Genomic DNA, 72,089 nt, shown 5'->3' with positions numbered 1-72,089 from the left:
GGCATGCTTAGCTCCACAGGCTCAGTCAGTTCACAGAATCTGTTATAAAGCTGGTTCCTTTGGTAACACAAATTCAGCTGTATGAACACGACCTATGTCAGAGAGGGAGGCATCACAGCTGCTCTGGCAGCACCAGCACAGGCAGGATGAAACTAACCATGTAACTGCAGCCTAGGGGCTGTGAATGGGGAAATGGTATTACCAAAGAAAAACTGAAGGCTGAAGCTGTGATCTTTTCTTCCCTTAACTACAGAAAAGCTCTAGCACAGAGGATACATTGTTTTGCTTTAACTAACCTTGTGCATATATTCTTACATCTGATAGCAGAGTCTGTTCAGGCTAAACAGGTCTGTGATATCTTTAGTTTTTACAGTACAAATTATTCTGATCGGGGGTTGTTTTTTTTTTGTTTGGTTGGGGTTTTTTTACATTATTTTCACAGATGAGCTGAGTTCCTGGATACAGCAGTCTTTTAAACACTATGTAACCCAAGAAGCTAAGCAACACTTCAATGACTATGACAAAAATGGTGATGGATTAGTGTCTTGGAAGGAGTATAATATGCAAATGTATGATCGTGTAATTGATTTTGATGAGAACACTGTCCTGGAGGATCAAGAAGAAGAATCATTTCGACAGGTAAAATGTTTCAGCATCAGTTTCTGGTGTTGGCTAACGGCAGCAATATTTGTTTATTGTGACAGAACAAGATGGGTAGAGGAACTGTACCAGCTGGTACATGTTTTAACACTTTCATCTATCTGAGATGGGGGAGTAATTAAAGGAAAATAATGGTGTAGTAAAGCTGCTACCAGCAAAACAAAGACAGAATGAAATGGTACCTCCTGAGGCTATTTTGCTAGCTGAGTGGAGAATAAGTCTATTGACAGTCTTGCCACAGTCTCCAGCCATTGTCTTAAAACAAGCTGGCAATCTGTTGGACTAGGTCTGTAGCCTAACCAGTGTTCTGCCTTTAGCAGAAGCCAGTACCACCGGTGTGGGATGTAAAGGAAATCCTTGTACTCTTTAACATCCTGTATTGCACTGTTCTATCTATTTTTTCACTTCTCAAATATCCAGTGTGGGGTATCTATTGTCTGCTTTATCATTTCCTGTCCTTTAGAAACCCACAGAGAAAGCAATAGCAATTCAGACATTTTTAGCAATCAAAATGCAACTCTGAGACCTAAACCTGGATGTTCAAACCGCAGAAGTTACGGCTTAATCTCATATATGAAAGCAGATACTTAGGAGTGGAAAGGAAAGAAGCAAGAGGGGCAGGAGGGGAAGGAAGGTTCACCAGGAATCACCACAGAGCAAAACTTGTTTCCTTTCAGGTTACACGTTTGTAAGCACATGTAAATATTTCCCAAAAAGAGAGTGAGTTTTCTAGATTATTCTGGCTTGAGTGTTTTCCTCTGTCAGGATTTGGCTGCTTTTAGTAAAGTAGTAGTAGATCATACAGGATGTTGGTGGAAGTGAGGCTAAAACAGGCAATGGGTAGGGGATTTTACACACTGAAGAAACAAACTGTAAAGCTTTGGAAGTCACTTAAGTGAACAATTACATAGATTTTAAATGAAATATTACTTTAAATGGAACGACTAGCCAAAATACTGATCCCATGTTTGAGATACTGGCATCATGGATACATATGCTGCGCTGAAACTCCTGCTCACTCATGCTATACTTTGTTTGACTGCTTGCTGCATTTTCCTGCTTGCTGACTTCCACAGATACTGTAAAGAGTGCCATTAGCAGCATTGCACAAGCATCATATGTCAGACACCTTCAGCATTTTCCCTGCTTTTGAAATGAGCGATCCTGCTCTAATCAAAAGGGAAGACTTTGGTGCTGATTTAGAACTGACATCGAGTGAGTATATAAATTTACCAGAAGGTGGCAGCCTTGTTCATCACTGCTCAAAAAAAGCACTGAAAAACGGATTTCTTCCCTCGATAGTTGGGTTTTATGTTGCAGTCTAGTACTTCCTGTAGTCAGTCCTTCTAAATTGCTTTCCTATTTAAATTCTCAGCTAAGGTCATCTTTTCATTAGAGTTACATTTAATTTTTTTGCAGAATCATTAAGATATTCTACTTTATTTGTTACATGTTATGCTCTGTATTAATCAGGTTAGCCTAATTTTGAGAGAAGTGTCAATAAATATGATAAACGAAAAGGTACAGTTTCAAATTATTATTTTTAAAGTCTTCTTGATCCCTGGTTTGCTGGCCACTGCCTTATCCAGATCCAGCCACACTGATTGCACAACGTGCTTCATCCTGGGATTTGTACATTTTTATACCTTGCATCACGTGCAGTTTGAGATCAGGTATCAGTAGTGTGGGTCTTTATTCTGTCTGAAGAGACTGTACAAAATGAAACAAGAAGTGAATAGAAACATTTTTGCACAGATGGAATACAGAGACAGGAATTGCAAGAACTCAGAAATAAGAACTTGCCTGCTTATTGTGGCTGTTATTTGTTTTTAAAAGGCATGCTAATATTTATCCTTAAAACAGGTTTAGAACAGTGACTTTGCTTTGAAATATGTTCAGATGTAATGGACAACAGTCTCATCTTAAAGGAATCTCTAATCTTTCAGCACTTAAAATGGCTTCAGAAGAGACATATGTGGTATTTCAAGACCTTCTTTGAACTACAGGCAGCCCTTGATATAAATGACATGTAGATCCAGCAGGTTAAAGGTCTTTAAAATGTAAATTTTGGAATTTGCAATGGGTACCATTAATTATGATCATTGTACTCCACTACTTTGGGAGTTGGTGACTTTTAGAAGAAGCAGCATGTATAAAAGAATTGAATTCTTGGTCTTTTCATTATCTGCCTTTTGTGTTTTTGAAGCCTTGGCTAAGAATGTGTTTTAAATGTCTCATTAAATTGAAAAAAAAAGGACGTTTTTATGCAATTCTTAGAATAAAACTACCTCAATTAAAAGTGCTGTTCTTGTTGCTCTGGATGAGCTCTTTTTAGTGAAAATATAACATCAGTATAATATGGGTGGGTAATGTGAAACAATTAATATTCTAATGAGGTTACAGCCAGCTACTGTAATGTTGGTTTTCCTTTTCATTAAGTGCTCTAACTAAATCTATTTTCTAAGCTTCATTTAAAGGAGAAAAAGCGTTTTGAAAAAGCTAATAGAGATGATGTTCCAGATCTAAATGTGGATGAATTTATTGCTTTTGAACATCCCGAAGAAGTGGAGTATATGACGGTAAGATGGAGGGGGGTGTTTGGCCCCAGTTGCACGGGCAGTGGCTGTGGAGCCGTGGTGGGGATTCCTTTTCCAGGCCAGATTGCACATCAGCCGGCAGGAGGAGCTCCCTGCAAACAGAGCCTTTGGTAGGGGTGCCATAACTCTTGGTTGTGGAGAAACAAGACAGAACTACCAGAATAGGCACACTTGCTTCACTGGGAAACACAAATTCAAAAGACCATCTGGTTTTTCTAACAATTTCACAAAGTTGCAGAAATGGAAATTAGTGAATACCTAAAAAAAAAAAAAAGAGTGCAATAAGATGATACAGCTTTGTACCAATTCATGATTCTCGGTTCATTGTGTAGTTTTGAATTATGTTGAAGGATTCCAACCCTATGTACACCTTTCAGATCTGTTCTGCATACAAACTGACATCCTAGACTCTTAAGAACAGATCTGTTTTGTTGCACAAGAACCAAGTACTGCACTAGTCTGCAGAAAACAGAAAAAGCAGGTTTGAAATGAGTGAGTCTTTACTTAAAAGAATACCTTGCTGCTCTGAAATGATTTATTGCTGTTTCTCTTGATTAAAAGATGCTAATTTTTCACAAACTGCTATTTTGCTTTTTGTATGTATGTGAAAGGACTTTGTCATTCAGGAGGCTTTAGAAGAACATGATAAAGATGGTGATGGCTTTGTTAGCCTGGAAGAATTCCTTGGTGATTACAGAAGGGATCCAAGTAAGGAAAAAGAATGGGGGCATGAAACAAGGAACTGAACAAAAGCTTTTGGAATGGGGAGAATTGTATGCACGTTTATTTTCAGGTTTTTACACCCCCACCTATAGAAACATTATCCTGGCTTTTAGAATAATTTGCTTTCCTTCTAGTGGACATAGCAGGTCTTTTTTTCAGTGTGCTCTGTATGTGTTTGACAGTAGCTTGTGTACAGCCCATTCCACTGGTGCCTTGCAAGTTACTTCTTGTTTTCCTAAAAACGAGCATATTCCTCATTGTTAGGAATTATGCTGAAATAAGATGGAGTTTTGCCTACCCTAATCAAGAGCTTTGCCTCCTCTCTTAGCTGCTGCAGATGGACCTCCCTTGATGTTATAGCAGGGGAACAGCTAGTAGAGTGTTACTAAAAACCCTGTATGCCCTTACAAGTTTCACAATCCCATACACTGCCAAACAGTAGTTAACAACCTACTCTTTGAAACACTGATTGCTGTAAAGCTCCTCCCAACTTTCTGTTAAGTGCTGAGATTACCCATGTCTGAGGCCTGTGGTTGTGCTCACACTGCTGCCATGTGATGCTCTCAAGGTGGTATCTGCAACACAGTTGCTGTACATTCATGGGAGAGAGTAATTTGCCTCAGTCAAGGTAAATACTGCAAATATGTAAGATATCTGTGTCACCCACTTCAGCTTTTTCCTACTGGTATGTCAGCGGTCCCAGTAAGTAGGAAACCTACTGGACAGCACATTCAAATATGTTTTCTCCACCATCTGTTTGGGTAATTGGGGAGATATTTATCAAGGTAAACCTTGACTTGAACATCCACTTAGTTAATCTGTAAATTTACAATCTTAATATTACCTTTAAATTATCTTTTAATCTATACCAGTACTTTCTTCATATGTAGACAGGTGCATTTATTTACTCTACTCGGACTGGTCTTGTCTTCGTAAGGCTTGTCTTCGTTTAGTGAAAGCACTTTATGTTATGGCTTGTAAGATTAAGGAGAAAACTGTGAAAAAGTCTGCTTTAAGGTAAAGAGTGACATTAAATTTGACAAATGTGTCTTACTAGCTGCAAGGGAAGATCCAGAATGGATACTTGTTGAGAAGGATCGTTTTGTGAACGACTATGACAAGGATAACGATGGAAAACTCGACCCTCAGGAGCTGTTATCTTGGATAGTACCTAATAATCAGGGTATTGCACAAGATGAGGTATGTGTTTTGACTGCTGTTTAGATTTTTAATTAGAGCACTAGAATTTTGAAGGTATCACAACAAAATGACAGACACATTTGGAATTATTATGTCTTAGTAGTTGAAAAATAATGCTTAGTAGATCCTTGCGAATATTTGTAATCTTTTTTTTCAGTTTGACAAAGAATGCAGGTTCTTTCACTGCCTTACACAAATTTCAAGTTCCTATTTGTTTGAATGTTTGTAAATTAACAAAATGCTTTTTCACATATTTAAATAGCTTATACGATTTGACTTAAGGGTGTAGCACTAATCAGTTATTTTTTAGTTATTATAGATACATACTACTAAAAGAAGCATAATTTTGAAAACAAAAATCCATTTTATTCTTCTAACTGGATAAATCATAATTTTTAGAACTAATAACTTGTCTTTTCATAAGTACAAAAAAGTGGAAGCATTCTATGATTCAGGTTGCTGTAATGGAAACTTTGATGATGATAATTAAAATCACAGAATCACAGAATATGTTGGGTAGGAAGGGACCTTTAAAGGCCATTTAGTCCAACCCCCCTGCAGTGAGCAGGGACCTCTTTAACTAGGTCAGGCCCATCAAGCCTGACCCTGAATGTCTCCAGAGATGAGGTCTCCACCACCTCTCTGGGCACCAGCCTGTAGTAGACACCAACCATAAGGTGTCCCTTGTTGCCTTGGTCTCTAATTCCTACCCATAAGCTTTCATCTTCCTCTTGGCTATTCTTCAGGCACATCTCACACCCAATCCATTTCTTAACACAAAGGGCAACACCTCCACCCCTCCTTTCTCACCTGTCCCTTCTGACAGCCGGTAGCCATCGATGGCCACACTCTAGGCCCACCAAGTGTCAGTAGTGGCAAATATGTCCTAGCTGTCCAGCAGCACAACAGTTCCAGTTCCTGTTTTCTGGCCATGCTGTGTGTTTGTGTGGAGGCACTGCTGATGAGCTGCCAGCCGTGCTACCTTCCCAGAGGAACATGGTTTAATCAGGGGTAGAAGGTCAGAACAGCTTTAAGTGGATTCTCATTTTAGTTGTCTTTATTTTTTGGTAGCTGGCAGCAGAAGTGCTGATTGTTCAGAATAACCTGTTTTAGTAAGCAGACTTTTAACAGTCCCTGAGTGCAGTAGAGAGGGTTTCTGCCTTTATACTAGTCATCTTAATTTGTCCCAGTCTCTTTCGTATGCACTAAAGAATTTTAGTGTTCAGAATGGCAGGAAAAACAGGTCTTCTCACACCTCCACAATTCCTGGTGAAGACAGGAGATGCTTTGTGTCAAACAAAATAGCTCATCTGCTGCGTTGGACCGTCTGGTTACTGAGGTCCCACCTCTTCCTTTTTCAGCTCTGTGGGTGACAGAAAAAGCAACATGGCTAACAGCCTGCACGGGGTGCTCACGTCTCTAACCTTGGAGGGAGCCAAGCTGTTAAATTGTTCTGGTAGTATTTTTGTAAATGTGGATCTGTAACCCCTTGCACAGACTTTTTTTAACATCTGACTCATGAAGGCGGTTGGTTCTTACTTGAAAGAAAAAATGCTGTTCTAACTGACATGAATTCTGTGTGGTGTTGAGTCCAGTCAAACCTGTGCTGGTTTGTTTGGCTGGGGTTTTTTTTTGGTTCTCTGCTATTCATTCAAATTTGATATTACAGCAAAGGCCATGCTCAGTTCTGCAAGAAGTCAGGTTTCTTTTTATTTATTTCTCTAATGTTCTATTTTTTACTTCAGTTAATGTAGGAGCTTAGCAAAGTCACCCATCTTAAAGAGAAGGCAGCATTGACTCTAGTCTTAAACTAGTTCTTAAACTAGCTGAATACTGCAGTTTCATTTGGCACTTCAAAATGACTTGAAAACCTTGCAACTAAATAACATCAACATAGAAAAATTATTATACATTCCATTTACCAAGATGTTTGTCTTTAGTGATCTGTTAGCTCTTGCATGCTGAGTGCTTTAAAAACCTGCTTGGCTGACTTAGTCCCTCTTATTTTCTTCAGTCTCTTCTTGATGAGCCAGTCAGCATAGTATTTAATTAAAAAAAAGTGCCACTAAGCAGTTCTGTTGAGCCAAATCGATCAGAAGAAGTAGGAAAAGGATTCTCTAAATCATTGTATTTGTAGATGTTTAGCAAGTAAAAACAAATATCATGTAATACTAGGACTTCTCTATTTCTCAAAAATAATAGGTGCAGTAGAACTGCTGTCCTAGCCTGTCACTTTGAGCTATGTGATGCTTGGGAACAAGCTACAACCAAGATTTTCTGCAATTGATTTTTTGTGTTATTGCTGAACTTCCCTTCTTTTATAATATATAAACAAACAAGCATCTGAGAATTGTGTTAACTTGCAGTTCCATTTGACACTGTCATGATTTAGGATTTGAAAAGTTTTTCAGAAACGCAAGTTTTTGCTTTCAGGAAATGAGGGAAAACAGGAATTGCTACCCACAGTGGGAATTCCTATGCACAGAAGGCAGAGATCCCTTTTTCACAGTGGATGTCAAATACTTTGCAGTTACATTTTAATAATGAATTATAGCCATGGAGCTTTTTTTTTTTTTTTTTTTTTTTGCAAATCATAAATAAATACAGAATATCCAGCTGCAAATCTCTATCCCTACTTTCCTTTGTTTTTAACATGCACTTATGATGGAAAAGTGAGTCTCCACAGGTTCAGGAAATAAAGACTGGCTTAGCACAGTAGACGCCTCCAGGGTTGAAAGCAAGTTTACCTGCAGTTTGACCAGGGAGCTGTCAATGATGCTGCTCTTGTCAGATACAGGGTCAGTGTGTGACTGAGAACCAGTGCACACTTCTGAAAGAGAATGCTCAACTTGAAGACTGGACTGGCTCAAATCCTCATTGAGGTCCCACACACCAAGGACTTGCTATTGCAGTGGTCACTCAGTGGCTGAATGTCCAGAGGGGCCCTCTGAAGACACTGGGTCTCTCCTGCAGATCATACACCAAAGACATGTACTGCTCTTGCCTATGGATTTCAAGGACTATGGGTGCTTCAAGGAAAATGATTAATCTTTGCTGTTTAAATATTGTTTTCCACTCTGAAAGTAAAGCTGTGGTTTTGACATTGATTTGTTGCTTTAGAATTGATAGTGAGTGTAGAAATTTGATATTATGATTTTGCCACCAAATAAAAGAGGCAAAGGCAAACAAAGGGAGGGAGGAAAGGCTCTGTGCTGAATGTAAAATGATGGCTTGCTTGTTACAAATAATGGGGTTGTTGCAGGACTTTGACAGAGCTATCCCAAAGGCATTATTTATAAATGCTTATATCTATTAACTGTGCACATGGTGTTCCATTTATTTTAAAGGCTCTTCACCTCATTGAAGAAATGGATTTGAATGATGATAAAAAGCTTTCTGAAGCAGAAATTCTTCAGAACCAGGATTTGTTCCTTAGCAGTGAAGCAACAGATTACGGTAGGCAGCTTCATGATGAACGTTTCTACCATGAAGAACTTTAGATTTTTTATTTTGTAAGCTGTTCTCCTTCCCTTTCTTTCATTTGGGTCTCTTGTTAAAAGCACCCATGTTGCAAGTTTTATTGTGTAATTACAGTACACTAATGTTTGTGTAAATAATTTGCATTCAAAATGTAACTGTCCTCCTGCAGACTTCCTTAGGCCTCTTCTAGCCTTAAATACTTATTTCCAAAATGATACAGCATTGGGAAATAAATTACTTGAGGTATAGTACTGTATTGTGAAGGGTTGTTCTGCTCTACCTGAAGAAAATGAAGAATCAAAATGATTCTGAAAGAATGCAAAGCAGTGACTGAGAGACTACTATTTTTTTCTAATAGTTTAATTAGGGAGGGGAGTGAGGAAGATGGAGAGATATTTACAGTCAGTATTAATTGTTTTTTATTTAATGTTTGGAGAAACACTTAGATGAATGCCTCAATTGTTTAAGAGGTTTCTACTTAATTTGAAATGGTTTGTATACTGTGTTTTATTGTATCATAAAACTTGCTATTTTTACATCTACAGACAATAATTGCTTTTAATGTACAATTCTACAACAGTAGCAATACAGTGGTATTTTATGGTGTTAAGACTCTCTCCATTTGTTGGATTAAAACTTAAAATATTGTGTCTTTCTGGGGTTTGTACTTTTATTACTTATTGTGGGTCACCCAACAGCAACTCCTTGAAATGTCAGCAATGTACATAATGTACAGAATGTGCAACTGCAACATTCCTGGCTTCTATAAACCACTGACACATCATCTCAGCTAGGTGCTAAAGAAGGTTCAAAACAAGCAAAGTGTGCATTTAGCATTTTCTGGACAAGTTTGCAAAAGCAGATGTGCTTATTTTAAATTTATTTGGGATATATAGAACCCTAAAGCATCAAGGCATTGCATAATAGTCATAGTAATAACCCCTAAAACTTATCTTTGATTTAAAGCTCCACAGTTACCATTTCTAAAAGTCAGTACTGTCCCATTATGTGATTATTTGAAATAGTTTGAGATGGTAATGGCATGACAGATTCAATTTAGGGAAGTACATATATCAGCTTTTTCTCTCCTAGAAAGTCACAGAAATCAGCTGAGTATTCTAAACAAAGACAAAGCCTCCCAGAACAGATTGTATAGAGTGTATTAGGGGGGTTTTAATTCCTAGATAACCAACTCCCTCAATGCTTCTCCAGTGTTCCTCATGACTAATGTTTTCCTTCCTCCCAGCTCTATTTTTATTGAGCAAAAACTGCCTTGCTTTTTTCCCCAGTTTAACACTTCTTAATTATTCTCAGAACAAACAGTAAATTTGTTTTGACATAAGTGTTGAAGTATTACCATTAGAAAGCTAGCAATTTCGATTCAGAACAAAGCTACATCTACTTTTACTCTATTTTTTTTAGGTATAGTGATTGAAGTTCAAAATGCTTTCTCAGTTTTAGTGGTTGGGTTTTATTCTACCTGTATTTGTTTATTTCAGTTCTTAGGAATGTGTGTACAACTATTGCCATGTAGGTGCTGGGGTCTGATTTATAAATAAATAAATAAATAAAGTATACCTAAGTCCAGTGTGTCCAGGAATATTAAACCAGTTGTTGTCCTTTTTGTTGGTTTGAAATATACCCAAAGTTGCCCATTTGTTGCTATTGTTTGTGGCTTTTTTGAACAAACCCTAATGACAGATTCAACTGCATACTCATTAAAAATGCAGTTATCAAGCTGAACTTGCAAAACAAGAAGAAAACAGAATGCCTTGGAAGGATGCCACTCTGTCTCACCTCAAAGTCATTTGCTGGATTGCAATAATTTGCATAAAACCAAGAATAAGAAGGGGATATATTAAGAGTAGTACAATACCAAGCAACATAGCATTTGTACAGTGCCCATCCCAGAGTCTGTGCCCAACATCCAATTTATTGCTTATTTAAATATTTCTGTAAGAAATTCACATTAGGTATTATTAGAGCTTAGCTCACTGTAAGACAGAACTCCAGCTTTCCTCACTTGGCAAATCAATGCAATTTTATGGGCAAAGAAAACTAGTACTGCAAAAGGAAACAATATAATTGTTAATGTAATTAAATGTGGATTTGGAGAAGTCTAAACTCAGTCCCTTAATAATGTTCTATCCTGTTGAATGTTTCTGTAATTCCTCGAGTAAACTCATGTAGGCTTCTTTTGATTTTTGATGTTTCTAACAATAGACTTCTTTCACCTTATGATTAGAAGCCAAATAATGCTTTTACAATCTTGGAAAGACTTGTGGCTTTTGATAGGTTAGTATTTAGGTTGCCCAAACTGGCAATCCACCACTGATATCTATCCAAATATTCCACACAAGAGTAGCTCCAGTGTTTTCGGGGTTATGCATTGACAGAGTCCCTTCCCTAGCAGTTGTTAGGGGTATTTTAAAAAATAAGAGCATATTCAGACAATCCTACATTTCATTCTAGAATGCTCTTTAGAGAAATGAGACTTTATTCACTTAAACTGCACAACTTCTATGTGTGGAAGTTTTAGGAGCACAGTTCAGGTTATGGTCAGCTGAACAGCTCAAAACAGCCAGACTGGGAAAAAAAACCACAACAGACAGATCAAACTCAAACCTGTAACCTTAGCTTTGACTTACAGGAAGAATAAAAGGAGAGATGGTGAACATTAAGTGTCACATTTTCTTTGTCATACACTGTGGTTTGAGGTGAAGAGGCATCCTACTTTAGCACATTGTACTGAGGGGCTCTGGCCTGTTAGATCTGGTCTCCCTTTGTCAGCAGCACAAACAGATCTCTCCTAATTCCAGTATTAAAGCTGGTAAAAGCACTTTGTCTCCATGTAACCACTCAGGCTTCTTAGAGACTGAGTGTTCTTGTTGGCAAGGTAACCTCATTCTCATCCTCACAATTAGTTGTCCCTAATTCAGGGACAGTCCCCAGCTACATAGGAATATGCATTAGGATGATTGTCTGGGTGATGTCTTAAGTGAGAGAGACCTTCGGAGAAAAAAATACTAGCTAAACTCAGTGAAGAGAACAAAATCCTCTGCTTGCTCCAAATTCCTATTTACAAACTTAAGATTCTAGCAAAATTGCTTTCTGAACAAACACTACATGTAAAAATGTCAGCTGAACAGGGCAGAGGGAGAATAACACAATGGCAAATTGATGAAGTATCAATATTACAGAGCTTAGATTTGCAAACTTTTCCAGAATGTGAAGCAGCTCATACATTGAGTTTCAAAACCCTACATCCTACCAAAAGCACAGCTCACCTCAGGGAAAGGGACAGAACACACAAAGCTAATTGCTGGTACAAACTAAGCCAGACTTCTCAGAGGTGCACAAGGAAGTGGCAAGAGGCAACACTCACACGCTCCATCAAGGGAAATTCTGACTAGATGAAAATTTCCCTAGTTAATCAGTGAAATGAGCCCAGTGAAGAGGCAGAAGGGTTTCCACCCTGGAGACAGTCAGAGCTCAAAAAGCTCCTGAGCATTGTGATGCAGCTTTGAAGTGAGCCCTGTTTGCAGCAGGAGACTGAAGGGGAGATCTGCTCTGCACAGACCAGGAGGTACAATCAAACCAGTTCAAAGTGATTCTATCTGAACCATTTGGCAAGGTGTGTTTCTGTATCTTTAAAGTTATTTTCAGTATGCATCATTTCCAACTACAAGCTATCTGCTCCTCTGTCTTAAAAACAGCCAGAGCTTCCTTGAACTAACAAGAAAAGCCTCTCAGAACACTGATGTCAATATTGGTTTTAACTTGTTATAACACATATATTGTATGTATATATAAATACACCTGATCTTTGCAGAGGGTAGTGCCCCATGTGAAGTGATTTGTGCCCTGCTCACAAGAAGAAAAGTCACACTAAAGGGTAATTCTGCAAGAGTTTGGTCCTCAAAGCAGAGTCCTTTGTGCTGCATAAATGCTGCTCACATGGATGTGTACCAAAAGCTCTAAACGCAGGAGGAAGGGAATCCTTCTTCATGAGGAATGTTCTTTTACCAGCCCTGCTGATCTACCAAAGCAAAAAGGAAGCTGAAAAATTTATCCACAAGGAATCCACCATAAATGAAGAAAAAGTTAAATTGTTTTGAGAAAGCCAGTAATCAGCCTTTCTTCCCATAGTAACAGCAGCGGAAAACCAGGACTGAGCAATGGTAAATGTCACACAATCAATGCCCCAGCTGCTGTGAGATTCAGTCCAACAGTATTTCTGGCATTTCAGGTTTGTGAAAAGCACAAATGCTACTAATGCTTTTACCAGTTCCCTGTTCCTCTTTCTGGCTATTGAGGTAGGAGTACGTGGCAAAATATTTGAGCACGTTTCCTCAGAGAGGTAGAGGACTGCAGTACTAATGGAGACTAAAGAACTGAGACTAAAACACACTTTAGAATTTCAGACTATTTACAATAATAAACATGCAAATAGTTTGTCTAGAAAAGTTCTGCTTTGTAAAGATTTTGGAAAAGGATCTTTCAGACATTCACTGTTGACTTGCTACAGTATTCTGCATTTTTTACTCAAAAAAAATCTAAAACAATTGGTGATACTTCTAAACGACCAAATATTGCTAAAACATGCCAAAATAATCTACCTCTTCCCATGATGCTAAACAACTCACTGCATTACTAAAGAGGGGACATTTCCTACAGAGACAGACCTGCTGTAGATGGCATATTTTAGACAAAGGTCCAGTGGTGTGAGATGGACTAGAAATGCCAGGATTTTTCATAAAACATAGCAGATTCTTTGCAAATGCCAGTGCACAGCTGCTGCCTGTGTGCATACCCCCTGTAGCGGCAATCAGGTGAGATGATTTTTTTGCAAAGCATATCCAAAGCTTCTGTCTAATGTTTCTGTGAACTTGAAGGCTGCTTTCTTTCCAAAATTGCAGTATTCAAAGAGTCCTTTATGAGAAGTGAAAACCTCTTCAGCACTGCAAGCATTGCCTACTCGGGTAATGAATATGCAATACTTGAAATGTACAGTGATTTCCTTTGACTTAATGGGGTGGAGAGAGCAAGTGTGTTGGTAAAACATACAAAAGATATCTTGAGAAATAAAAAGCATCTTTCTGCAGGTACCTGAAGTTACTACAAGAAAGGGAGGTAGAAACACCAATCTTTTCTCTTTCACTAACTGGTTTTACTTCTCACCAAAGAGTACAAGATACTGTTGGTGTTAACCAAGCCTCCTGTGACATAGCACTTTCCCACAGTTTCTATTCTCCTTTTTTGCCTTTGAAGCCCTTTCAGGCCGACGGATGGTAGTTAACCATGTTTAAACATGTACCAAGCACAAAAAGACCCCATACTTCTGTGATATGATCAATAATTTTAGGACACAGAGATGCTAATTTTAGAGGAAATCTATTAATGTGCTTCATAGTTATGGCAAAGACTATGACTACCTTTCTCTTGGGTTAAACAACAGGGACTGGGTCCATCTTTCAGTGAAGGCCTCTGTTGGAGACCACTGTGAAATCATAGAATCACAGATTGGTTTGGGTTGGAAGGGACCTTAAAATCACCTAGACTCACCCCTGCATGGGCAGGGATACCTCCCACTAGACCAGGTTGCTCAGAGCCCCATCCAACCTGCCCTTCAACACCTCCTGGGATGGGGCTAGAGATGCTAGAAGTGCTAGATATTGGTTAAGAACATTAATCATTGTGTTAGTTGTCAATTTTACTGAAGCAAAATGCCAGTAGGAATGCCTTGCATTATGAAACTGCTTTTGGAAGGATGTTCAAAAAGTTCCTCCTAAAAGAATCAATGGGCCTGTGCTTCAGAGCCGAGCAGAGCTGATGCCATGGGGTCTGGAGCACAAGGAATCAGCTTTCTAAAAAGCATCTTTCTGCAGGTACCTGAAGTTACTACAAGAAAGGGAGGTAGAAACACCAATCTTTTCTCTTTCACTAACTGGTTTTACTTCTCACCAAAGAGTACAAGATACTGTTGGTGTTAACCAAGCCTCCTGTGACATAGCACTTTCCCACAGTTTCTATTCTCCTTTTTTGCCTTTGAAGCCCTTTCAGGCCGACGGATGGTAGTTAACCATGTTTAAACATGTACCAAGCACAAAAAGACCCCATACTTCTGTGATATGATCAATAATTTTAGGACACAGAGATGCTAATTTTAGAGGAAATCTATTAATGTGCTTCATAGTTATGGCAAAGACTATGACTACCTTTCTCTTGGGTTAAACAACAGGGACTGGGTCCATCTTTCAGTGAAGGCCTCTGTTGGAGACCACTGTGAAATCATAGAATCACAGATTGGTTTGGGTTGGAAGGGACCTTAAAATCACCTAGACTCACCCCTGCATGGGCAGGGATACCTCCCACTAGACCAGGTTGCTCAGAGCCCCATCCAACCTGCCCTTCAACACCTCCTGGGATGGGGCTAGAGATGCTAGAAGTGCTAGATATTGGTTAAGAACATTAATCATTGTGTTAGTTGTCAATTTTACTGAAGCAAAATGCCAGTAGGAATGCCTTGCATTATGAAACTGCTTTTGGAAGGATGTTCAAAAAGTTCCTCCTAAAAGAATCAATGGGCCTGTGCTTCAGAGCCGAGCAGAGCTGATGCCATGGGGTCTGGAGCACAAGGAATCAGCTTTCAGTCAGCAGCCAGAGGTGGCTGCAGAGGAGTTTGTACCAATCAAGCCGGATGCTTGGGGTCTGCCAGGTTTGTTTCCATGGGAACTGAGATTGGGTCCTCACAGAAGACAAGGGGGATTTAAAAATTTTTACACTGGCACGGATGGTGGATGGTTTGAAAGGCCCTAGCACTTGTCAGATTGAAATTCAGATGCCTATTTGTATGGAAATTGACACGGAAGGAACAGCTCACCAGCTAAAATGCTTGTTTGTTTTAGCCGTGGGTTTCCCCTGGAAGCAGTTTCAGTGCTGTTGGTATCTCTAGATTTTAGGACTCTCTGAGACACCAGAGGCTGAACTGGTTTAATTTTGAACATGACTGTATTACAGCAGTCATTGTGAAGCTCCGTCTCAGATGTAATTGTTATAGAGGCTTTGAAGGCCTGTAGAAGTGTCTTTTATTCTCCATTTGATTCCAGCAGGCAATATACCTGAGGAGACTGGAAAAATACAACCAGCTTAATATCTGAATTATCTGAATATTAAGGATCTCTTTATATACTGCCTTAATACTTTTCATAGACTCCTTCATCCTTTTTCTATGTAGACTAAAAGGTTTCCTGTCTACTCCATCAGACTAACACAAAGTCAGAAACATTAACTGTGAAGAATGTCTTGCTTGAAGCCCTGGATGAGCACAACCCTGTTTGTAGATGTGATTTGCATATTTTACCTCCTGTCAGGTCCAAACCTGCCACCCGAATCCCTATTAAAAAGCTTTGCTCAAAGTAGTATGTAGTTAAGACAAATGTAATGAAAATTCCATTCTGATGAGTGTCTAAATGTGAGGTGTTTTAATATGAGCTTTTAATCAGACTTTTAATCACTTCCTACTACAGAACAGATTCAAATGATACATTCTGTTAGCAAACATGCAATTACTGGAAAGCAAACCCCAATACTCTGGCCTGGAGACTGATTCTTGGCTGTATCAATCAGAAGGCCTGAATTTACACCTTAGGGAGCAGGGCTGGGAGGGGAGCTGCAGGGGCTGTCAGGGAAGTGTTCTGCTTAAGGCTTGTCACTGACACTTCTGCATTTCTGAATGAAGCTGTATGCAAAGATCAAATGAAAAGACATGTTAAAAGGGTGAGGAAGGGGGGGTTGCAAGGCCCTACAAGTTTCCAAAGCATCCAGCTTGTCAATAGCCAAACAAACAAGTGGCTGATCACTTGCTCATGCCACTACAGTGACAACAATCTAAACCCCTTGGCCACTGAGAATGCTCCTGTTTGGCACAAAGTTATCTATGTAACCATTTGTAGGGGAAATTTCCTTGAAGTTCAAGATGGTTTCAGTAGTTGACATCACAGTTGTTAGCAGCATAGCAAGGTTCATGGATTTTGCTCCCCTGGGCTCAGCCTTTCTGGCCTTCATACAACTCAGGCCACTCACATCAAAGTATTAACCCAGTCATGAGACAAAACTTTTACTGATAACTGGATGCCGTGTTGACATGTTCCTATTTAGGGGATGCCTTTAGAAGATTTCTTCTCCACATTTATTGTTGATCATGGGAGTTTTACAAAAGACTCACAAGACTATCCTGATAGATTTGCTTGGGCAAGGGACAAAGATGAGTTTCTGGAGCAGTTAGAGGCCACTGTGTCTTTTAAGTAAAACAGTTTATTTGGAACAGCTATTTCTGGGTACTATTTCAAGCTCTGCTAAATTACACGAGCTTACAATTGCATCTTACAGACCCACAGATGTACCAGATGAACTCAGTATATATTTAGATGCCCACTGCAAGTTATTTAGGCATTCTTTGGTGCTTTGGCCTATAGGAAAATAGGAAAATAATCCTAGACTAGTTTTCTTGCAGCAAGTCAGGGCTAGTGCAGCAGGGAAGGACACCCAAGGCTCACAGGCTGCTGCAGATACAGATGTGTACACACAGAGCCATCCCCAGCACTGTTGGGTGGGACAGATACAGGCTCTTCCCTCGTGGCAGAAAGCTTTGCTCATTCCTCCTCAGCATGCCCTGGAGTCAATCCTCACCTTTCTCCTTCTCCCCCTCTCATGTCATGATGCTCTTTTCCTGCTGCCCATGACAATCAAAGCAGTTTCACACCTCTAGCCCTACAAACTGTCTTTCTCCCTCCTTTGCTTGCACTTTATTTTCTCTTTCAGAGTCTCTGCACATTCCCTGTCTTCTCAGACCACCAGGAAGGAAACTTGCTAGTTGTCTAAAACACCAGGTACAAATGGCTTGTGGGGTGACTACTGATAGCTCTGGCCACCAACTGCTGCAGATCTCTCTGAGCAGATCTCTGTGCCTCGATAGAGCTCAGCAGAGCTGCCAGACTTCCTCACCACTAAATAGCCTGTGGGGCTGGTGCTGCAGGGACAGTAAGAAAAAAGCAACAGCCAAGGAGCAGGAGCAATGTTAATTAGTTGTAGCTAAGTCAGTCCTGCTGTGTTCCCATTGTGGAAGGACAGAGCTTGGCACAGGCAGCCACAAGAGCACTTTTTTTTTTTTTTTTTGCTTTTCTTGCCTTCTGAAAATGTCAGCATTACAAAAAAAAAAACCCAAACATGTTTAAGAATCCTTAAACTACCCTAAGGACATAAACAGAGGTACCCTCACCTGTAAGACAGGTGATAGAATGGCTTCATGGAAGAGTTAGACATACTGCTTTATTTATGATCAATTATTTGCAGTTGCATTTTAAGACTGCAGCCCTTTTAACCACCTCTCTGAAACATGGATGGCAACGACCTGGGTGTGGTGCTGGGTGTCCTGCCCATTCACATGTCTGGGAAGCTTCACTTCAGCTCCTGGTGCTAATAAACTCTTGGCTCTCGTATCACAAAGTTTTTTTGAGAGTCTGGATTTTACTTCTAAATGTCACATATCTTGCTTATTTATCTAAACATTTACATGAGAGCATGCAAATTAGACATTTTCTCTATATAGACATGTAGGTATCGAAAAGTGTGCAAACACCTGCACTTCACAGTGTTCTTAAATTAACCAGAGTCTTGAAAAGCCCTTTCAGTTCCAAAGTACAACTTTGAGCTACTCTTCCCATGTGCAAACACACGGGCTCCTGCCAATCCCAGAGGTAATGGAGAAACGTGGTGCATTCATTTCTTTTTTTGCTTTTTCTTTGGGAGACCACAGCCTTACACGATAGTTTGACTCTCATTTCCTCCAACAGCTTATCTCTCTATATTGTGCTGGTTTCCTTTGCAGTTAATTGCTCTCTCCTCTTCTGTAGCTGATCAAATCATAACACTGAATTTCATGGTTTTTTTCTTTCCTCTTTTTTTGTTTTTAATTTTTATTTGCCAGCCTCTTGCATGCACCCATGGCAAGGAGCAGCCTGACATCATTTGACATCTTGCTTCCTCATTTCAATATTAACTGTTTACCAGAACAGGTTTGGGGTTAGGGTGCTGAGTGCGTGCATGTCTCTGTGTGTGAGCAAGAGCTTTTTTCCCTTCCATCCTTTCACAGCCACAGGTCATTAGGCTGAGCTGCCTGAAACTGCCTGATACTATTTTTCACCAGCTTGACTTCAGAAGAGACAGGTCTGTGGATGTGCCTCACTTTCTGCCTCGGCTGGGCTGTAGCAAAAAGGCTCAGTGCTGTGGCTGCTGCAGCTCCCCCCCAAGAACAAACTTGCTGAAGGATTCCTCCCCCTCTACAGAGCAGTAAGAATGACACAGATGCAGTTTAAAGATGCATTTTGGGTAAGTGAGCATTTCTTATGTGTTTCTTTTAGACATTATCTCTGTATTTTAAAATCTTTTTAAAAACAGGTTAGTTTTATATATAGTTTAATTTAATCCTGTACTGTGTTGTAAATTTAGTTTAGTAAAAAAGCAAATTTGTCTTGGAGCAAAAACCTGCTGATCTGTAGCGTGTTTGATCATAGGCAGAATACATGGTAAAGAATTCTATCCAATCCACATGAAACAACTGGCATTCCCAGTTCCTGTGCCTGGTCCAGAAACCACTGTCTGTCTCATAGTTTGTCTCATAGTCCTAAAACCAGTTGGTTGCAATGAGTCTCTTCAGTGCTAGGAGTGGCTTCCCTGAGCAGGTGAACTGTTACTAATTACAGGCTGAATTCTCTCATCTTTGCCTGTAGAGCAAAGTCAGCTGCCTGTGAAATGCTATTGCTCACCTTCTGTGCCTGTCTTGAGGTGCAGGAGGGCATGCATCAAGCATCAGGAGTCACAAAGCAGCACAGGGAGCAAGACTAGCAGTGACTCATGAGAACTAAGCCCCAACACTCAAAACTGCTTAAAACCAGTGGCTACTAAAGCAAGTAGATTTGCTCCATTCTTGTTATTTGACTTTTGGTTGAAGAATCTTTTGGTGTGTTGTTTCTAACGTCTTTCTCTGCTGTTACAAGGTAAAAAGACCCTAATTGTTGTTCTGTCAAGGGTCATCTGAGGATCTCTTTCAATTGCTTCTAGAGTAGAGAGTTTTAGGGAAAAAAAAACCCAAACCCTAGCGTTGCAAAGTTGGGTAAACAGGATGTTATGTGGTTGCCTTTTGTTTGGGCAATAATTTGCCCAGCATCTCAGATTGACTTAAAAAAAGACACAAAGGCTTATGAATTCTGTGTGTCATTTTCCTATCAGGCCAAGTAGAACAGACCCACCCACCCTTCAGAGTAAACCCTCTCTTGGTATGAAACAGAAAAGCAGAGCAAGAACACATTTCAGTGCACCACCTTCCTCCCAGGAAGCCCTCCCTGCCCCCACTCCAGTACCAGATTTGAACGGTTAAAAAAGAATCATAATGAGGAAATCTGAAAGTTAATGTTGATGTTAACCCTAACTGTCCCCAACCACACCTACAGTGGATTCTCTGTGGCTCCTCTTTTATACAGCTACTAAGTGCACAGTCCAACTCACAGGGTAGGACACATCTGCAAGCCAGTGCTACCCTGGAAGCTTCAGCTTTTGTATTTCTGAACTTCTTTCCAAAACATGCAAGCTGACTTTTAGAACTGCTGAGTTTGGCATATTTACTTTCCAGGGTCTTGGTCTTTAGTGAGAATAAATCAGATGTCCTCTGCAGACTGGAGCAGGGTTAGGGTGATGAACTATCGTCGAGAATCTGGCCAGGCCAGTTCTTTATGGCTCTTTGTACCTAAACTTTTCTACTGTGCTTAGCTTTGAAGCTAATACCTTCCTTAAATGAAATAATCTTTATTTTTAATACTGTTTGGCTGGAAACACTGTATTGCTGGGCTTGATTAACACAGCAGAAACCTACCCAGTTGCAGGATTTTAACTTCGCAATCCTGTCTTTGAATATGAAAACTTACAGGATATTGCAAAATGCTGCAAAAGAGTACAACTTCCCCCCAAAATCACAAGATCAGCAATTATTTTTGCATTCACAAGGTTCTGATCTGCCCATTAGTGAGAGGGAAATGTATCTGCACTGTTTGCTTCAGTGAGCAATTATATCCTTTATTCATTTTGCACCATTGATGGAAACTGTCTTTGTGCTTAAAACCCAAAAATTATATTTCCACCACAACAGCCCACTCAGTACAGATCCCTGATTCCTGAGACCTGCCTAAGGACACTGCTGCATCCTGTCCCTGTAACACGCCCTGGCAAGGTATAGCCTGAGCAACAACTCTCTGCTCTTACCATCCATAAACTTCTGGATAGGCAGAAGTTTCTTTAGTACCAGTGACAGTGGAAAATACATAAAGAAAGCCTAAAAGCAGCAGATTTCTCAACTAGCAGGAAAAGAGCACCATTAATTGCACCCCAAAGTTATTCCAACTCCATAAGAACAGGATGTGCTGCCTTTCAGGAAGATGCAGATTGTTCCTCATAACAGTTATGTTTTAATCTCTCTTTTCCCTTATTAAATGTAGCAGTGATAGTATTATACTACAAGCTTGACACTTGTCCTATTTTAAAATTTCTTTTTTTTGTACCATGGCCTGGACTAAAACTGGTATATTTTTAATTACAAATTTTATTTTTAAGCCCTCCATACACTGCATAATGGTTTAAGGCAAAGTTGCTCCAGGCCTCCACTGAAACGTGCTTCTTAGGAGCAGTTTTCTCTCCTCTGATAATAGTTTTTGGAAAATATTAGTGAGATAAAAATACAAAGGGGTTTTGGTAGCCAGAAGGGCAGTTGCTAATGGATTAATATTCTGCTGGGTTGCTGTACAAATGTAACAGATGGTACGTGTCTTCTCCAGCATCCTATTAGACAGGTAGGTAAATTCCTGAGTCAATGGGGAGTATGTCTATGATACCATCTGAGTTTTCTGTTAAGAGGGTTATGTTAACAGACAGAGATCTGAGCAACATTATTTATTTTGTTATAAAACCCCTTAATCGAGAACATCTTTCCCCTTCTGTCACAAATACTGAGTCTCTTTCTTAGTCTCATTCTAGGTTCTTGTACTCATAATTTGCTCTTCCTCTGAAATTCTTATCATTGCCTTTTCCTTCTGTTTTGATTTTCTCTAACATGCTGCTCAACACTCCAGTTGCAACCTTGTGAAATGCAACTATTTCTGGCCAAGAGGTAGGTAGGTAGGTGCTTCCCCAGGAAGGGGGAATGAGGAAGACATTCAAAGGAGGCATTTGGTTTTGGGGCAGGCTCCAAAGTGGCCACAACTGAGTGGGAGCAAATCTATTTCCTCAGGCAGCTTTGAATCAAACTCAAGTGGCCATGGAAATTCCAAAAATGTGTCCTGGGCTCCTAAGGTGCTTGGGATTAAAAAAAAATTAAATATATCACAGAATCACCAAGACTGAAAAAGACCTTTAAGATCATCAAGTCCAGCCTATGACCTAACACCATCACAGCGGCCAGACTATGGCACTAAGTGCCACATCCAGCCTTTCTTTGAATGCCTCCAGGGACGGTGCCTCCTGCCTCCACCACTCCCGTGGGAAGTCAGTGCTTCAAGTGTGAATTGCCTGTTCATTCTCAGCTGTGGGATGAGCTCAGGTCTTGTGGATTTTCACAGCTCAGATTTAAAAGCAAGAGAGCTGGAGATGGGGGCCAACAGAGATGATGCAGGCCTTGAACATGAGACAGCAAGACTTGCCCCCCTGCCCTGCTGCAGACTGCTTGTTACCACATTTCCCCCCCATGCAGTGCCTGCAGTTATGGGCAGACCCCACAGCAGTGGGAGCCATGGAAGGGCTGAAGATAAAGACCCTGTTACAAACCAAGATGCTTTCTTAACCTTTCCTGATTTGACTTCAGGCTGTATTCTACATCAGGTTCAAAGCAAACTTGACTTCATAGGTGAACCTCTCAAGTGTTACTGTAGCATTTTTGCACAATGTTGTATTAGACAATACCAAAAAATCTTGGAATTTGTTTCATAAATAATTTAACTTCTAATGAGGCTGTTCACTGTTGTGCAAGAGTGCAGAGATGATTATAAAAGTCACAGTAAAACTATTTTCTAGACTTACTACGCAATATACTGAAGAAATACAGTATCAACAGTTTAACTCAAAAAGGGAAGTTTTTTCTTACAGGAGGAGCTACCCTGTTTTCCTGCAGAGGTTAAGTTTTGCAGGGCCAGTTGTTCTGAAGCAGCCCTGTGAGGAGGAAGTGACATGGAGCAGATTTGTGGGGAGGGAGGCTGTGGGGCTGGTGAGGGCTCCTGCCACCCCAAGGCAGCCCTGGGCTCGGGCAGGGAAGGACACAATGCCAAACCTTGTGTGCTGGCACCTCAGCTTTGCAAGTGGTTCCCCACTGAGTTTCATTGTAATAGGACTGTAGCAGTTGCATCTGTATCTACTGACACAAGGCAAATGAAAATAAATAATCTCAGGACACACTGGCCTGAGAGTGTGCCCTGAGAGGCAGGTTCTGGTGTTGGCTCCAGAAAGTGTCACCAGAAGCAGATGTACAGCTGTGGCCCTGCTTACCCCACAGCAAGTCATCACCAGGGAAGCTGTGTGGAAATGGGGAATAAAGGGGGAACCAACTTGGATTGCCCAGCTGATGTCTGTGTTTGTTGTGAGGTCGACTTCATCTTCAGGGAAGAGCTGCTCTGTTATTTTTTTACATGCCATTTCTTCCTACGTGTCCCCAGCCAATCTGGGAAGGACACTTAACCCACTGGGGCAGTGAGAAGCAACTATGAGGGGTAGGGGGGCAATCTCACAGCAGTCATTGAATCCACAGGGAATCACAAGCAGGAAAGCTGGTTAGTTGTGCTGGCTGTGGAAACCCGGGTGCTTCACAAATCACTCTGAGCAGAGCACAGCAGTTAAAATGAAGCTCAAATGAACTAGCACTCGCAGCACAGGTAGCATAGCAAGGCAAACACCTCTATGGCTACCTTCCATCTCCTGTATTCCTGAAACAGCACCCAGGAGGGTGTGTGAGGAACCAATGCAGAATATTCAGGGTGGCTCATTTGCTCAGAGATAAGCTCAAATGCAAGGGCTGGAGTTTTATGTTTGCAACTTTTGGTTATCTGCATGCAACACATCAGACTGAGCATCTTCCTATGGGGAGGAAGAATATCTCGGAGAGTTTTAAACACAGTGGGCTGGTCCTGAGGCCACAGAAGGCTTTCCAGACCAGGTAGATTAATGGGTTTATGGAAAGCTAATTTTAGGACAGTGATTGAATATAATTAAACAGTTAAGTAATTACATTTAAAAAAATCTATATTCTTATGGCCATGTTGCAACTAAGTGCCTTAACTTGGGGTTCTGACTGCTTCAGCTGTTTGATTGATGAAGTCACTGGGACAATTTTATTAATATTTTTACACAGTTATGTCTCATGGGGTTTTTTTAATCCATCCTGCTCTGCATAAGTTGCTTGCTTTTGCTTGAGCTTAGAGAAATGAAGGATTCTTATTTATGCCAATCTTAACTGTGCCATAAGTAGGCATTTTAAATATGGAATATGTGAGTCACCGACTGTCTCTTCACCCGCACATACACAGACGTGTCTGATGAAACCACCTGGAGTTAAATGAGTATTTGTTGCACAGGGCTTGAAACAGACCCTGTGGATCTGTAACAGCACTTCACCCAAAGATCAAAGAGTGTCCCCTCTGGTTTGCCAAAGTGCACATTGAAGTGCATTTTCTGATGGCAGGGTCACAGAGTAGCTGAAGTTGGAAGGGGCCTCTAGGAACTGTCCAGCCCACACCCTGCTCAGCACAGGAGCAGCTATAGCAGCTTGTCAGCACCATGACTTGAGGATCTGCAACAACAGACTGTACAACCTCCCTGGGCACCTTGCTCCAGTGTCTCAACACCCTTACAGCAAAAAACTCCCACCTTCTTATGCTTAAACAGGGCTTGTATTTCAATTTGTGCACATTGCCTCTTGCCCTGTCACTGAGTATCACTGAGAAGTCCTGGTTCTGCCTCCCTTACTCCTTCCTACCAGGTTTTATGCACCTTGAGCCATCTCCTCTTGCTGGCTGAGCAATCCCAGCTCTCAGCCTCTCCTCCCACAACAGATTCTCCAGGGTGAATCTCAGATTCTCCCTGTGATTTTCATTTCAACATATTTTTTTTCCTCACAGGACTGGGTGATTCATGACCCATCCCTTTCCTTGCACAAGGCTTCTACTCCCTCGATGTATCAGAGCAGAGCTGCTTCTCTTTCTGCAAAGTTTGCAGGCACTGGGGACACTGACTTTGCACTGCTTTGGAGCCACAGGGGAAGGCTCTGAATTTCAATCCAGTTACACTCATTGCATACTTGTATGGGAGGCAAATTAAGCTGCTTTATAAGCAGATTTGTTTTTTTCTTCAGCTCAAGAAGACCTTGTTCTGATTTTGTTTTCATGCCATACTGCAGCAAGGTAGATTCTGTCTGCCAGATGGCATAGAAAACACTTCTTTCATCTGCTCTTTAATCTAGGTTTTGTACGAAAACTTTTGTCAGCAGCCACAGTTCAGTAACACACAAAGTTCACTGTGTTATTCAGTAAGAAACTAGGGATTTGAGGCTGGGGACAAGGTGACACTGGGAGGCACAGCTCTGCACAGGGATCCCTCAGCATTGCTCAGGGTGCCAAGGCTAAGAAGAAATATGTTGAAAATATGTATCAGATCCAACACCTTTTCAGTTCCCCAAATAATTTCTCCCTTACTATAAATGGAGTTTAGTACTTCTTGAAAGTAATGGAAAAACATCACTGAACAAGATTGAGGAATTGAAAAGTTCCATAATTCTTGGTGCAACTTCTTTAATTATTTTTAATTATTTTTTTCTTGAAATAAAAGGTAATGTTTATTTATTTTTAGTCTTAAGAATTAAGTGAAAACTGACCAGAGCTGGGACTATCTTAGAGATAACAGCTTCTGTTGTTCCAATCAAAGCAAAAATAAACAAACTTTTTTTTTTCTTTAAAGTAATAACTTTTCAAACCAAGATGCTATTTGATGCTACTCTCCATTTGTTCAGACTTATTTAACACCAAAAAGGAAATAAAAATAAAAATATAAATGGTGAGGGCAAAGGGAAAATGAAAATAGGAACACCAGAAGGAAAGGAGCACCTGTCACTAAAAAGGTCCCAGCTGCACATTTGGTTAGGACTTGTGTTTGTGACTCTTTTTTGTAGAAAAACAGTTTTACTGGAATGGGGGAGGTGTTTCGGAAGACAAAGCTGGGTTTCAATGGAAAAGTTCACATCTGGTGAAGAGTTCCTCTGGAGATGGAGGTTTCAGGTGAAATTTCTAACCAAAGAGGGAAAGAAGAGACCAAACTTGTATAAACCAGCCTTCTGGGGTGCTTGCTGGGAGCTCTATGGGGGGAAGCACAGTCTAGAACAGGAGCTGGAGCTTTCATTGCTCATAGTCTATCCTACCTGGAGGAGCCTGGAGTCCATTCATGCCTTCCCTCTGCTTCAGTGGAATCATCCACAAGAAAAACAGCTAGTGAAAGGAGAGATTAAAATAAAATTCCTCTTCCCTATATAGACAGCAGATGGTGGATCATGTGTCAGCTTAGGCAGTGGGATGTTTGATTCAGTCTTTATATCAATGTGAATGTCTTTTTGTTGTTGTTTTCTGTTACTTTTGTTGTCAAGAGGTGAAATGTAGACTTCTAGAATATTTTATAAATTTTCAGGGTAACAAAACTGCTTCCCTTCTTGCTCTGGTAGTGATAGGAGTTAATTTTGTGTGAGACATGCTCACATTCCTAAAACAGATAATGCTGAGGCTCTTCTCAAGTGGAACAAGAATTCTATTCTTGCTGGTTAAGAAAAGGCAGCTTCGAGTAAACAAGACACCCAACCTGTGGATGACAGTGGGGCTGATGCAACAATTTTAACAGCTCAGAGGGTTCTAAAGTAGCTATGCTGGTGTAAACCCTTAGTGTGAACCCACTTATGTAGATCTTGCCCATTTCCTGTACCCTAGGAGCTTGCAGCAGAAAGGGGATACATCCAGCTAAATACCTCATTGATTCAGCAATGCCTAAAACCCCCGAGTTAGTCAATTTGTAATTATTTTTTAAATAAAGCAGGACAGACATTTATGCAAGTGGAAGCAATCACAGAGAAATGCCTTCCAGAAGGCAATGTGCTACTGGCAGAGTTGTCCCACCTGGGGACAACCAGGATACACTGTTTGACCTCACTTAAATGAATACCCACCCTCTTTTAAGACTTTCTAAAAGCCTAAAGTTGATTTTCTTCTGTTGGATTACACAATTTCCCAGGACTTTGTGATACACCATACTAACAGAGTGTAAGAATACATTGCATCATATTGAGTAACAGGATATGCTGAAATTTATTATTTAGGTGGAGAAGTCTCTTGTAAAATGGAAATCATAATACATAGCTATTGGAATAATCCTCACTAAGAAATTAACTAAATCTTTAATTCATTCCCCTGGAACAGCAAGACTCTGGAAAGACTTCCTGAAGCTTTACCCTTCCCTACATGCCAGGGAAGACCACTGACAAAATGCCTGCTTCATCTTACAGGGGAAGCAGAGAGCACAGGTGCAGCAGTGTGTTGTATTAGGACCAACAGGAAACAATTCCAAGTTTTCTAAGACAGGGAGGAGAAAGACACACATTTTTTACATTCATTAATGTACCAACTAAGCAGGTCTGGTTCCAGTCGCTCTACATGACTTTCTGAACAATTGTTTCTGTGTCTGAGCAAGTCAGGCTTGTTTCATGCTGCCTCACTCACAGCAGCCTGGGACCTACCCCGCAGTGCTTGCAGGAGAGGAGCTCTCTTAGAAGAGACTTGGAAGTAGATGAACTAAAGAGCAATAGAAACAAAAATAAACTCTGACCATTATTTTCTATAAAACAGAAGTGTCCTCTACATGTAAGATTCTATGTCTCATTATGTAACCCCCAGTTTCTCTCATGTAGCTCGTATTGTTCAATAAGAGACTGAAGCAACATCTGGTTTCAGCACTGGCATATTTACCTAGAGGACCCCACAAGACACCATGGAAAACAGTGCTGTGCCTTACAAAAGGCAGGTGCAAATGCTCACATCAGGCCTCTCTGCTGGCTCCCAAGAAAATGCCACCTTACTTTATGGATTTAGCTGATGTCCAAAGTCACTGCATGGAGAAAATGCAAAGGGAAGCAGCCACCTCGAGCCTGTGGCACATAGCATCATTGAGCTCTGATGTACAGCTAGTGAGGGATTTTTCCTCCTGCTGTCCCATTTCTCACAATCCCCATCCCAGAGGTGTTTCAGAAGTTTCTTACATCTGAATTTCCTGATTGGATTCCTAGCTTTTTGTCACGCTTGTGACACACAGGGGTTTGCTGGCCCCTTTCTCCTTTTCCTAGCTCCAAAGCATCAGGGGGCTGAACTGCTGAGCAGGAGAAGCATGCCACATCCTGAAAGTGCTCAGAAACATGCTGAGACCCCCATCTGCAGGAACTTCAGGTCGAGGCTGAAGTCAGGGAAAACTGGTGGAATTGGGCAAATAAAAGCATGATCTCCAAGAGAAGGTGCATTGTTTTCCCAGGCCGCTTTACAATGCAAGACTTTTGGAAAGCAACCATAAATGACAGCATCTCAGAATTAAAAAGAGATGCTCTTCTCCTACTTTTTTTCTTGTGAAAAAGGTTAGCACAAGGTTTCCATTTCCTGACTTTGCTTGGTCCCTTTGTGGCAGCCTTCTGAATTGAGGCATTATGAGACACAGGCAGATGGGCAGCTGAAAGGAGGTGACACCTCCAACGCATGTCTCCAAAGCTCTGTTTCTGCCTTCCAAAAGGCAAAGCTCCTTCTATGTAGTGGTTGAAAGAAAATGAAAGTTTGAAGGTCGTTGTCATATTCTCCGGTCCTCTGGCTAAAGCTTGGAGGACTAATTTTGTGAGTAATCATTTTTTGAGATATAAAAATACTGCCATGCAAAGAAAAACAGAACACTTGCACTCTTTACACAAACCAAAAATTAAACCACACTTTTTCTTTCCTAGGAAATGTGCATTCTCAGAATATTATTTAGCTAAATTCTTAAGAAGGGGAGATAAAATGGAGGTAATGAGCACAGACAGAGTCCTTTTATTAGACTGGAATAGAGACTTTCCAAGTCTGTTCCCTGTGTTCCATTAGGCTGCCAGCCATAAAAGCACCTGCAAAGGCTAAGGCGGCTTTTGTGCAGCCATCACTTTGTAGCTATGCAAATCATGGGGTGATTAAAATATGAAGAGAGCCCAACAACACACCATGACTATAAGAATGCCTAATACATAACACATGAGCAGTCTAGGATGCCAGTGAGGAGGGAAGCTGAGGAGCACAATCCTCTCTTCAGCAGAGCTCTAAAACAACCTTCTCAGGGAAAACCCTCAGTGTCAGAGAGAGAAGACTAGTGGGAAGCTACTGGCTTGCTCAATGTCACCAAGAAGTGACACTAAGAAGCTTGTGAAATCCCAATTTCCATTTATTTCTGAATATCCTAGCTGCTGAAGACTTAAAGTCTGATAAGAAGTTCTGCTTCCATTTGAAGTTCTCTTGCCTACCTTGTTACCGGCAGAAGCCAGAGATGACATCCTAACAGCTCAGCAACTGCAGTGCTACAAATGCAATGGGTTTTTCCTCCTGATTTTTGAAGGCCCCATTCAGGGTTCACATCTCTGCTGTATCTGGCAACAAATGCTCTTTGCTCCCCATGGCATCACAGATTTAGGTAGCAAAGACGGCAGTGAAATTGCAAACTAAGCCCGGTGTAGAAAATGCCTGAGTCAACCCCTGGAATTATCACCAAAAAGTCCCAAGATAGCCACCATAAATCATGTTTGATTTGGCTATTAAATCTGTTTGCTGCTCACTTGCAGCAAATGCTAAGCCCTTGATAAAGCACCTGACAAGGAGACTAACAGATCAAGAAACACCCTCTTCAATCAGTGCCAATACACAGTGGTGTGATGTAATGATATAATTCATGGATCTAACTCAGAACAGTTGACTTTTAATCCAGGATTGAGATACCATGTGTGATACAACTGTGGATAGAAAGGATTTCTTTCTGATAGATGAAAAATATATTGGCAGAATGATGGTTGTTTAAAACTCACTATTGCCTGTTCTCTCTAAACTTCCTCATCACACCAGTAGTTATATAATTTTTTTCAGAAAAATGAATCTTAAGTTTTTGTTTTACCAAAATTGTCAAGATCCTACCTTAACTAAACAAGGTAAGCTATGATGCAAAAAAATCTGATTAAAAAAAATTAAAAAAATATTCATAACAGATTCAGTTTCATTTTTTCCTTTCTCTTGAAAATCTGTATGAACATTTTATTTCGGTTATTTAGCAACACTTAAAATTTTCAGTTCACAACTTCTGATAAAAGCCTTAGGAAAATACCATTCAGCACAAAGACAAGGAATGCACTATTATAACTAAATATTTTCAAGCTGAAGAGAAAGTGGTGTATTTGTAGAGATTTTTTAAAAAATACTTGCAGATAATGCATTTACAATAATTCCTAAATGAAGGATCATCAGACTAAAAGAAAACCTGATGGCTCTGCTATAACTGCCAGTTATACCACTAGGACTTGCAGTCAGACCCATCTTAGATGTGCAAACCAGTTAACCTGCAGATTTTGACACTATCTTATCACCATAGTAGCAAGGCACCCAGTGTCTGCTACCTAGATTTTCTTTCCCAGGCCTTCTTCCCAGTCAGGGTAGTGTTGTTGCTGTGCCATGTCCCGGGGGTTTCTCTCCCTGGGTACCACCTGGGACTTGGTTCTTTGCAAAAAGCAAGTCAGCAGGCTTTGCAGCTGGAGGTGCTGGGGAAGGGGCATTTCTGTTGACAGAACTACAGCTCCCCTGAGCAATGCAGCAAGACAAGGTGGAGCTGCAGGGGCACTTACCAAGCAGGACATACAACTTCAACTGCAAAGCAGCTGAGCTGATGAAGAGCCAGCTTATCCTGCAGAAGCAGGTAGAGGTATGAATCGTGGTACTTAATTCTGAAAAAGAGTTCTGGGTGGGCAAGTCAGGGCCCAGAATGGTGTTAGAAATGCTCCAAGAAAAGCAGCCCCAAGAGAAGAGCCCCTCGTTCCTACAGCACAGCCACATCACTTTCTGAAGGTTAGTAGCTGGGACACGTGAGGCCATACAATTTAGCAAGCACTTCGCACTTCCTACAGCACAGCCACATCACTTTCTGAAGCTTAGTAGCTGGGACACGTGAGGCCATACAAGCCTGGATATTTTTGCTTCACTACAGTCGACCTCAATAGCTATTTACCAAAACCATTCTTCAGTAAAGCTTTTTAGTCTTTTCTGCTTGCTATTACTGCAATAGCCTGACTGCAAAATATAGATGGTTGCTCATCAGAAAGCTTTGCAGTACCCTCTGAGCACCCAGCAGCACAAGGCCCAGAGATGTACTGTAAGGCTGATTCTCAGCTAGTTAAAGACAAGACTCAGCACGAGGTGACAGCTTTGTGCCACCAGAAGGCAAGAAGAAACTGTGCCAGCCCCCAGCTATCTTCATTGTGAACTTTCTGCTTTCTGGGCAGGGAACTGACACCATCAGTCTCCCTGCTTGCAGCCTTACCAAACCAAAATCCTCCAAAGCCTCTCCTTGATGGCTGCAGAAAGCAGCTCAGAGGCAGCTGTGAATAGTCTCTCCCACAATTAATTCTGGATATTTACCTGCGTGGTTGCCTATGAAGAAACTTCTACCAGACAGGATAGATGTCTCAGGACCCCACCATCTCCTTTGTAAAGAGCTGATGGGAACTTCATTAAGCCTCAGAGGAAAACAGAAATGGAAAGAAGAAATCATATCCCAGTGTGCCTACTGTCTACATCTCTGCTTGCAGTCTTCCATGGCTCCTTCCAAATCTTCTAGGAAAAGCTATTCTAGTTAAACTAGAGCATAAAATTTGTGTTTTGCAGTCATACTCTCCCTTCCACATTTCTCTCATCTCTGGAGGAACAGTGCTGCTCAGTGCACTGGAGGGAAGCACGTTTTGTAAATGGGAAGAGGAGAGGAGCTGCTGCCGCTCCATGAGCTGTGATTCTCCCCACGAGAAGAAAAACCCTTTGGGGCAGAGACCAACGCACACAGGAATCTGCCTGCAGCACTGAAATCCCTTTGTCAAGCACTTTCTTACAAGTGATTCTAGGTCTGCTGGACAACACCAATTAACTAATCCTTTTTATTAAAATAACAGTGAGTAAATCCTCTTTCACAGTCACACACGCTTTGACTAAGAGGAATTACTTCCTTGGCAATAAGCCAAATTACCAGTGGTGATTTAAATCTTCCAAGCAACTACCTAGATTTTGTTATAAACTAATTATGTTTTACACATTTAATGAATACATGTATTATTTAATGGAAGCTTTTTTTTTCTAATTTCATTTTTTTTAAAAAGAGTGCTTTGACTATCCATTAGTTCTCATAGTCATTGCAAAGTCCCAGCTGAGAGGTGCCCAAGCACTAGCTGACTAGTTCAACTTCAGCAGTCTTTAAAGAACCATTCCATGCAAATGCTAATTATAATGCAAAATGGTAAATGGAAGATAGAATAAAGCCAAGACAGCTTATCAAGGTTAGATAGTTGTTTAACATGATACAGTCTTCCTGTCTTGATTGTCTGTGAGGGATCTTATGGTGCTACCCAGAAAATCCTTAAGAAACTAAAGAAAAAACAAGGACTGGACAAAGCAGGAGAAGAACAACTGTGAAGTGGACAGAGACCCTGTTCTGGGGGAGATGCTGGTGGCTTGTACCAAAATGAAAGTGCCTGAGCTGGAGGAAGGCTTCTTGAGAGCTGGTCTCAGGATTGATTTTATTCAAAATATTCATTGCAGACATTAAGACATTAAGGATGGATTGGAAACAGCTGTTTTTGAAACAAATGGGTAGAATGGGATTATGTACAGGATATATCTGATAACCTTCAAGCCTAGGACTACAGAACACAGGTAAAATTAATGTTTCAAAGTGCAAAATGATGGTAATGGACCAGTAGCAAAGAGGTTCCATTCTCTCTGGGATCTCATTAACTAAAATTTCAGGAGAGGAGTAAACTGCAGGTATATCAATAGATTTTAGATCAATTAGGTGCCACTGGTATGACTGGACAGCAGAAGAAGGCAAATGCGATCCTCTGATGTATCAGAAGTATTTCTTAGAGAGCAGACATTAATGTCATGGTACAAAGCATCATTTAGACTCTAGTGGACTAGCAGAACATCATCCTTGTCCAACAGAGACTTATTCAGCCTTGAACAGGTACTATAAGAAAACATGGGAATCGATGGAATGAAAAAACAGTATCCCAGGAAAGGACAAAGGAGGTTTGTTTGCATTCAAGAAATGGTTAAGAGAGGATGCAGTTGTACAACACAGGAAAAAAGAAAAAGAGCTGTTGCAACGAAAGGGAAATGTTTGTGTATGTAAACGTAGGCCTGAATGATTTAAGGGTACATTGTGGTTGGAAATTAAGAAGCAACACTGAAGGGTAAGCAACCACAGCAGCTTGAACTTGTCTCCTGGCTATGTCTCCTCTCCCTCCTTGTTGTAGCCTGTGACATGCTAGTGGCACTCTCAGATGTACAGAATTGGCTGTCCTTTCATTACATGAACTGCACCAATTTAAAAGAGGTGGGGGAATACATTAAGGCTGTTCCAGCATTTACTAAACAAAGAAAAGCAGAGTCACTTCACAGTGTGCTTATCACTCTGTTTGTTGCTTGTGGCAGTATGTCTGGTTGCTGGGTGACACAAACCTGTATATTTTCACTTACCTCTGGGCAGCCTTTCTGGGACTAGAAGTTGTGAATACAACTACGGGATATAGTTAATTGCAACTGGAAATACACAGTTGAAATGTTTGGGCTGTGAGTTGGTTGTGGAGCATCTGACTATTCCAAGAGGCAGAGGGAGCAGGTTATGAGAGTTTTTTACAGCAGCAATGCCTTCTGCCAGTGGTATGTCCTCAGAAAAAAGGGAGAGGGGGCAGTGACAAATTCATTGCAAGGTTATTATCAAGAACCTTTCCTGCTTTCCTCTATGAATGGCAAAAACTTGCTTCTTTTAATTTGCTTTACAGCAGGATCCCTCCCTGGGATGTGTGTGTAACTTGTCCTTGGAAACATGAGGAAAACTGATGTTTTGGTTTTGAGATCCTGTTTCTTAAGGGGTGATAATCTGCATCAGATCAGCATATGAGATCCTATAATTTTCGTGTGGTTGCAACAGTGGTAACAGTGGATCCATTGCACTCTCTCCATATTTCTTTACCAACATTATTATCTTGCCTGGCTCTGTAGTGCAGACATTTTGCTGGTAGAGGCATTTGTCTGTGTCTCTTGTGAACCATTATCTTACTGTCTTTACTTTCTCCCCACTGCTTGTGATAAGAGTGTCCATTAGGCAAGAAGGAATTACTGCTGTCAAGAACATGTAGTTCTGGAAATATTAATACAACATGTAGGTTTACAAAGGTTGTCTGTAGGAATTTATCCTAGCTCTTGAAAAACAAAAAAATTAAATGCTACCAGCTCTACAAATCACAGAAAGCCCAGAGCCTGGGTGAGCAGCACCATCACCACCTCTACTCATTCCCAGAACTTGCCCTGTTCCTCTCCAGTCCCAGCAGTAAGGAAGCAAAGGTGCAAGCTCATGTCCTAACAGTTGCTTGCCAGAAGATCTTTCCCAAGTCTTAAAACTTAAACAACTGTCTTCTTCCCAGTCATGGTGAAAAGCAATAAACTAAAGCATTTGTTAAATGCTATCTGCTTTGGGGACAGTGCATAGATATTTAAGCTGTGCTCTGTTCATATATAAGCACTTGTATTGTACATAAACTGCTTGAGGGAAGGAACATATTCATTCTCTTAATGGTTACACAGTCCGTGGTTGTACCATAATGCTATAACATAAAGCATCCACCACTACATTTTCCATAATATTATCACCACCTATTGGGTAACTGAGGCTCTCAGAGTAAAAATAGCTTGTCTTGATCCTATTGGGAGTCAGTGTGAGGACCAGGAGTAGAAGACAGAAATCCTGCCCCAGTGCTGCACTCAGAGCACATCCAACTTTATTCTCTATTTGTACAGACTGATTTGAACAATGAGAAGAATTGTTACAGCAACACCAAAGGAAACCTAACAGCACATCAGAACCCAAGTATTGTCTAAGGGCACCCTGACTCCCTTTGCTTGGGATCCTCCCAGTAAAACACCCACCACTGAGGTGGTGGCACAATCACTACCATGTGCATTGATATCTGTATGAGCACAAGATTCGTTCACTTCTCCACTGGCATTGAGACAGCGAAGCACTGTCTTACCAAGAGCCCTGTGACACTGAGTTGTCTGACCATTCTGTTGAGAAAATATATTGGAAGAGGAGCTGTTGTCCACAAGAGCTACTTACTGAACATCTCTGCTCTGCAAAGATACCACACCCAATGCTAAATGTGCCTTCCCCAAAAAGCCCTGCTAGCAATATTTGTGATCCACTTAACTTTTCCAGTGTTAAAAAACAAACTTGATTTAATCACAACTTTTACAGATATTCACTGTGGATAAACTTCACCCATACCTGTGCCCTTAGTGCTGCCCCAGCTGATCTGGGAAAATCTAAAGGCCTATTTGGATTTTCCAAAAAGTTGATTTGTTTGATATGACTGACAATAGGCACCTGGTAAACCTGCAAACCACGTGCACAAATCAGCTTTTTATCTTTCTCTTTTCAGTGCAAGGAGTTCACCTTCCACACTGGCTATGAGGTGCTTGTACAACGGCTGTTGGATGGGAGGAAGATGTGCAAAGATGTGGAGGATTTGCTCAGGCAGAGGTAAGGAAATCAGAGTGCAGAAGGTGTGAGCAGCCTGCAGTTTCTCTCCTGTTGACTATTTCATAGATGGAGGAGAGTCTCCCATCAAAATCTGAAGCTATTTGAACTGCTTTTCTTGACCACCAGTGGAAGCATGTTTCATTGCTGCGTGTCACACAGTCCTGAAGTCACATCTGCCTGGTGGTAGCTTAGCTTTAACTGATTAAAATAGCTGCTTTGTGACTCATAGAGACCAAAATTACATTGTAGGCTTCAGGAAGGCTCTGCACTGCAGCCTGCATCTAATGCTCTACATGCCTGTGTTTCTTTCCAAAACATACTACAGAGGTTTCTGCATGTTGCAGGATAACAATCTTCCTGGTTTGTGTAAAGGCACAAACGTTTCCATGAACTTTTGCACATCTCCAAAACATTCCAGTGAGTGTGCATACATGTGTGTGCTTGTGTCTGTACATGCATGATGGGGGAGGAGGCAAAGGAGGAAAGATAGCAGGCACTGAGTTGCAGAAAGATGGTGTTATTTCCAGTTTATTTCTGCAAGATGCTTGTTTCGGCTTGTCCTTATGCCATTAATGAGAATGAGCTAGGAGGAGATCAAAGCATGGGATGAATCTCTGTCCCTAAAGACTGCCCATGTCATGGCTTGATGCCAGAATTTCTGACATTCTGACACCAACTCCCCTGGCTACACTAACACTTTTATCAGTTTTCCACTCAAGTCAATGACTTTTGCTTATAAATATCCACCCCGGGTCCAGAGGAGGGCTTCAGAGGTTGGCAAATGAAAAAGAACTTGTATTTCAGAACAAAGCCCCAGATTTAAAACACAAAATAGGTTCCAGCTCTTGATGGCTGCAGGGAAACCTTAGAAGCTGTGTGCAAGAGTACCAGAAAGAAGGAACCAAGATGCGCAAAGCAAAGTCTCTGACACTAAAATGTTTCTTGTTATTAAAATCAGAAGAAAAATAATCCATTCTGCTTCTGCAACATTATGTGTTATATTTCCATTTTGATGAAATTTCATTCTTCTAATATGAAAGCAAAGTGGTACCACACACCAAATGTGTGGCCTGTCACCATATTTTGCACCCCATTCTTGTAGGAGGAATCCCAAAGCAGTGCCTTAGGAACACCCCCCTAAAAATTTCTAGAGCAGGATGACAGCAATTAACTAATGGCATGTACAGTGTTAGACACACAGAAGCTATGGAGAGAGGTCAGGAGCTGCCTCCATTCCTGGCTGTGGCAACTGTACACTGCTATATGACCAGCTTTGCTGTTCCACCAGCCTGAAAGGTTTCCCTGGACTGGGAGAAAGTCCCCAGGATGAGCCTGCCTCAGGCCATAGAAGATGCCTGCAATCCAGTGACACTGCAGCAGAGGCACCAGTACAGCTGGCTACAAGGCAAGGTGCTCACAGCCACCAGAGGCAGAGGCCCAGTGGGAAGGGCAAATGTTCTCAAACAGATCCACCTCACCAGCTGCAGAGCTGAAAGAACAGCCCTCAAACTGCTCGGGCTCAGCAAACAGCAACAGTAAAGCACAGTGTGGCCGAGTGGGAAGACAGACCTAAGAACAAACCAGTGGGGTTGCTTGGCCTTGCACCCACATCAGACCTCCTGTTTCGAACACAGAATGTGTTTCTCTAAGGTGCCAAGTTTCAAATGCTTTGAAACCCCTTTTGAGAACTGGACTTAACCTAACCAACCCTTCAGACCCCCAAATCCTAGCTCCAGGCTACCTGTTCACTATTTATTATTGACCACTCAATAGTTTTTATCAGCTACACAAAGGCTAAGAACTCGGTTCTGCCCTGGTCTTGCACAGAGGAGAAAGGAAATTACATATTTAGTACAATTTTGTGTTGGTTTGGGTTTTTTTTGTTGTTGTGTTGTTGTTTTTTTTAATAGAGAATAGGAATTTCATCCAGAGATGGGGGAGGGAAAACCAGTAAAGAAATAGTTGTATTTCTTTATTAACCATAAAAAAAACCTACTTTCCTGAGTCACTAGTTATGGATCCCCATGAGGTAAGACATCTTATCTTACTGTCCCCTCTAAAACTGTCACAGCCTCACGTCACCACTAGCAAGGCTCCCTCCCTGTCTCCCCTGCAGCTCCTCAAGCAGCACCTCATGTTTCTAAGTTAGAAATGTTCTTGCTGTTCACAGTTCCTATTTATTCAGAACCTCTCTTAAAACTGAAGCAGAAATGTTTTGCATCCTACTCTTCATTCCTCTCTCAGCCTTCATTTTTAACAGACTGAGCCAGATGACATGTTTTATGTTTCTCTTGCAAAAGAGGCCTTTGTTCTCCTGAGCATCTTCACCACACTTCTGTACACCCCTTCCTCCAACTGACTCCAACTTTTTGGGGACAGAATTTTACATGGCACTCCACAGTCTAATCAAAGCTATGGAGATGGACATTTATTATCTCTCATTTCTTCCAGAAATAGTTAAGCTAAAATATTTAAGAGGTAACTGACAGCACTAGAATTGAGGGAGACAGAAATTAAAGAAGCAATACTTCTCAGGCTTTGTACCTTAGATGCAATTACAAGGTTTGAGTAAATGTGATCCTGCAACTACTAAGAGACATTAAATAAACTTTTCTTTTAACAGAGCACAAGCAGAAGAGAGATATGGGAAAGAACTGATTCAAATCGCCAGGAAAGCAGGAGGACAAACAGAAATCAAGTAAGGAATTATTTTATTAGTGCAAATGAAGGCATTTTGGAAGAAATACCAGATTCCTGTCTTTTCCTCTGAATGAGGTCACAAGCTGCTCATGTCAGTGCATTACACAGCCCTTCACAATGTACAGGAAAAATGGGAAAACACCATAATCCTTCAAAGCAGAATTCACAAAAATCTCTATTTGGGAATTGGAAATTGGTCTTTACTGAGAAATTTTTATATGTCAGGATTCCTAACAATTATTAATATTTGCATCCAAACCCAAACTGAGTGATGGGGAAGAAAGGAAAAGGAAGAGGCTGGGGCATGTTTAGGATGGTGGCTTGGCAATTCTAGGAAGCTGGGTGAACACTGAGAGAACAAACCCAAAGAAAAAAAAAACACCACGAAAATTAGCTTCTGCAGCAAGAAAAAGGCTTATTTTAGGAATAAAAACTTTAAACCTGTTTGAACTGGCTTAATTTGGGACAGATCAATGGAACTACTGAAACACACTAAAATGACATTTTTCTCTGTCTCCTCTATTACTATCTTAGATCATGTATAAGTTTTGTTGGGAGGAAAAGATATATGTTGGCATAGAATTTAACTTAATAAACACTGCTGATAAATTGCTGCTATTATAGATGTTAGCAGCAATAATGAGACATTTTGTCATTACTGTAAAAAGTAATAATACAGTAATAAGGTAGAAGAGAATGAAGCTCTGGGGTCACAGAAGACAAGTCTGAAAGAGAAGACCTCAATCTAAACACAAAACAGCTCTATTGATCCCTGGGGCCCACTACCCTCATCCATCCTGTATCTCATTTCTTAATTGCAGTCTCCTTTTTATGTTGATTTATCATTCTCTCTCAATGTGAACGTGGCTTCCTGTTCATAATTTATTGGAAAACTTGACCTCAAACCCTTGCACTGCACCACCATGCTATGCAAGTGCCAGGCAACCACTCGTAGGACTTGCTATCGATTCGGTGGTGGCACATCCAGGCTGAGAGGGAACCTGGCCTTAACTCAAGTGCCTGGTGGTGTGGAGAGCATTGAGGCTCACTCCAGAGAACAGTGAAACCCCCTCCCCCTGAGTGCTCCATCTCTCCCTTGCCCCTCAGCAATGCAGGAAGGTATAACAAGGTTTCTAGCAAAGGCTGCTGGAGTTGGCTTCTACCTTCCTGATGTCTCAATTCACAGACCTAATTGGAGAAGAGGAAGAAAAAAACATGATTTTGAAATTAAAATACCAGATTAAGGATGGATGGGCTTCTTCCCAAACCAAAGGCTCCGATGAGCATCCCGGGATAAACAAAAGGCTCCACCTAAACTTCCTTACTGGTAATGCAGGGCAGGCAGAGCAGAGAGCTTTGGCTGCCCTTCTGTGACTTAGTGGTTAATTCATGGTTCTGGCTTTTCCTAAGAGATTGTAAGAGCTTTGATTTAGAGGCAGAGCCAAGTCCCAGAGTTTGGATATGGATCCAAGTTCCCCTCAAGTTGGAGGAAATTTGGACACAGGCCTGGCTCCACTTTGATCCAGTGATTTTATAACTTGGCATGGAGAGAAGGCTGAGCATACCAACAAAGCACAGTGCAGAGCTGATTTGCTGTGTTCCCATGAACCTGTGCCTGGTCAAGGTAGCAACGAGCTTTGTGCTGATATTTTTATGACAGCAAATGTCTCACTGTATCTGTTCTGAAGCAGAGAGAGGACACTTTGCTTTCTGTCATTCAGCAGTTGTTTAAGGTGTTACAGGACTGGCATGAAGCAAAGTGAAGAGAGTAAGCAGGATGAGTAAAGAGAAGCAAATGGGGAGAGGCCTGAAGTCCAGGGCACAGTGCAGCAGGTAGTGGCCATCACTGTGGAAAACTATTCTCTCCCAAGCCTCATTTATGCTGTAAAAGGTTTTTGTTTTGAAAAGAACAACATTTTTTCAGTCTATTCACTTTCTCCCTGAAGCTTTTGCTTCAGCTGAAACAAACTGCTGAACTCAGCTAAATGTATAAATAGATTCAACTGCCCATATTTATTTACTGAAAGACACCGATGAAGAAATATATTGCTGACTTAAAAGAAAGAGTGGGGAAGGCTTGCTGAAATGTAACAGCAACTCTAGGACCACTGTCCATTGCTTTAAGAACACTCCAGGTGACAGCAGCCATCAGGTTTCCATCTCATATGCCTTCCAGTGCTTGTTCCCTCAGCATCCTTACAGCTTTTCTGGTGCAGAACTGACCCTCTCAGGCCCCGGCAGGACTTGTGCTTGGCAGAGACAGCCACAAGCCAAAACTGTGCTAGAACGCTTCCCTACTGAGAGTTAGCAGTAATATAACATTAGGAAAAGAGGACAGTGCTGTGTCTGTACCTGCAGACTCCTTAGCACCAGAAATGTGAGAAATCACTTTGACCTGAGAGCTAGCAGGGGACAAGATTTTAGCACTGCTCCCAAAGGTGTGAGAACTTCAGAGAGGTCCTTCTGGTTCTTTTTCAAACCAGTACTGGAAATGGCCATGACAAACCTGCAGCTGTAGAAAAATTTCTAACAGAACTAAAATCAGCAAGGCAGCTGTGCTGCAATGAGGGAGACGTGCTGCAACAACTTCTTAGTTCTTAAAAAAAGCTAATACTGAGTTTCTAAAAGAAGCTGGTGCTGGTTGCCATGGCAAACAAACACTCCAGTTTCCAGCTCACTTCCCTGAAAGTGTTGCCTAACAGCCAAAGAACAATCATTCAATAGTCCAGCCTGATTCAAACAAATTTTGGCCTTCTGGCCTGCTCGCCCTTGCCTTGAGCACTGCAGCTGGTAGAAACTATTTCCTTCAGGGAAGGGAGATATCCTCTTTCCAGCCCATGACACAGATTGAACTCAGCAGTTGCTTCAGGGCTTGGTGAGTCCAGTCTACTGCACAGAAATAGGCACACGCTTGAATCTAAGGGCCGGGCTGCAAGAAGGTTCTCACCAGCTCAGACCAAAATTGCCTCAGTCTAATATTCTGTCCTCAACAGTAGATCCCAAGGGAAAAGCAGAACAGGGCAAGCACATAAGGATATTTTTCCTAAATAATCCTCTAGCCTTTACAATTGGTAGTTCAGGGGCTGTCACACCAGCAGCAGTTGTGTATGTAATAGCCCCCAATGGAGTTGTTTCTTCTTATTATTTGAAAGCTTTAAACGTTTTAGCATCCACTGAGTCAGCAGGTCTTTCCTCTTAAATGCAGACGTGCCTTTTGCTTTGTTAATTTGTATCCCACCTCACCACACAACACAAAGGCAGATGAGCTTCCTGGCACCGGTGAGCTGCAGTCCCACTCACTGCCAGTTCTGGTTCTTAAAAACACACCCAGGTCCATAATAACACCAAAACTTTGGAAAAGGCTGTCTGCTTCCTTCAAGCTGACCATCTGGATGTGCCAGCACAGTTATGGATGCAGGCTGTGTCTGGGAATACTGGTAGCTGTGGAACGTAAGGGAAAGCACTGGAAGGAGAATAGGTGTTGGAAGGGAGCACGAGAAAGTATCAGTTGGAACTGTCCCTCTTGAGTGGGCCAGACCTAGGAGGGGCCAGGGCAGTCCTTGAGGAGTGGGCAAGGCATGAAGATCACAGCAGTCAGGGTGGAAGGATGGATGTTGCATAGAAATGGAGCTCTGGAGCTCACCTATCAGAAGCCAGGGCTAAAATTAATTTAAAAAATGTCTTAATTCCTACCTTATACTAATTTTAAAGTCCTGTTAACCCACTTTTTAAATTAAAAAAATAATATTTGAATCACTGTTTCATAGTCTCTAATAATAAAAGAAATTATGAGAGAGATTATTACAAAGCTACAGCCATGTATTCTTGGGCAAATGCCAGGTTATACCAATAACCAGTGGGGGAGAAGGAACAAGTCATGAAGTTTAAACGACAACATAGTTTTGTACTCTGTGTATTCCGTGTTGCACACATGGGAAAGGATGCACAGAAATTGGGGATTCTCAGCTGAGTTGCCAACTGAGATCAAGCCTGCAAGTACTTGCTGGTAGCACACACAGTAATGGTGTCTCGACACACCTCAGGTGATCCCCAGCAGAGCTCGTGCATTTAAGAGGAAACTTTTCAGATTGCCAGGTGACTGGGAATTTCTGTGCAGTAGCTTTGGGCAACTCTTCAGCAGAACAACATGAAAACAGAGTATACTACAGAGCCCAGTTTTCAGATACATCCTCAGCTTCAGCTGAAATAGAGCCTCTGGGAACTCAGTTTTTCTGTAGAATAACTGATGTAAACACACAGCAGCTCCTTCAATTCTGGCTGTTTGACCACAGCTGTTTTTGTCATTTGCTCTGCTTGTCTCTTCTCATGTATATGATTTCCTACTTTTTTGCTTCCCTCTTTTCCACTACCATCTCCTTCAGACCTCAGGAAAGGGTAGTTCCTTCAAGCCTGTGTCTGCTCTGCCCTTCTCTGCAATGCCTGAAATAGAATATTCCAGTGAGTGGGAGGTGAAGGCATCTGTAACAAAATGCCAATTGCTGCTTCCTGTGTATAAATATAGTACGTCTGTCACATAATATACAGAATCCAGTGTATTCACACAAAGCAGGCATTTTTGAACCAATGCTAAAAGTCATTTTGGAAGGTCACATTCTTCCATGGTTAGTTATTCTGCACTCAAATGCTCTGAAGCCACACAAAGATTATACACTTCTATTCTGAACTTTCAAGGGCTTTCTGAAAGACCTAATCCTCTGCCCAGTTCTTGTTCAATCCAGTCCAGATAAGCTCTCTGGTGATGAGGAGAGGCATTTTTGAGCAGTGCTGCTCTTGTTCAAAAAGACAGGAGGAAAATTATTTTTATGTTAAAGGTACAAAAATTGGTTTTATTGTTTTATTATTTTATTTGAATGGGATAGGTTGTTCTGGAGCCACAAGGGATTTAATTTGTAGTCTACAAGCAGAGATTTACAAGGAAGAGAAGGAATATAGAGATGCCATCCTATTTACTCCCTTGCTCTAGGAAGTCTGGGGTGATGTGTCCATGCTCCCTGCAACCAGCCTTGCAAGCGATGATACAGCCCCTTCCCATTCAGTTTGGGGCAGCTTCCACTTCTAACACCTATCTAAAAATATCCAAGCACCAGAAGCAAAAAACATATGCAGATACACCACAGCACCAGGAGGAACCCTCCACATTGTTGCTGCTTTCATGAAAGATCTGCTGCACCCAACCTGACATTGAGTCCCCCTTGCTGGGACAAAGTGTTTTCCCCACACTTTGCTATCAGCACTGGGCTTCACAGAAATATTGGGAAAACTGCATTAGATGTTCCCTGTGTAGCAGGAGGAAAGACAGATGTTGACCACGGCATCAGAGGAGGCTGGCATTGGGCTAGTTTCATAACCATGTCATCAGGATCTAAGTTACTGGGGGCAAAGGGTGTATAGGACTGCTGGAAAATGGTCAGCAGAGCTAATCTGGCAGAGACTTCACTCCATCTCAGAAAGAGGGGGTTTTTTTATTATTAATTTTTAAAATTAAGAACAGATCATTGTAGATCATGTTAATGTTAAAATGGAAACCTACCACAAAGGAAGGTGGGGTTATTTTACACTTCTATTCACCAAGGTAGAAAAGAAAGAAAATTTAAAAAAAGCTGTGGTTTTCCGGTTAGAAGAGCCTGTTTTACCTTCCTGTGTACAAGATGTAAAGGGACTCTTCAAATTACTCAGTAAAACCAGCCTCTAATTGAGGGACAAGGCAAAGTACTGAAAAAAAAAGTAAATGCCCAAAGCATCAAGCCTACAGCTGCAAAAGAAAGAGTGTGGTGCAACAGGGTACATAGTAAATCTACCTGTGACCCAAGCACTGCTGCTGTTAAAGCTCTGCTAATCACATCTCTGATGCCATAAAACTCAGCTTTTGATGACTGTGAAGCAGCAGGCACCAGAGCCCTACCTACAGTACATTTCCTGTTGGTCCTTGTGTCATGTAGGACTACCCAGTGCAGCTTGCTCTCCGGTAACAGCTCAGTTCTCTAGCAAGAAAAAAAAACAAAACAAAAAGGTCCACAAATGAAGATAGAGAAAGCAAACACAGAGAGCAGGCAGGACAAGTTTCCTGTGAAGTGCTGTCATCCCATCCAGTTCCAATCAAGTCCCCCTTCTGAACCAATTTGAAGGTAATTTTGCACAGTGAGGGAGTACAATGGATTTATGATGAGGTGCAGTGGTTCCCCACTACTCCTCATACCTGTACTGCAATGGTGGTGAGTGCCAAACAAGGCCCCTCTGCTCAGACACAGGTTGCATTTTCTGCCTCAAAAGTAGGGGACAGGTTCTGCTGGGAGAAAAATCAAGCTAAGCTCTCAAATGATGCATCCTGTGTTTATCAGGTCAGAGAAGAAGCACAGGAACTACTGGTCAATGCCCTAGAGAGACAGGGTTGCCTTTTCACGTTTGGTGTGCTGGGTAAATTTGGTTTAAATTCTCTTTGGAAAGCATTTTTTGCAATCTACAGAGCAAGAATGCTAAACAGTGGGTGAGGTTTATTGTAATGAGCTTCTCCTTTTCTCCTTTTGGTTCCCTTGTTCCTCCAGAAGCTCTGCTATTCTCCTTCTCCCCCTCCACTGGGAAAAACAAACACCGAAACGTGCATATTTTACAGGAGCAGCTCAGTTCAGCTGCACTCGAGTAGCAGGAAACTGCAGCGAAAGAAGGTAGCAGCAAAAATATTTTAGCCACTAGATGGCAAAAATCACCAGGATTTGCTGCAGAGTGGCTGTTGCACAGGTTCTATCTGGTCCCTGTTTATCCGGATTCAGTGTCAGTCCGGTTTCCACCAGAAATTCGTTTTGACAAATCCAGTCTTTCAGTGGCCAAAGGGAAGTCGTCAGACTTGCACAGTAAGTGCCTCCAATCCTATTTTCAATGAGACGTCTCAGGAGGCTCCACATAGAGGTGCCCGAAGGGAAGGGTGTGTCTTCAGCTGAAGTGGTTTAACAGTCTTCCAGAATTTACACAGAAATGTCAGAATTCAGCAAATTGCAATTTTTCAGTTTTGCTCTAATTATTTTTCACCCCAGGCTTTCTAATTTGGCCACAGAACAAATAAAAAATTGAATTGCTATCACAATGCTAAGCAGCATAAAATACTCAGGATAAAACACTCTTTTAAGGGTCCATGAGACATCCTCACTTTGGATGCTTCAGAATAAACCCCTTACAAATCCTATTAGAATGTCAAACCCATTCAGAAGAAATAGGTAATAGGTACTGTAGATACAAACCAGCATAGACAAAATTAAAACTCACTTGGATGTCAGCTGCACAAGTTGCTTCCATTAAACCCTCCAGAGCACTGAAATGATGTATTTCACTGATCTAATCAGAGCATCTAGCAGCAAAGAGCTGATCTCTAGCACTGCTGCTGCAGCCAGCACATCCCTGCAGCCCACAAGTCGTAAAGGAATGTCTAATGGATCCATGGGGCAAAATGGGATTTATTTATTCTCTTCCCCACGTTTACTTGGCACAATGACATGTTTGCTACTCCCTTAAGCCCAATAAGGATGAGGGATCCGATTCACTGATTTTAGAAAATTATTATCAAAATAAGGAAGGAAATGGTTTAAAGTCTATTTCAATCTACTTATGGACTGTGGCCTTGCCCCGGTCAGCATCTAGGGAACTGGCTGGGCAAATCTTTCACACAAGGAGTGAAAGGCCAGAAGTTTCTGAAATGGCCATTAGAGACAGAATTACAGAATAACAGAATTATTGAGGCTGGAAAAGACCTCTGAGTTCATCAAGCCCAGCCTATAGACCATGCAGACGGCAAACTGCTCTCTCTCCAGCTCATAGCCAGATGCATTATTATACCAGAAGCCAGATTTGTCCTTACAAAGAGCCAGCAAAAAGGAGAAAAGCTTCAGCTACTGGTAGCTCAGATGCATGGAAACCAAAAAAGCAGCAAATTGCCTTTGTCCTTGATATGTACTGAGAAAGCACTATTTTTCAGTATCCACTACAGCAATTTTGCCAGTCTCTGCATATCCTGAATCATCAACAGCAAAGGAAAAAAAAAATCTCTGGGAACAACAGATCAAGACAAAGAGTATGTGTAGTTTGCAAATTCCCTCTCTTTCTTAAATTTCAGTATTTGCCATTTCAGGGATGAAGTTGCTAGCACATTCTCCGTCTCCTCTTGAAAATCTGTGCTAAAAAAAAGTGAATTTTATTCCTTCTATATATTTAATTTTTCAAAATAATCCATTAGAGCTTTTAGGTGAGAAAACACTCTCTGCTGCTGATATTCAACTTGTCTTTTAATTTCAAGCTTTTAATTAACTTAGCTGGAAAGAATACTCTTTGTTTCCTTCGTGTTGTGGAAGTTCCATCAAAATTTCACACTAGACTAAATTTTTTTTATTTTATTTTCAAAATTAACTTTCCAAATGCTTAAATTTTATTAGGGCAATACTGAAAAACACTCAGTCTAGTGTGTTTTCCCTGACATCTTGGGAGATTCACCATAACAAATTTAGTTGAAAGAATCAAACAATTAGCTCAATACTCATATTTCTGGCTGGAAGTCTTCCCCTTAAATGTCTACAAATTTAGATTTGGAAGTGGATTGTAGGGCAGTTATTGCTGAGGACAGGCCCAGCCTTTCCCCTTGTCTGTGCATTTTTCTTATGCCTGGAAAAGCAGCTTTGCTACTGGGAAAGCAAGCTTTGATTAGGAAACAGATGTCCAGCCTAAATTAACACAGGGCAATTAGGAACCTTCATGTGTCTCTTAAGGCTGCTGAAAGAGCCCTAGAGATACAGGATTTCCCTACCCATCTGCAGCTGCACATGGCTGGGAAATTATATGAATCCTCATCTGGACTCATCTAGTAGCCAGGAGACTTTAGGGTCTTCATTACCAGGGTTGCCCCCTGGGCTCCCACCTGGGTAGACCAGGGCTCCATAGACCCTGGAACTGTTTCCTTCAGGGAACACCACACTCTGGGTCTTGAAGATATGATTTCTAAATCTGAAAACCCTCCAAATCACATCACAACCCTGGCTGCTGTATACAAATGCCCTGCCAGCCTGCAAACTGGGAGACAGCCAATTCTTAAGTTGAGAATGCCTCTCACAGACTATGCTCTTCCCTCTCCCATCACTCCTATGCTGGTATCTCTTGCTTTCTTAAAATGGATTTAAGCTTGCCAAACAGACCAGGACATCAGGTTATCTATTGTTACCCTTTCACGCCCTTCTGCAGCTTTACACTGTAGGAGCACTGAGTTGTGCAGGTCCACCCAGAGGAGAAGCAGAACACCTCCGTGCAACAGACCGGCACCAAGGCCTGATTTCAGAACATGGTTTATTCACACTGTGCTGCTGGGATGTGGAAAACCCCTGGGAGAACCAGGGTTTCCAAGCCTCCAAAGGCTCTCTGCAGCATTTGCGAGAAGAGCAAGAAGTGCCACACGGGGGTGCTCAGACAGCGTGGTACAGAGGATGCTGCAGAGCAGAGCTGCTCCGGCTTCAGGGGTGACTGAGGAGGAAAAAATTGCTGGTGCTGCACTCAATAGAGAGGGTAGAGCTGGTTTCACTTCACCCCTCAAACTAGTTCTCCAAAACCCAATTCCCCTTGACCGTCTTTATTTCACTCGGTTGATTTGTATCCATTGGCGAGGTGCAAGAGCAGAGAATCATCTGTTAACATTCCCAGTCACAAATGCAGTGGCATTAAACCAGAGGATGCACATAAGGAGCAGTGCAGTTCCTTGCTTCATGGAGCATTTTATTGCACGTCCTGATGCTAACAGATTGATGCTATTGTGCTTGTTAGCATGGTCAACTTTTAGTACAAGTGTATTAAGAATTTTATCTCTATGTGGATCTTTGAGATTCTAAGGGAAATTTGGGATTCCAAGTTTTTTTCCCTGGGTTCAGAACCCACCCTCAGGAGCCTGTACTAACAAAGTGCATTTGTTTCTGCCTCACAGCACACTGAAGGCAGCATTTGAGGTGCTCAAGCAACGTAAGTATTTACATCTTCCTTTTGGACCTCTGGGGCCTTTCATCCTCTTTCTTTCTCTATTTCCCATTTTTCTATCCCAGTTTGTAGTGTGGAGAGTAGAGGGAAAGGACCCTCACTGGGAATCCTCTAAGGCTAGACACTCAATCCACTCTCTGGTGGTAAAGAAAATGGCTTGTTCCTTGAGTTATTTTTATCTGGTTCACAAAGCAAAACAACAGCTCTGTTCCCTTTCCTGCCAACCACTGACATCAAAACAGCATGCTTTCTAAATGTGCCCAAGGCTGCACACAAACCTTTCACACACAGAAAATGCAACACCATCACAGGCAACAGGACAGGGAACCTGGCTGCTGGCACCTGCTGTTTAGATACAAACACCCTTTTGAAAAGCAGCTGGTGAATTAAGGTATTTTTAGAGCCTGGGTGGGGGAGCTCAACATTTCTGGAAAATGCAGGGTTCCATTTCAGAGGCACCAAAGCCAACAAACACACAGAAGTTACCAGCCACTTCAAAGACTATCAGGTGCTCTGAAATTCAACCCATCTTTCCTGACCCTTGGAAATTCTCAGCTTGTAACCTTGTCTAATGACACTTCTGCAAGGCTGGACACAACTGGCAAGCAGGTCCCAAAAGCAATGACAATCTGGCAGCATAGTGGAGGGAAAGCACACACAGAGGGTGATGATGGAGGTCAGAGCTCCTTCCTTCCCTCCCTCTGCACCACAGCATCTGACTTCCAGCCCCTGGGGGAGAATTGCCTGGGGTAAATGAGGCTATGAAGAAAGGCAGCCAGCTCTGCACTTGCCAAGGCTGCTCTGAGTGGGTGCTCTGGTTTTGCAGCCACAGTCTTGCCCATGCAACCTGCAGGCACTGGGAGGACCCGCAATAAGCCCAGTTCAGGTTGTGTGATCCCTGAGCACTGTCAGTGCCTGGAGAAACACAGGGAGGCCTTTTTCAAGGCTGCCCTGTTCATGACAGATCGTACAGCAGCCACATACTAGAAGGATCTCCTGAAAAATGTTACTTCATATTAAAGACCTTTCCACTGACTGTATATGAATTCTGATTTGCTTTAGAAATTGAAAGTGTTGGAAACTCTCATGTCCAGCTGGCAGTAATGCTGAAGGATGAACTGAAAGGCATTGAGGAGTTCCGAGAGCGACAGAAGGAGCAAAGAAAAAAGGTAAGGAGCTAAAGAAATGTTGAAACAGGTTGGGTCAATGGCCCATGCTGATGGCCTGTCTCCAGCCATGGGCTGTGAATACTGCAAAGTATGATAAAACATGCCCAGTGTGCCCTGTTCTCTCCATATACTAGACAGTGGAATAAAACCTCTTTCTGATCCCAGCTGGGAATAAAGTAGAGCTCTGAGCTTGGGAGACAGAGCCTCTAGTCACTTTTACTCTCCCCAGTGTAAGAGCAGATACTATTATTACTCCTGTAAGAACTTAATCCTTCTTTTTATCTGTCTCATACCTTTGCTAATTGGGTTTCTTTGGGATGATCCTGTGTGATCTCCAACATGCACTTAAATAAAGGGGTAACACAAACATTTAAAACTGAAAAGCAAAGAGTGTCATGCTGAATGGAACACCAATATATGCTGAATTACAAGTACGTGGAATAAACAGCATCTAGTTGAGGTTGTATAATTAAAAATCGAGTATATTTAAGGCCATTTAATCCCCGATGATCTTATCAAGCTCTAAGTCCCTTGAAAAATAGCTCTCAATATAGACAAGAGTGGTCACTCTTAGACCTTCTCTGTTTCCATGGTGTTGAAGACAAAGATGGCACAGTCACTTTACACTGAAAGCACTGATTAACGGAGGAGAAAAAAAAATATTGCATTCTTTGCTGATTTTAAACAAATGAAAATGCGTATGACAGTACTCAATGCCAAAAAAATCCTGGGTCTACCACTCTGACACACAGGAACTTGGAATAGCAGAGAACTTTAAATATAAAAGTGGGTAAAATCAATGCTGCTACAGAGAGGTGAGGTCCACAGCAATCTGATGAGGCCAGTAAGACAAATAAAGACAGCCAGAGTGCATCTAAGTCATCAGCCTTTGTATTCCACCCCCTCTCACACACACTTTGCCACTAGGATTTGCAAAGCAAGAGGTGCTCTCTCCTGTTGAGAACAGTAAGCCTATAACTCAACTGGAACACTTAGAGAGGCCTCAAAGAAATGAGTCTTATGAAAGCTTTTTTCTCCATCCAGCATCTGGCCCTGAGGAAGTCAACATTAGTCATGTTAGATGGTGTCAGCATTTTTGGTAAGCTCCCAAAATGCTCTGATTTGTGTTTTGCTGTAGCTGCTCTCAGGAATATGCTATTTAGCCCAATGTGAAGCAAGGCTCTGGGTAGGCCTGGAGGGAGTTTTGCTTGAGCAAAATACAAAGATGAAAGGACCAGGAGTCCCACTGAAGAAACCCATATTCTGCCAACTAGGAGCATATCTCACTGTCACATAAGGCTGAGCACATCACAACTAAAGCCATAAAGAGAATTCAGCACTGTCCTCCCAATGCTGACCAGATGACAAAATGGAAGTCGAACCACATCAAACATAAATATGCCAGCAGCAAAAGAATATAAATGACACAGGAATTGTCTGCACTTAAAATGGACTACTAGTCTTGCCCATGTGGGTGAGACACTTGCTTGGTGTGCAAAGACATGGGATCAAGCTCTTGAACCAGTGAAGGAACTCAGCTGGAAGAGCTGGTGGGCACTGTGACTGGGTGTCACACTATTTAATCTCCTTAAGGTTAAAAAAAAAAAAAAAAAAAAAAAAGAAGAAGAAAATTAAGATCTACATCCTCTCTTCTATTAGTGGAAACCACCGAAGCAGAATTTTCTTGGATTATTTTTTTATCTAGCACTTTGCTATTCTCTGTATCACTTAGAAACCTGTCATTTATAAAAGCAGAGTGAACTAATTTTCCCTGTGGGCACGTGGCTGATAGAAAGGCCCTGACAATGGCTTTCCTGATCCTGCCACTAAAAAGGGGAAGAAGAATTCCAAAGCAAGAAATGCTTACTTTTGTCTGCTTCTTACAGTATGAGTCTGCAATGGAGCGCATGCAGAAGAGCAAGCTGTCCCATTATAAGAAAACAATGGAGGTAAGCAAGGAAGTTGTGTGCAGGTTTCCTGATGCAAAATGGCTCCAGTTTGAGACAGGGTGAAATCTGTATCATGAGTACCTATATTTAAAGGAAGGTCAAGAATGTGTAAGTGTGCAAAAGTGTGTGTGTGTGTGTGTGAGAGAGAGAGAGGGAGAGAGGATGTGATTCCTGCTATGAGGGGGAAGCTGATCTTCCTTGCTGCACCCACTGAAGAGACTCCAAGACAAACACACAGAAAGTTAATGTGAAATGAACAATGCCCCAGGTCAAACAAGATTTCATTCTTTCTAGGCAAGGATAGTTACAGGAACAAATGCAATTTTTCAGTCTGTGTAAATACAATTTTAAAAACCATGAAGAAATGTTGTAAACAGGAGGAAACCTCTCCAACTGGAAAGCTTGCAGGTCCCAGAACTGCAGGCAGCTGGTTTTGGTTTCCAATGGGCAATTCTAAAGAAAAGTAGCTGCAGACCTGTTAGTGCTACAGCTGCAAATGCGCTAGAAATTTTTATTTAAATGTGGTTGTTCCAAGTGAATCTCTAAGACAGGGAGGTCTTTTGGTGAACATAAGGATTTCTTTTGCTCTGAGGACTAGACCGAGACCACTATCTATGGGATGCTGGCTCTGTCTCACAGCTTGGAGCAAAGGGCAAGGCAACAGCCTGACTTCAGCCCAGTGCTCCAAGTCACACTGTGGAAATGACAACCCATCCTCACTGGCACCCTGGGAATTTGGCCTCCTAATTTTGACTCTATGCTGTAGCTCAAACAGATGCACCGTTGGTGCTAGTGCTGCCTGTGTTTTGTGACCATCCCAGCAGGGAGCTGGCTACAACTGCACAAAGCAAACAATGTCAGGGCTGCAAGAAGGGGACCACATTTATGCTGCCATCCCCTCCCCCCATTTTTAATGTCTTTTTTTTTTTTGTCTTCTTACAGTGTTACTAGGATTTTTTTCTGTTGCCCAAACTTGGGCACTGATTTTCTCCTCCAGACTGCAAAACAGAAAATGCCTGGAACATCAAGCTGAACACAACCCAGTCTTGTTCCCTAACCCATTTCCCTAATCACATTTGATTTCATTTCAATACAGTCAAAGAAGACCTATGAACAGAAGTGCAAGGAGGCGGATGAGGCCGAGCAGTCCTTTGAACGGACAAGTGCTTCAGGCAACCAAAAGCAAACAGAAAAGGTACCTCAGCTGACAGTGCTATTTAGAGAGAAAAACTTGTGGGTTTTTTTCATTTTAGAGGTACAAGAGAACACAATTGAAGAACTCCTCCTCTGGGATGCCAGGGGCTGCCTTCCTTCCTAATTAACCCCTTAGAATTAAAATTAAAACAAGGCACCTTCCTAAGGAGGTAACCCTGATCTTGTTCTGCAACAGGCCATGGCTTTTTAAAATGGCTGAGAAGGGTCTGAGTTATCTAATTAATTTATCCCAGGCTATGACCTAATTGCTGTATGAATCCTGAAGGGAAACTGAATGAGATTTTTCTCCAAAATTATATAAAAAGAAGCAAGTCAGAAGTATGTCACGCATTTAGTTTTGCCTTTTGGTCACTTACATTTAGTAGGCATACTATCTTACATTAAAATGCATATTTTTCCTCAACTTTTTTTCTCCTTATGGTTAGTTTAATTTCAACTAAATTTACAAACTCAAAAATAAATCATGGGAAATTAAGGCACTGCAGTCCTTCATTGCATCGTCTTGATACTTGTAACTGACAATTCACTAACTTTTAATGGGAACATTTTACATTGGAACAGATGGAGAAAAAATAAATGAACTCCCTTTGGCTCGATAAAAATCGGTGCAGTGTAAGCAAAAAGGATCAAAAATCTTCTCAAGGAGCAGGGGGGATGGAGAGGCTAAAAACAGCATCAGAACTTCACATTTTATTTCCAGCATTTGCTCATCTTTGATGAGCAAAACCCTCCAGCTTAGCTGTAAAGAGAGGGTGAAATCCTGGCCCTGCTGAAACTCTGCCAGAACCTTTAGCAACTTCAATGGCATTGAAATCCGACCCAGCTCCTTTCATGCAGAGGATCCCAGGGTGCTTCATTGCCATGACTTCCACACCATGCCAGCACACTTGAAATGCACCGAGGCAGCTCCCAAGAAACGTGTCAACCGTTAAATTCTGCACAGCACTCGCAAACAGTTTGGGCCAGGAAGCAAGTAAGAAGGAAGCTTATGTTCCCAGCTTACTACACATTTTCCAACCAGCTGTGATGAGGAATATGGTCATAAGAACCCCTACCTGAGCCTTGTCTTGAAGGGCAGGATGGGAGAATGTATTACACTGATGTCTAGAGCTGTGCATTAATGTACTGTCATCACCATCTGTGCAGAGAGACCTGGGAGTACAGAGCTGTCAATAATAGCTGTATTTTCATTTGTTAAAAACTGCAGGTTTTTAAAAAAGAAAAGTTATACTTAGAGTGAATTTTGCTTTTAGGCTCCTGAGTTGTTATGGGAAATAATCTGGCATTTGCAAAGTATTTTAAAGGCTGTGGTCATCTGGAGCTTGGAAGATGAAAAATTTTAACTACCATTTATTTCTGCTTATTAGAAAAACACATCAAACACTTGAGAAAAACCAACAGAGCCAGCAGACACAGATTCAGGCTGGATCATGCCAGCACTGAGCTCCTAAAGCAGGGAAGTCTGAACAGAAAGATGCAAATTGCCACATTTCCCTTCAAGTCAGTGGACCTACAGCTGGGAAATTCTGGTCCCTGCTTCTCCATAGCACACATCCAACAGAACTGTGAATAAAGGCAGGACAGCCAAGAAGTGTTTGTAAGTCTGAGCCTTCCCCATAGAAGGAAAGGAGCAGTCAACAAAGAAAAAAATTTTTGCAAAAGCAAATAATATGGTCAGAAATTAATTTGGGGTGTTTCTTTTCCTGTTTCAGAGTCAGAACAAAGCCAAGCAATGCAGAGATGCAGCAAATGAAGCAGGTGATGCTCTGTTTGCAACTGAACTAAGATTCTTCTCAGTAAACATCTACCAGCACACTGATTTTGGGAGAGCACCATCCAAATCACCCAGGCTGGCTCTGCTTGAAGTCAGGTTTCCCAAAGGTTAAGAAAGAAACTTCCGAAGAACCAGCAACCTGATAGTCATCATAATTTACTTTCCATTATGGAAATGCAAGTCTCCTGCTTTCATTACAGAATTTAGAGAGACCTCTTTTAGGGACTTCACCCAGGAAAGGACAGCTCTTTCTGAAGCAGGTTTGAAAGCACAAAAGAATGACACTCAAATTTACCCCAGCCCTAAACCTGATCCACACTCCCCAGATTCCCTGTACATGAGCATGGCAGCATTTTCCAGTCAGAAACACATCGTATGTCCAGAAGGACAGCCCAGCAGTCTCCTGAGCCAGTTCATGACTTCAGACTTGTTCCTCACTGATGATGTAAAAGTCTACATTAAGTCACGTGGCTCACCTAGCTGGCTTAGCACAGAAAGAACCTATGGTAGCTCAGTGCCCAAGCATGGTCCAGCTCTTCATCCCTAATTTGCATTATCCCTATGGTAAAGCTTACAGATGATCTGCAAACTATGCAGAGAGAATCTTTAGTATAAAGCTGCAAAGAAAAAAAACCACCACAAATATCCTGTGGTCCCCCCAAATTTCAAGCTTACATATTCTTGTGATACTCTAGCCCTAAAGTGTAAGAACCACAGCAAAGTCCTAATAGGAGGAAAAAGAGAAAGCTTGTATTTTTTTTTTTCCCTAACTGTTGGATTTCTATTATGTGTGTCTGTGTATACAGAGAACGTGTACAAACAGAACATTGAGCAGCTGGATAAGGTCAGGACAGAGTGGGAACAGGAACATATCAAAACCTGTGAGGTAAACATTGACTTTTGTAGCAATACATTTGTGCACTCTTTATTTTATCTTACTTGTAGGTATCAGTCTAAGACCTGAGATATCATTCCAAGGCTTTTGCTGTTTGCTTTACGTGGAGTCTCAGTAGATGTCTTTGCAAAAATACTACAAAAACTAGAGTTGATATAGACATAGCTGCTGTCTGTCTCACTTGCTTACATTCTTCTTGCTTGTTCAGCACATGTACATAAATATAAAGAAGAGGAATAAGTTCAGACGTGTGAGAAGTGGAGCAATATATGAACTGGTACAATCTACTTGCAAGAATTTGTTGCCAGTTTTCACCCACAACTTAACAAAGAATACACTAGCTTTAGGGATAATCTTCTATCACAGCCAAGATAAGGTTGTTTCTCAAATAACTGCTTTGTGACAAAATGTAAGTTCAGTAGAAAATTAACAGAAATGTAGATGTGAAAATTAATTTTTTGTTAAAAAATGAATTCCAAAATTGAAACAAGATTTAACTCAATCTATTAAAAATGATCTCTAGCTGAGCACTGGACAGCCAGAGCCTAAAAATCTTGGCTAGCAAGTGGCAGCACCAGGATGACCTTTATCAGGGGGGTTGTGCCATATTCCTTGGCACAGGATGCCCAGGTTCATCACCAGTCTGTCACACAAGCCAACAGGGCATGAGGGATGGGCTTGACAAGGCCAGAGTCACTGCTGTCAACTCTTTGATGAGCTGCATTTCCCAACAGGGCACAAATTCTGTGGAAAATTCCCAGTTGGCTCTTGCACTATTTCAGCAGCCCCTGAGGGGGTAGGATGCAGTCATAGGCTTTTTGTTCAGAACGGATATTGAAATATTCATTCTTCACCCTTCAAGTTCTCTTTAAAATATTTTTCTCTCAGAAGCTGTTCCCTGTGCCAGCTGCCTCCCTTGACAGACTTTTTTGGGATAGTTTGGGGTTTTTTTTAGATGGTAAGATATTAGATGGCAGGCAACACACCCAACTGAATGTTCTGCTGAATATTGTATACATTTGTGGTGTTCTGGACATAATTACTAGCAAACGGAGATGGAAACAGATGGCTGGAAGCATCTGAGCTTTTCACACCTCATAGAAAAGCAAAAATTGATGTTCTACTTAGAACAACTTAGTGATCAGGCTGGTTGTGGGTTTTTTTGCTTGTTTTTTTTTTAAGTTTTTAAAGAAAGTTTACCTGCTTCTTCCCCCAACTCAGTTCACACTTCTCTCTTTTCCTCTTTCATTCTTTCCAAGCTGTGCAACAATATGAGAAAATAAAACAGATGAAGGGAGTAAACTGTGGAGAAAGAAAAATACTTTCTTTTTACCAGTAAAGGAACATCAGAAATGAACAGAGGTGACTCCAGAGAGCCTCAAGTATTTTCAGAAGAGAAAAGGTTGGGAAATTATTTCAGAAGGCAGAGGTGGATGTTTTTGGCTCTACCTCTAACATAAATGCAAGCCTTTTAATGCCAGTGCTCTAATGATCTGTTAAACATCAAAATTTCAGTGTGATGAGCAGACAGGACCCCAACATCCTTGGCAGTAGAGACAGCAGTCAAATCACCGATTCCTTTCCTTTTTGTCTATAAAACATGGCTTTCATTTAGTGCAATGAGTTGAAACAGATTCTTGAGCTTGAACAAGTAGATGTAGTTTCTCCAGCAGCTGAAAAGATGACCTTTACAAAGGGTCCTTCAGAATGCTTTGTAGACTTACCAACGTGGCCCAGAGAAGTGCCAGCCCTGTTGCTGCCTGCAGTGCAAGTAACTACCATGAGGCTACCTCACATCTCCCCTGTGGCTTTAGGTCTTCCAGCTCCAGGAGTGCGACCGCATCACCATCCTCCGCAACTCGCTGTGGGTTCACTGCAACCAGCTCTCCATGCAGTGCGTGAAGGATGACGAGGTAGGGGCACCTGCCAAGTAGCTTCATGTGCTGAGGAGAAAGAGGAGGAGCAAGAGTGCTCCAACAGTACAGCACTAACTTCCCCTTCACTGCTAAACATCTCCAGCAAACCAGCTCTTGTGCGTGTTCAGTGAGGAGGGAGTATTTTCAAGCTAGATTGTTCCCTGTAAATGTAAACCAGGTATATGCCTGGATGTAGACAGTCTGCGTCACACCTGGTGACTCTTACCTATCTTACTTGATCTTACTGATCAAGTATTTTTGGGCTCAGATAGAATCTTCAGAAAGGCAACCAGTCATGGTCTCAAAACGGGATGACATGAAAAATACACTAGTTTTGACTTTGGATGGATGTTTCCTGCTATTAAATTTTTACTGCATTGAAAAGCCCTGGACTGCTTTTGTCCTCCTCTCTTAAAAGGATTACCAGAACACACATTAACATTTTGTTTACATGGATGTTTGTATGTGGACAGACCAAAGACCCATCCATGTCAGACATGGGCCAAATGTAAAGTGTCTCTTAAGGGAAAAAGTATTAGAAGAACACTAATTGTTAATTCAATGTGAAATGTTAAAAATTAAATTACTGGATTCTGTTTTGTAGCTATATGAAGAGGTTCGAGTAAGCTTGGAGAACTGCGTTGTAGAGTCAGACATAGACTACTTCATTAAGACTAAAATGACAGGAACACAACCCCCAGGTAATAATTTCTCTTGGTTTTGTCAGTCAACCATTAAGCTGAGGCTGCAGTTGTGCAGTCCATGCCCCTTGGAGGTGAAGCCAGCGGGAGGAGTTTCTGCTCCTGCTCTTCATTCCCACACCCCTCAGCTCACTTCCCCTCCCTGTGCTGCCATTGCTCCTTGTCTGGCTCTGTAAGTGGGATAGCTGAATGATCCAGGCTAAAAATAACCCTCCAAAAAAGAAAAAAAGAAAATAAAATGTTGCTTTGGCTTTGTAACCAGGCTCATTTCACAGTACAGCTGAACTGGCACTCCTCAGGAGGTGGCAAACTGCCCTGCAGAGATGGCAACCTTCTTTTCCTCTGGTGGTGACAAGTCAGAGCCAACTTCTCATGTAACTGCTCCCTGGTGTCCCCTTGACAGAGATGCTGACTCTTCACTGGCAGAGCAGAGAGGACCAGACTTTGTATTCTGGTTTGTACCACGTGCCCAAAGGAGAATAACATCTTTTTTCCTCTCAGGAAGTTGTTTGTATAAGGGCAAGACCCTAGCTGGGGGAAATTTTGAATGAAATTGGCTTTGCCTGAGCATGCAGAAGCAATGTAAGGTTCACAGACTTTGTCTGCTGAAGCCAAATCAGCCTTTTCATTGACCTTAATGATCAAAATCTCTGGGCTGAAATGGAGGCTGAGACAGCAAGAGCTAAGAGCAGTCGTAAAATGAAAACATGCTGCTGCAGGGTAGGAGCTCTCCAAACACATCACCAGAAAGGAGGCTATCTGATGTTTCACACGGCCAAACACAGACCACACGCCCTCACTTCAACCAGCAATACAAGATATTTATAGCCTGAGCCAACACTTGCACTTAACGGTTGTGGCAAACACCGATGCAAAGCCTGTGTAAAAGGAGAGTAAAACCCCTACTTCATCAGCTGATCGTACATATTTAAGCTAACAAGATCTCATCTTTTCTTTTTAATCTGTGTACAGACACAGTTTCACTATCTGCTCTAACACCAGATTGCTATGTCAAAGAGACTCCCTTTAGGATGCCCTCAGCATCAGCAGAGCTTACTTCCATTCAGAGTGGGGAATAAGCTATACCAGCATAACGAAGTTTTATACTGATAAAAGCCTTCCATGCTAGGAGTTGTATAGGTACAAACACCAGCAACATGAATGTCCTGTCACCAGGCATAGCTGTCTCATGCAGAAACAGTTTACACCCCTTGGATTTCATGGCAGAGCTCAGATCTGGCAGAATTACATGCTAGGAACCTCTTCAGCAGAGCTGGATGCTGCAACTAACCCAGCACTGAGCCATCTGGGGCCTGTTTTTCACTCAGCTTTCTTGTCATTACACCTGTGACAACTCAGTATTGGGATTTGGGGGATTTACTTATTTTTATAAAACACATTGATACCAATGCTTTGGATGCCATTTTTCTGCTATAGTTTATTCTTCTTCACATTGAGGATTTTAATTCACTGGTACATGAACATGTACCAAGGAAAAACTACATTTTCATTGGCAGAAGGGAGAACTGTGTTTGGCAACAGCACAAAACAACTTCTGTATACTAAGAAATTCATAATTTTCAGCTCAGTTTGTTTTTCTGTGTGAGATTTCTCATTCTCCAGTTGCTTAGGCAATTTTCTGCAAACAGCTCTTGGCTATGTCAGGACTCATTTCTAATAAGAAATATCTGGGAAAAACCCTTGAGAGCTCAATGAAAGGCAGAGAAACAACTAACTTGCTTCTCTGTTGATTTTTTTTTTTTTTTTTTTTTCCACCTTTTAGAAGGTGACATATTCTAGAAGTAACATCACAGTATCTCCACAGCTCTGGCTAATAAGTTTGCACAGCAGCACATGGTGAGCTATTGATCTGTTTCATTATTTGCCAAATGCAGGAGAAAACCGAGGTGTGGTTTTACATTGTGTAGCAGAAAACCTTCATCCTGACCAAAACTTTTGGTTTCCTGATGCTATTGCTCATTCCTGTCTTCTGCCTAATCTTACAATGAATTATAGACTGGGAACTATACCAAGGTAACAATTGAGAAAGGCAATAGAAGATCCTTAAATTGGTCAGAAAAATCCCTAATTACTGTGAGTCTAACTTGTCAGGATTCTTCACACTCATTAATTGAACTATGCTCTGCTTCTGATCTTGGTTGACCCAAAACAAGAATGTCAACACAACCTTTAGTCCAAGTCCAATGTCTGCCTTAATTTGCTGGTATCAGAACTGAGATAATACAGTATCACAAACTTCACTCATGTTTGTTTGGCTTTAACACAGAGAAGACAGAAAGGGTGTATGGCTGCCAGCTCTAAGCAACTATGTTGGGAGCTATGAGATGAAAAACAAATAAATCCATCTGTAACTATTTCATCTGTAAAGCTATACTTGGAAATGGTCTCAATTTTACCTTTAATGACACCAGAGGGGAGAGTCAAGGAACTGTAACATAACTGTATTTGAGAGAACAAAAACCAAGTATCTCTGTGTAACAAGCAAATCAGCTCTCAGGAGGTAGAGAGGGGAGATAGGAAAGGTGAGGCACTCAAGCACAAGCAGAGGTCAGGAAATTGCTTATTGCTGCTACTGGGAATAATGGTCAGAAATGTCCCCAGCTCCAATAAAAATTCCTGACTCAATAAAAATACCGAACACAGTGCAGCAAATTGTATCATGAGAATGGTCACTCATGAGCATGGTCCCAAGCTCACAGTGACCATGCCCTGCTCCATTAAATCCTGAGCTTTAAGGCAACAGAGCGAGTCATGGAGGAAACTACCTTGTTAATTAGGGTTAGCCACAGCTATTAAAATGGTTCTTGAGGACTTTGACTGTGCTGGTCTCAGGTCAAGCATGCCTTTCTGCCAGACACTTCTGCTTACAGTCACTTCTGTCGAGTCCCCAGTTCCCCTGAGCTGCTCCAGCCACCTTACAAGCAGGTGCAGACAGGTACTGTACTGCACTTTGCTCCAGCAACCCCTGATGGTTAAAACTGTCAGTTACATTTCAGTGGGGATAAAGTAGTTTTGCCTGAACATCTCCATTTTATTGCCCTGCTGCAGATGCAATAGGATACGAGAACTACTACAGCAGAGAACCACACAGAAGCAACTCCAGCCCAACCCAGTCTTGTGGGATGATGAAGAGGTGAGTGCCAAACTTCAGTTCCCAGAACAGGTTTTTCTCCATCTGAACAGCAATGTATGATGACAGGAAACAGGATCTGGGAAGTTATTTCTTCCTTCATTGCAGCATAACGCAGCTACATACCAATAAATATAACCTGACAGAAGAAGTAAACCTATTAAAACCAGAGTCAGAGTAATTTTGCCATGGCCTAGTGGGAAGAGAGACAAGGGACAAGTTCATAAAACAATTAGTTGGCCAGCAATGGATAGTATCCACTTATTTCCTCTCTCCTAGGGAGTCACGGCACATAGCAACAAAACCACTTTGTTCAAGGGAGGGCAAAGGTGAACCCTGCTGGGAGCAAAGGCTAGGGAGAGCTATCCTGTTCAGCAATGCCTCCTAGCTTCCTGCACCGCCCAGCTGAGCAGAACAAAGAGCTGCTCTCTCTATTCAGACCAAAGGAAAATACACTTAGCAGAATAACCGTGATGACAGGGAGGCAATTTTGCTGATCCTTTTATGCTGGCAAATGCTGCAGCTTGGATGCAGTTATATCAGCAGAAGAGCGTGGTTGATCTATTGGTTTAAATATTTTATATTAAAATGGCTGTTTCACAGTGGGAATGGTATTGTATTTAAAAAGCAGAATAGCTTTACATTTTGACAAGCCTTGTTACATGGCAAAGACAAGGAGTGGGCTGTGACCTCCCATTTCAAGTGTGGTTCAGGCTTGTTAGTGAGCTGATAAGGTTTATACACAATACTTCTGTTTTTCAGTCAGAAACCAGATCTTCTATAATAATGAATTCTAATGCTGCATCCTATAGTATTACAGAAGACAACTGAGCTGCCATTTATAATACAACTGTGCTCTTTGTGGGAAAGCAGCCTAGAGAGACTCAGTTTGAGCTTTTTCAGAAACTGTTGAGTTTGCATGCCCTTCTTCCCAAAACACTGAGCATTCACCAGCTAAAAAGTCAGACCCTTTAAACATGCCTTAAGCATGCAATGCTATTTCTATCTTTGCTTGCAAATTCTATCCCATGTTCTCACTTTACTTAGTCTAAAGTACTGAACTGTGAAGCAGGAAATAAGTAGGGATAGATAAAAAAAAACAAGTCACCAAAACCCATTCATTTAAACTCACATTTTTTAGGAAGGCTAATTTTACAACTTTGTATTTTAAATTGTGTAAGAGTTTTCCTTAAAGACAAAGAGATGGTAGTCCCTTAAAAAACAACAGATATTTTTCATCATATTAATATTGTGAAATAATTGGAGTTTTGCACCATGAGCCTTTGGATCAAGAACAAAATGCTATCTGATGCGTTTTATACACAATTTAGTGGTAGCTGATGGTTCAGTATTCTGCTGCATTAAAAAAAAATATTTTTAACTGAAGATAAATATATCTCCAGCATAAATGAAAACAGCCACAGGAAGAGCTGACATCTCCCCAGGGCTGCAGCAGATGGAGGGAAGGTTGAGTCAGACAGCTGAGAAGGAATGCTCATCCCTAGTGCTCTTCACTCATTTTGTCTCTGGCTTCTCTTGGTTCTGCAGGTTCTCTGAACTACTGCATGGAAGCAGCAAAAGCAACATGGAAAGTGCCACTCCTTCAGGCCCTCCTCTCGGTATGCCTCTGCAGGAAATAAGTTTACCAGATGTGTTTGATTTAGATCACATTGCTAAATCAAGCTCTGACATGGAGTAGAAACAGTGTAGCATATATTCACCTTGGCAGCCAAGAGTAAGAGTAGTCTGGAACTGATTTAGTTTGGATGTGTATTAAACAAATTCCCTAATTTAGAGTACCAAATAATCCATATAATCTTCACAACCTCTGTCTAGGCAAGGGGGAACTGTACATTCAGAGCTACCCAGTCTGACTTATCTAAGTTTTCTCCTACAGTACACCACCTATAAAAAGGCCAAGAGAATACCTAAAGTTTTGAACAAACCAAATTCACCCCTTATTTCAGTTACACTGTCTTATCGTAGTCCTTGAAACTCCTAATTTATCAGACAACATTGAAAGCACAGTATTTTGATTATGCAGAAAGTAACAGCTTATGACATTTTTATTGGTTTCATTCAAAACAAAAACATTTTAACTGTGATTCTTGCTTTAGAAAAAAATAAAAGCTGTTTTAGAACAGCTTTAAAATGTAACCAAATCAATTTCCTTTTTCTGGCCTGCCTGACTGGGCACCCAGAAACAAAGCCCAGGCTATCTCACTTATGGCACTTGGTGCTCAGCCAGGGGAGATTCTCCAGTGCTATCAACACCATCAGGATCTGCCAGGCACCAGCTCAGGCACGTGTAGAGCAAGACAGTGCTGAGCAGTTGAGGGTAGTCAACACCTTCTTAGTTTCCTTAGGCTAGGGACAGGAGGGGAGAGTGATCCCTGGACAAGCCCCTCAGGAATGGCAAACACTCTGCATTCAGCTTTTTCAACTGCTCCCATGCTTGACTGTCAAAATCTGTCCTTAGAGCAGAACACTTAAACCATGGACTGACAGGGGGAAGGTACAGGCACCACCGCCATTCTGTGCCCTGTCAGAGCCCTGTAATCCCACCCAGGAGTCATGTATGTGAACTCTCTGCTCACCTCAATGGCAGAGGAAGCTCCCAGGCAGATGCTGGGAGCTGGGAAGGAATAAGAGGTTTTCCTAATTCTGACAAGCTAGATTAAAACACCATCTTCCCAAAAAAAGTTCTGTCAGTGACAAATAACTATCTGGAAACTATGTAAATTACTGGAAAATGTCTGGTGACCCATTGGTACAATATTTCCCATTTTTCAAGGGAAAAAGAAAAGCCCTATGTGAGTCACTGAACTGTTAGGATTTTATATTACCAGTAGCAAGCATGTAAAACCAGTTTAATCACAGCATTTCCCTTTTGGACAATTTGGATTGTGCTTTAGCATGGTAAACATTTTTCCCAACTTGGATGAGGTGAAAGCTAGTTTCTGACCTCCCACCAAGTTCAATGGGTGCATTGTCATCTAGTCAATGGGACAGTTTTTGTGCAAGGCTTCACCTACAGTTCACAGCAGCTTTTCTATACATGCACATCTCCAGAGAGAGGACAGAAACCCTTGTGCTTGTGAACTCTTGCGTATGATCCCACGCATTTATAAGGAACTGAACTCTTTGTTTCCATGTGTGTTTTTTGTTCCCCAGTGCCCCCAGCAGTGAAAACAGAAGGAGTCTACGCATCCATTTTTGTAAATGAACAAGCTGGAATCACATCATCACAGGACTACAGAGTACTTTATGACTACACAGCCCAGGTAACCAAAGGGTTCAAAAGAAATGTTTCATAGTGTTAGATTTAAAATAGGTGATGTCAATCCAAACGTCTTCTGAGTGTTAATTCTGTGAAGGAGATGTTAACTTCACTTTACAGCCAGGGTCACTTAAGATAATTATTGGTCAAGGTCACATGCAGAAACCAGGAAACCCAACTCCCAGTTCCTGGCATACATCACCAGAGGAGGCACCACACTGCCTCATGATGAAACATTTTTTTCTCAAGTGACTTCACATGCAATCACTCCTAAATCAGTGCTGGGCTGTGACAACCTCCATCTAAAGAGAAAGGAAACTACAAATACAAGGAAAACTTTCTATTTGGGGGATGATGGCTAAGTATGCAGTTTTGTGCATTGTGAACTTACATCGCTTGTGAAATGTTCTCCCAGGGAAAATGGCTGCAGATTCCTTCTATAAGAATGTGTGACAGATGCTCATCTAGGAATTATTCTCCAAACACTTTGATCTCACTTATGACCTGGAGAGTCCTGCTCCACTTTAACACACTAGGGGCTTCCACTGAGGTGCTCTCCATGCTGGAGAGGACTGAATCCCCATAAATGATGCTGTTTCCTTGTACTTCCAGGTTGTAAGTTGCACAATCACAGTGGATGTGGTCCATATACCAAAAATATTGTTATAAAGAGCAACCTTCATCCCTAACTGGGATACTGAACTTCCACTGGCTTCAGACCTATCTACACATAGTGCCTTTAGTAAAAGGTTATGAATGAACTGCTTCTGAATATTTTCTTAGTCAAATGGACTCCAGAACCTCTTGGACTCTTGCTAAACCAGTAGGCTTCCCTAAGGGGACTTTAACAATTTAATTACATGTCAGCTAAAAGGTTCCATTTATTAGCTTTAGATGAGCAGGAGCAGTATCCAGGAGGTTAACACTGCAAAGACTCTCACACCAAAGCACCTGCCATCAATAGCCACCACTGAAGAAATACTGTCATGTGACAAAATCAGTCAGATAAATTAGGAAAGGAGAAAGCACTGGAAAGGAGAGCTTTCTCTTAAGTACAGCAGTGTTCTAACACCTTCATATGCTCTTCGTTTTGCTTTGTTTTAAACCCTCTTTTATTATTTGCCTGAAATTTCATCCAAACACAGCTGAAAGTACCTCACTGTTAATGGCAGTTCCCCTGTGGAGCCTGTTGGAACTTTGTCAGATCCTTACTCCAGGAGTTGCCTTAAAAACATGACACACATGGATTTTCCCTGCTGAGAAAAGAGCCTGTTTCTACTTTTAGTGTATTGTATATTGAGGCCTCTTACTTTTCGAGTCCATTCTTTCCTACTTGGGTACATTAAATGTAAATTCAGCTGATGGGTTAAACATATCTGGAAGCTTCTCTTCTACGCTGCAGGTAGTGAAGTGGCTTCCTATGGAAAATAGGACAGGACCACTGAAGTAACTGATAGCTGCCTGACAGCTCAGTGATAGCTTACTTGCAACTCCTTCATTTGCTTTGGAAATAAGTGTTACCCATCTCAGGAAGAGTTGCTGCACCTCCACTTGTCACCACTATGTTCCATATGAAAAGAAAGGGGAGAGCCACTTAAGACCGGATTAGTAGAGGCACTGGTTTTATCTCTCTTGGGAATTCAGCTGTTTTTGTTTTTCTTAGCAAAACCTGCAGAGTACGGAAGAGTCATGGTTAGCAGATAAAGGACAGTTGTATTTAATCCTTTATGACTTTCTCCAGTAATAAAATAGGGAATTTGCTCAGGACACAGTGTGAGGCTGGGCAAATTTGAGATTCTTAAGGAAACAGCCAGCTCAGTAAGTGCTTTATCCCTCACTGTCTAGTATTTCAGGCTCATTCCCAACCTGAAGGGCCCTAGCAGGTTGCTGATGAAAGGCAGGGTAAAAAATAAAACCACCAAATACATGCTTGGGCTCTCCTGTGCTCTCAAGCTAACCACATTTCTTTTCCCTGTATCCTTTCAGAACATGGATGAATTGGACATCAGTGAAGGAGACATTGTAGCTGTCATTGAAGAAAATCAGGATGGCTGGTGGACAGCAGAAAGGAATGGGCAGCGAGGCTTTGTGCCAGGGTCTTATCTTGAAAAGCTTTGATGAAATGAAGCCACAATCCTCGAACTTTGAAAATATTCTATTACTGAAAAAACCCCAGCACACTAGATCTGCTTCAGCTGACCAAGGGCAACCCATAATATTGTCTTCTACAATTACCAGTCAGGAAATAACCAACTGACCATGCTTTCCTCTTCCTTCCTCCTGCCCCATCCCAGCATCTGGTCTACACTGTCTGCAAAACCATCTTCACCTCAAAGAGACCAAAACTTGTGTTTCTTACAACGTTCTTTTATGACTTTCTCCAGTAATAAAATAGGGAATTTGCTCAGGACACAGTGTGAGGCTGGGCAAATTTGAGATTCTTAAGGAAACAGCCAGCTCAGTAAGTGCTTTATCCCTCACTGTCTAGTATTTCAGGCTCATTCCCAACCTGAAGGGCCCTAGCAGGTTGCTGATGAAAGGCAGGGTAAAAAATAAAACCACCAAATACATGCTTGGGCTCTCCTGTGCTCTCAAGCTAACCACATTTCTTTTCCCTGTATCCTTTCAGAACATGGATGAATTGGACATCAGTGAAGGAGACATTGTAGCTGTCATTGAAGAAAATCAGGATGGCTGGTGGACAGCAGAAAGGAATGGGCAGCGAGGCTTTGTGCCAGGGTCTTATCTTGAAAAGCTTTGATGAAATGAAGCCACAATCCTCGAACTTTGAAAATATTCTATTACTGAAAAAACCCCAGCACACTAGGTCTGCTTCAGCTGACCAAGGGCAACCCATAATATTGTCTTCTACAATTACCAGTCAGGAAATAACCAACTGACCATGCTTTCCTCTTCCTTCCTCCTGCCCCATCCCAGCATCTTCTGGTCTACACTGTCTGCAAAACCATCTTCACCTCAAAGAGACCAAAACTTGTGTTTCTTACCACAGTTCTTACCCTCAGCATATTGTGCTGCCATCACTGTTGGATCTGGGAGCCTGGTGGATCTGGGAGGAAAATCCTGCCCAGAACTACCACACTAAAAGAGATCAAAGAAGCAAATGCTGTTTCTCCAGGATGGAGGACCACCTCCAGCCAGCCTGTGAGCCACCCTTGTGGTCACAGCAGCTATGTTCTCTCCCATGGGTCCCCTGCCCTGACAGCACAGGCCATGCAAGCATGTTTGACCGTAGGGTGGAAATATATAGCTTTGATGTCACAGGGTCCTAGCTGCACAAAGCAAGGATAAAGCTCTCCAGTTCCTTTTAACAGCCTCCTTTCAAGTTCCCCTTGCAGCACGTGGGGAACCCTCCACTGTTCTTCATCAGAGTCACTGATGAAAACACGAAAAACAATGGACCAGCTAGAGAGAAGCAACTGAAGGACCTAAACACATCACTAGTAAGAAAATGTAAAGAACACCCTATCACAGCTGTCTCCTAATACAATGAAATCCATGCTATCCATGGCTCTGCTTTGCACTAGATTCTGAGGCAGGAAAATAAGGTCAGATGATGAGCTGAAGGCTTGCTTTTGCCTTGTTTGTAATGTTTCCCTGACACCTCCCTGGGATTTTTTTCACATTTAAAAGAACAACAAGAAGAGTAAGTAAGCCAAGCCTCCAGCAGTGTAGCACTGCCCAGCTCCCTCTCCTCTGAGGGGAGCAGTGCCCATTATGTCCTCATGCAATCTGCATACCTTTGTCATCAGTGCATGTTCCTTTCTACTCCTCTGTCCATCTCACTGATCCACTTCTCTTCTGCCCACAGGCTTTTCTGTCTCTAACTGCTATCTACAGTCTCTGCACCTCTGGGATTGCTGGCATAGATATGTCCTTGTTCCTTTCTGGGCACTTTTGATGTGCTTGTTCTTCAACAAATCCTCTTCAGAGAAGTCACACTATGCAGGTTCACTGTATTTCACAGACCCTAGGTCTATCAACCTTTCTAGTTCAGTGTTTAAGAATGTTTCCAACTGCCACTGTACTTACAGGGTTCAATAGATTCTGTCACTCCTCCCTTTCCAGGATTTTGAGACAGTTAAAAAAAATTAAAAATGGTGATTTAATCTGAAGCAGAGAGAGCTATTTCTGGGAGCAGAGTGACCTTGTTTGCCAAGGTTTCAGGTCTTAAAACTGAAGCAAGTAAATGAAAATTCATCAAATTGCTACTCCGAAGGCACAGAGCAGGAAGGAGCTGTTAGGTAAGACACAGCAGGCAATACAAAGAAAAATCTAGACAGAAGAAAAAGCGTAATGGTCAATGCAATTATTCCTTAAATAAAACAGATTGAAGGTCAGAGGCACTGGCAGTACCTTATTCCAATTTCTTGCTTCAAGAATGGAATAAAAGTTGCTGCAGACACTTTTTCTTGAGTTCCCTGCAGTCCTTTTCACAGTCATCCTTGCCCTTCCCACACTTCCCCATGTTACTATGCAGCATATCTGCACCAGTGTTGAAGGGATTTTAGTATCTCCCATTAGAACAGACTCAGAGGCACTGCAGGAACTTGAATGGAATTAAAGGCACTAGGTTATATGAACAGTAGTGCTTGTTCAGGCTGAAGATGTTAATGCCAGGTTTCTATGACCAGGTGTGAATTGAACCGTGATGGAAAGATTGTCCCCAGTGGCCTTCTGCTAGGCCACCACACTGTAAGTGGTAGCTGTCAGAGACAGCTACAACACTGCTTGTTATGTAAAGCATGAGAGAGCATCTAAAGTATGAGAGATTTAATATATTTGCTTCTTGAACACTCAGTCTTACACAAAGAGAACTGTAATAAAAAGTACTTGCATAGTTTTAGGTAGGTATTTTACAGATTATCTTAATTAAAGAGAAAAAACCCACAACACTGAGATGCCTCTCTGCTAATTTGTGTGACACCTGGATTTTGCTGACTCCTCCCTTCTCTGAGGGCCCAGCTAGCCTCATACAGGACACTGCAGTAACCAGTCCTGGTTACCCTGAAATCCTGCTACAGATCATCTTTGCTTACATATACCACATGGTCTACATCATGGACAGTACAATGGTGACTGCTGTTTCTACCCCATCAAATAATTTAATATTTTTGCTGTTAAACTCAGGGGACTGGTCCTTTCTACCTGTTTCTTCTTCTGTCAAGTAGACAGTGTTGTTAAGTGCAAGAGGCTAGAGATATCTCAAAATCTACTCAGTGTCACAGCATTTGGGTCCCATATGCTAACTCCAGACTGACTGTTCAGGAAATGAAAAAGCAGCAGCAATGTTTTGTCCTGTTTCCTTTGCTTTATATTGAAGAATCTGGCTGATAAGTAGTTACAAAGCCGTATCTAGGCAGTTTGCCCTATCAGTGTGGCAGCACTTGTCAGAAATACAAGACAGATATCAAGAAATACCCACACCCTCTGAATACACCCACATTTTAGGTGTCATCCACCCCCTGGTCAGTAGGAAAAACAGGAAGGTCAAAACCGACACATTCAAGTAATAATTAAATTTTCAGGGAAGCTATGATAGTGAAATGGGCCCTTTCTAGTGGGAGGCATACTGAAATTAACATTTTTGGCTGAAATTCTTTCTGGTCGACCACTTCTGATAAGCCTCCACTTTCATTCTGAGTACCATTTTTTTGGTAAGGAGATGCTAAACAACATACAAGGACAAAAAACCAGCAGCAAACACAGTTCTGTGTTGGTCAAGTTAAGTTCTATTTCATATCCCACTCAAAACAAGCAGACTGCTTCCTTACTGACATCGTTAGGCTCTGGAACACGCTTTTGCCAGCTCCTCTGCAAGGGGGGGAACCTAATACCTACATAAAGCCTGTGGCTAATATGTATATACAGACAAATTAATTAAAGAGAAGTTACAAGAAAGGTACTGAGCTGTTTTTGACTTGGCACTGCAGGACTTCAGTTTGCACAACAGACAAGTATTGCACATTAAACAATTTCAGACCTGTAACTGAAACTCCAGAAATTTTGACTAGGCACTAAGAAACAGGCAACACCTATCCATTAAATATTGAGCAGCAAGAAAGATTGGGAGTAATTTCCCTCACAAATCACAACACAATAGAAAGGGACTGACGTTGACACCTGCTGGTCTTCTAGATGGATTTTAGATTTGAGGAACATAGCCAGGCAATTGTTACGAAAAAGTGTAGTGGTAAACTGTTCTATGATTCCTTTAACCGCAACAAGAATTCAAAAGTTGGAGGTGGGCAATTCATCCCAAGGAATATCCTTAAACCAGACTCAGATATGCATATTATTCTCTTTTACCATGTTGTATTAAAGGAGAAGAACAGAAAAACCTGTTAAAAAATCACATTCAACCAACAACAACCATATGTGAGTAGGAAATGTCTACAAGAGCAGCGTGAGGCCCATCTCTGCACAGAACAGATTTCAGTTGGCATTAAGAGCTCTCATGAGTCAGTAGAAAAACTTGGTCAAACAAACTAGTATTAGACTAGAAACAGAGATCCAGGAGAGCCAGCTCTAGGACAGCCAACACAGTCAGTGCTTAACCAGAAAGGAGTTGTCCTGTCAAGCTCCCAGGTCCACTGCTACAGACAGCTAACTTCTAGCACTTTGTACAACTATTCAGCTCCAATGACAAAATTCAGCTTTATAGCTGAGCGGTCAGCAACAGCAGGAACACAGCAACTGTTCAAGGTTGAAGTGTTTGCCACCTCCTTGAGGACCCTAGCTTACACTCTGCATGACAAATAATCCTGGCACACGTCAGCCAAAGTGCTGACACAGATCATATATGTAAGACAAACAGTATCAACTCTTACCTCAGATTACTTCTTTTCTTGCTTCTTCAAGAGGTGAACTTGAGGTCTGAGTCTCCTCTCCAGAGGTAATTTTCTAGCCAAAGACATTGATTACAGGTCAGACCTCACTGATTACTAAATGCAGCTTCAGTGGAAGCACACAGGTGCCAAGAGGAGATTCATTACAAGTCGGGCATCAGGTGGTATCTAACAGAAGCCTAGCTGGGCAATAAGAAAACATCTAACCTAAACACTGGAAGATAACTAATACACTTTCTTCTGTGGCACCATGTAACCTCCTAGCTGTATCACTGCTGGCTGGCTTAACTGTGCAGCCTCAGAGAATCCAGGGGACTTTACAACAGTACTCTATAAACCCAGTCTGCTGCACAGAAAGGTCACTGTTAACCTTCACTGTGGAATGGCAACAACTGCACAGCACAGGGCAAACTGTAAAGGCCTGAAAAGCAGCCACTGCTGCTCAATACCACCTTTTCCCCTTGCTTTGATGTTCTCCAGCTTGCAGGGCTGGGGCCATGAAAGCAAGGGCAGTTACTGGCCACTGAGCTACCAATACTTCATGTGTCCTCAAACAGAAACTACACTCATTGATAGTGAGGAAGCAAGAGCAGGAAGGTTCCCTTAGCTTGGCCTTCACCCTGAGATCCATGTTGCCTCACTGCCATGAGGTTATGTACCAAGAAGCCAAGCCCTTAAAATAAAGCAGAGTTGGCTGTTAAAAAATAAAACTAACACCAGCATAAGGATGACTACCATTCACCAGCCTCCTAAAATAATGACAGGCCCCATCACAGGTGTATTTATGGTACAGCTGGGATGTGTTGGGCATGCTCACTGCAGCTGAGCC

The 72,089-nt window shown here is 41.7% G+C and overlaps 2 protein-coding genes across 2 annotated transcripts in view; both read left to right on the top strand.

Moving 5' to 3' along the window:
- Positions 1-9,307, top strand: part of RCN2 (reticulocalbin 2, EF-hand calcium binding domain) — a 9,482-nt gene extending 175 nt beyond the window's left edge. Inside the window, exons 2-6 of the mRNA XM_009994495.1 lie at positions 443-639; positions 3,138-3,239; positions 3,869-3,965; positions 5,038-5,180; positions 8,528-9,307. Of these exons, the coding sequence (XP_009992797.1) occupies positions 443-639; positions 3,138-3,239; positions 3,869-3,965; positions 5,038-5,180; positions 8,528-8,680 (692 nt within the window). The 3' untranslated portion in view covers positions 8,681-9,307. The remainder of the gene's footprint in view (positions 1-442; positions 640-3,137; positions 3,240-3,868; positions 3,966-5,037; positions 5,181-8,527) is intronic.
- A 23,758-nt stretch (positions 9,308-33,065) lies between these two features.
- PSTPIP1 (proline-serine-threonine phosphatase interacting protein 1) lies at positions 33,066-66,512 on the top strand. Its single transcript, XM_009994494.1, has 15 exons — positions 33,066-33,115; positions 35,505-35,627; positions 38,251-38,325; positions 48,295-48,329; positions 49,407-49,513; positions 51,400-51,462; positions 52,559-52,657; positions 54,390-54,435; positions 55,258-55,337; positions 57,161-57,259; positions 57,867-57,963; positions 61,033-61,117; positions 62,663-62,733; positions 64,289-64,398; positions 66,381-66,512. Exons 1-15 carry the CDS (start codon positions 33,066-33,068, stop codon positions 66,510-66,512), a joined length of 1,272 nt encoding a protein of 423 aa, XP_009992796.1.
- Positions 66,513-72,089: the final 5,577 nt, after the last annotated feature.

Source organism: Chaetura pelagica, unplaced genomic scaffold (genome assembly GCF_000747805.2).
Source record: "Chaetura pelagica isolate M959 unplaced genomic scaffold, ChaPel_1.0 scaffold222, whole genome shotgun sequence".
Lineage (NCBI taxonomy): Eukaryota > Metazoa > Chordata > Aves > Apodiformes > Apodidae > Chaetura > Chaetura pelagica.
Note: the sequence above shows the minus strand (reverse complement) of the source record. Positions and strands in the feature narration are given on the sequence as shown.

Excerpts from the sequence above, each read along its gene's own strand:
- PSTPIP1 (XM_009994494.1), top strand. The coding sequence starts at position 33,066 with ATGGGAATCGATGGAATGAAAAAACAGTATCCCAGGAAAGGACAAAGG. Across the intron at positions 33,116-35,504 it reads CCCAGGAAAGGACAAAGGAG|CTTTTTATCTTTCTCTTTTC; the intron begins GTTTGTTTGCAT and ends TGCACAAATCAG. Across the intron at positions 35,628-38,250 it reads GAGGATTTGCTCAGGCAGAG|AGCACAAGCAGAAGAGAGAT; the intron begins GTAAGGAAATCA and ends TTCTTTTAACAG.